We start from the raw sequence: 72,089 nt of genomic DNA on the forward strand, positions 1-72,089 counted from the left end.
GATCTAGTCCATCAGATCATATAAAGATAAGTCATTATGATCATGATCCATTATTAAATCTCATCCATCAACACTGAAGCTAATCACAATCAACCAATTTGAATATGCAAAATACTACCACCAGTAAATAGTCACCAGAACATTGAACTTTGCATCAACAACCAGAACCACTTGTAACTTCAAACATCATAGTTCATATGGTATATGCTACTTAGATGTGTCTAACCTGCATGTATACATGCTCTTATCAAAGTCAACCAGTGTATACATCTATAAATATTCATTCATAATTTTGTAGCTATTCTAGACTTCAGTTATACCCAGATCATAATATTTACAGAACATCACAAGCGTCAGTATACAGATTTAGAAAAAGCATGATCAAACCATATAGATATGATTCATTCAAAGCCATAAGATCCCGATCCATCATTAGATCTTGTCCTCTATCAACCACTGAGATTCCTCCTTGGCTCAAATCAAGCAAAGCATCATAAACCCATAACCTGCATATTGGATCTCACACTTCATTAGATATTCAAGACTTGCATCATCTCCTAATGATATTCTCCTCCTTTTATAGTCTTAGACCTTACTCAATACCATGGTCCAAAACCACTTAGAATCAATACCTTGGACCAAATACCTGGGATCAACACTTCAGACCAAATACCATGGACCAATACCAAAATACCATGGACCAAATACCACGGACCAAAACTAAGTTTTCCAACATGTACACACCTTTCCTTCCATGAAAGTGCATGTGTATGTTATACGCACTTTTTGGTCTGCAAACCCACGTGTATACACGGCTCGGTATATAGTGAACCTACGTATACTTTTCTTTCTTCATTCTTGTTGTTTACCTACTATACTGTGATCTTTCATCTGAGAGAGTTGCCTTCTGAACTGATTCCTTGAAGCTGCCCTGCATTTCATCACATCTATAAATACTATTGTCATGCATTCCGTCACATCTGATATCTCTTCTGTAGAGTCATCTAGTTACCATGTACAAGTGAGTTGTTCTACTACAAGTGGGTTGCCATCAAGTACAACACATTCATCATAATGCCAACAATCGCCCCCTTTGGATTTGATGGCAACAACCACACCAAGTCACTCTCCCCCTTTGACATCAAGGGCAAAGGTTCATGCTCCCCCTAAGTGAATGCTAAATTCTATGATAGAGCTCCCCCTTTGTTCATGCTGAGATGTACTGTATCATCCATGTTCCCCCTGAGCATATGTAGAGTCTGCAAATATTTTCAAGAAAAATAACATGACTCTAAAACTCAACTATGTGAATTTGACCTTCCTATCACCAATGACTCATACATACATTCATTCTCCCAACCAAGTGGGGATATACCAAGTTTGACTCATCCACCCAACCAAGTGGGTATATACCAATTGTTTATACATGTCAGAACAAGAATATTACATCATCCATCCCATGCATAGTGGGGAAACAAAATAGGTCATTTCATGACCTTGACATTAAAATATATACATGACATAGAGACCAAATATTTGAAACAAAACTATGATAGTTATCAATAGCATCTTTCAATCACCATCCAGACCAGCAACCTGTATATGTCCATGTCAATGTAGATATCATCAACTTGTGACAAAGTATGTTTGTATCAACTCATCCTCTTGATCTCATCAAGATCAACTTGCTTCGTTTCCTTCCATGAATCATCTCCAAGGAGTAACAAAACCATTCACACCATATCATATGAGAAAACACCATACTCATCACATGATCTTTCCATAATCAACCATGTATCATCACTAGGGAACATCCCACATCTGATAAGCATCAACCATGATAATATGTGAGTATCAACCTATCATCATAAGGCAAGAACTCATCATCATTATGTGACTAAGTAAACCATGTCTTCGAATATCCATGTCTTCAAATAGCTATGTCTTCATGAGACCTGTAATAACACCATTCTCTTGGCCAACCAACAATATCTGTCAATATGCAACTTAAGTAATCATCCATGTATCTAGCATAGCAATATGTATCTAGAAAACCATGAGCTCATGGTCATTTGTCAATATTTCTTGATAACATCAACAATAACCATTCTTAACCATGTGAGAGCCAAGAACTATAGAAATCATAACTACACCATATGAACTTTATGCATCTTTGGAGGTATGATGACAATAGCATAAAGGAAATGAGTGGCTTATCACTAAATAATGAAGCTTTGTACTTCTCTTTGTCCTTATGAAGATCATCATGTAAGCAACATATATGTACTATATGCATCATCAAAGAATCATCCATAAATATGATCTGAACACCAACTATGTGACCCCAAGAATCATATGAGATTTTGTCATGGGAAACTCATAACCATATCATAGTAAGATGTATCATAAGCATCATCATCATTGATTAGGTACCAAAGACTTCTAAACATAATGCCAACAATGCTTTATTAGAAGCATAGCATGTTCTCCCCCTACACCTGTTCCATATGTTAACTGTCAGATCATGCATATATCGGCAAGAAGTATCAAGGCATCATCATCAATCAGATATACATCAAATTAACTTGTCAGGATCAAAAACAACATCTTATGAGTATCAATACATTTCAAACATTATTAGCAATTGTCATCAAACAGATCAAATAGTTGATTGAACCATATCAGACCCTTTTTCCTGAGTCTGTCCCACTTCTTTTCCTCAAACTAACATATATGCGACTGTGTAGTGTCTAACTCGCGTATATATGCAACTTCTCTTCATGAAACTTGCATATGAGATTTAGAACACTGAAGTTTCACACTTTCAGCTCCCTTTGAGTCTGTCATGTCTGTACATTGTGTTGTGCCACATCTTTCTGACTGTACTTCCTTCTTCTTCCATATCTTCGAGTGTGATGATGTTTTCTCCTTTTGGTATGGTGCCCATACTTTGTTCCTGCATTCCTTTGCTATATGTCCAAGCTTGTTACATGCATAACATCTCATATGTTTCATATTCCTTCTATAGCAGTCAATGGCTTTGTGACCAAACATATTGCAAGCAAAACAATATCCCTTAAAGTACCTGGAACGTGATGATCTTTCTGTGTGATAGTCTTGAACCATTCTACTTCTGCATCTCGCTGCAACATGTCCAAAATTATGACATACATAACATTCAACATTATTCATTTGAGGAAATAACCGACTATCACTTCCATAGTTAGGAGTAATAGATTTTCTTTGAAGAATTTCTTTCCTTGGTTGTTGATGGGATTGACCTCTCATCTCCTTGTTGAGCATTTCATATTTTGTATTAGAGTTCCTTGTCTTACTTTGTGAACTAGATTCACCTTCAACATATTCATGAAAACCAAGACCAGTTTTGATAGCAAGAGACCTTTGACTACTAAGAATATCATCCAAGATCTTAATACTATCTTGAAATCGTAAGAGCTTATCCTTTTCTTCTAATTTATCTTTTACAAAATTTACGTCATCCTGATGTTGCTCTTCCTTTTCAAGATAGTGCTTCTTCATGATTCTTTCAACTTTTCTTCCTTCTTCCAACTGATATCTTAATTCAAGAACTTTGTTTTCTTGTTTTTCAAGAGCTTGGAGTAGTTCTTTATTCTTCTTATGTGATTCTTCAAGATCCTCTTTTAGTGAGAGGATCTTAGCTTCAAGACTTTCATAGTAACTGGATCTATCTCTGAGTTTCTTGATTGTTGTGCTCCTTTCATTTACTTCATCTCTTAATGATGTCACTTCATCTTGTAGCTTTTGATATTGATCTTCCTTTTCCTCAAATTGCTTCCTTGCCTTGTTTCCTTCCTCTAGTTGAGATTTTAGTTTGGTAGATTCTTCTTTGAAGGCACATTCCCTTTTGTCCAATATATCTTGTTGATATCTATTTTTTTTCATAAGCCTTTTAAATTCTGCCTCTATTTGATATCTTTCTTCCTCACCCATAAGAGCAAATTCATTTGTTTCACTATCACTTTCACCATCTTCAAATGGATGGAGAAATGCATCACTAGAATTCATATCTGATAGTTCTTTTGCTTGTTCATCTTCATTCTAAGTTGATTCTAAATCTGAAGAGTTGCTTCAACATATTCCCCAATCAATTCCCCCACTGTCATAGTTCCTTTGAGATGTATTCTTCTTCAGAGGCGCTTTCTTCTTTAGCTTCTTTCCCATTGTTCTACGGATCTCCTTCAAGAAATCAAGCTTCTACCAAAGGACCTGCTCTAATACCAATTGTTGGAAATAATACTGAGAAGGGGGGGGTGAATCAGTGTTAAAAAATCACTAAATTTTTCATTTCCATGATCAGATTCATATACGCTACTTCAGTTAAGGGAACCCGTGTGTACACGCAACTATGTTTAATGCAACTAGCGTATATCCAGTAAAATTATGATTTAGTTAATCCATTCTATGTTGATCTTTAATCAGTGCATGAAAACTTCATTAACCATATAAACAGTAAGCAGGTGCAGTAAAACAGAACAGATCATCACACATAAGAAACACACATGAACACCATGATGTAAGGTGGAAACCCAATGTGGGTAAAAAACACCTACTGTTGTTGTCTATGTCTTCTTTTAATAATAAGAAAATATGTTTACAACAATGTACTGGTGCAAACTCATACCAATACACAGGCTTCTACTTGCAGAAGGCTACAACCTTCTCTCATTCTCCAGTTTCTACTGGAAGGGAGCTACAACCCCCTAGATCTTGTACTAGCCGATATATTTACTAGTATGTAGCTGTCGGCCTACATAAGGCTACGACCTCTCTTCCTCCGAGGACTGCATTTCATAAATTTTCAGACTGGATACTCCTTGAACACAACACCATAATATGAAGGCCATGTTTCATCCAATTTTCATACTGGACCCATCAACAACATTGAAGCTGGAAAATCAATCACTTCTGCAATATGACTACTTTATTACCCATTCGTTGAATACTCAATCATTACTCTCTGAATCACCCAACAACTTAATCACTGATACCCTATCACAAAGCAGAGCAACAATATTCAGAGACAACTGTATCATCAAAAACATGCATCAGAGTGCATACGCTACTTGGAAGAGCCGAACCAGTGTGTGTAAGAAACTTCACCAAAGCGAACTACCGTATATGTCATCAAGTACTTACTTATAACTTCGGTGCACTTCCCAACTTCAGACATACCTAGATCATTATATACAAAAGGATAATGCGTGTGTTAGAAACTAGATCTAGTCCATCAGATCATATAAAGATAAGTCGTTATGATCCTGATCCATTATTAGATCTCATCCATCAACACTAAAGTTAATCACAATCAACCAATCTGAATATGTAGAATACTACCACCAGTAAACAGTCACCAGAACTCAGAACTCTGCATCAACAACCAAAACCACTTGTAACTTCAAACATCATAGTTCATATGGTATACGCTACTTAGATGTGTCTAACCTACGTGTATACGCGCTTTTATCAAAGTCAACCAGCATATACATCTGTAAATATTCATTCATAATTTTGCAGGTATTCCAGATTTCAGTTATACCCAAATCATAATTTTACAGAACACCACAAGTGTCAGTATATAGATCTAGAAAAAGCATGATCAAACCATATAGATATGATTCATTCCAAGCCATAAGATCCTGATCCATCATTAGATCTTGTCCTCTATCAACCGCTGAGATTCCTCCTTGGCTCAGATCAAGCAAAGCATCATAAACCCATAACCCGCATACAGTATCTCACACTTCATCAGATATTCGAGACTTGCATCATGGCCTAATGATATTCTCCTCCTTTTATAGTCTTAGACCTTACTCAATACCATGGTCCAAAACCACTTAGAATCAATATCTTGGACTAAATACCTAGGGTCAACACTTTAGACCAAATACCATGGACCAATACCAAAATACCATGGACCAAATACCACGGACCAAAACTAACCTTTCCAACATGTACGCACCTTTCCTTCTGTGAAAGTGCATGTGTACGCTATATGCACTTTTTGGTCTGCAAACCCGTGTGTATACACGGCTTGGTATATAGTGAACCTGTGTATACCTTTATTTCTTCATTCTTATTGTTTACTTGCTATACTATGATCTTTCATCTAAGAGAGTTACCTTCTGAACTGATTCCTTGAAGTTGCCCTACATTTCATCACATCTATAAATACTATTGTCATGCATTCTGTCACATCTAATATCTCTTCTATAGATTCATCTAGTTACCATGTACAAGTGAGTTGTTCTGCTACAAGTGGGTTGCCATCAAGTACAACACATTCATCATAATGCCAACATATATAAGTGTCCTACAATAATGGAGAAGTCTATAGCCCTAACCACCAACTCTTTCTTCTCTCCATTGTATACCCTTCAAGAGGTGTGCCTGTATACAGGAATTGGATTATGTTTGTGAAATGGTCATTTGCAACACGTATAGCAAAGAGCTGCGGATCAAGCAATCCTTCCTCTAGATTTGTAGGTTTGTCACCATTCTCAATCCGTGAGAGGTGATCTCATCCAACATTCAGTTTCCCTGGCTTCACAATTACTTCAAAGTCATATTCTTGGAATAGCAGCAACCATCTACAAATTCCCCCCCACCCAAAATAGGCTTGTTGACTAGGTACTTAAAATGAGAATGGTCTATGTACATCTTGAAGTTTTCTCCCAACAAATAGTGCCTGAAATTTAGGAGTGCATACACCATTTCTAATCCTTCGCGCTTTGTGGTTGAATAATTATTTTCTTCCTTTGATAACTTCCTACTCACAAATGCTATCAGATGATCGATACCACCTTCACCTGGTTGGGTTAGCAAAACTCCTAATGTTATGCAAGAATCGTATACATGTATGTGTAAATCTTTCTTACAGTCGGGGAACACTAGAATGGGTGCGATGACCATATTTTCCTTCAAGACATCCAAACTCTTCTTGCATTCACCATCCCAACAAAACATCACATCCTTTTTCAAAAAAATTTCCATGTGCATTGTGATCTATGCATAAGCTTTGATGAACTTCCTATAATATCCTGTATGGCCCAATGTCTTATGCAATTATTTGACATTTTTTGGAGGCTATAGATTAATAATCACTGTAATTTTCCCAGGGTCTACCATCAATCCCTTCTTGGAGATAGCATGGCCCAAGAGTATCTCATAGGGTACACATAATATCCATTTTTTTAGATTAATGGATATATGATACTTTTGAAAACTATCTAACATGAGGCGTAGAATGGCAACATGTAAACCCGAACATTGTCCAAGCATCGAAGTAAACCTCCAAAAATTTGTGAGTAAATTTTTTGAAAGCCGCTACTACTACCCTAGAGAAGATTGCATGGGAATTTTTAAGTTCGAAAAGCATAACCGTATAGTAAAAACAACACCATTCAGTAGCGAAGGTGGTCTTACTTTGATATTCCAATGTGATCTTGATCTTATGATACCCTGAGAACCCATCAGTAAATGAATATGCTTTCTGACCTCCGACATTTTCTAGTACCTTGTCTATGAATGGTGTAGGAAATGGATCATGGAGACAAGCATCATTCAACTTCCTTAACTTTACGCATATTCGAATCTCACCCTTCATCTTCTTTTCCTAAACCACCATAGGACTAACCCAGTCTGATTCCTTGACAACCCCAATAATCCCAGTGGCAAACATCTTAGCCAATTCTTCGCACACTTTTTCCTTGTACTTAGGATTTAGCCGGTAGGGGCGCTGCTTCATTGGCTTCACATCCAGCTTCAGAGTCATATTCATGATACTGAGATCCCCTACTATCCCTTTCAGGTCAGAGAAATTTGTGGGAAATAATTCTGATACTTCCGCAATAATTCTGCAACTTTGTCTACCGTGTCTTCGTCCCAATAGTCACCTATGTTTGCAAACTTCAGTTGTGCTTCTGATCCAATATTCACTTGCTTGGTCTTCAAGGGATTTAAGATATCATGGACTACTCCCTTAGGCCCCATGACTTTTTGTTGTCCTTTTGACTCAGAATCTTGATGTTGCTAGGATCTTCTTTGCCTTCCTCAATGGTCACATTGTAGCATTCAAGCACATCGCATAGTTCCATACTTCAATCTTCTTATACCCACGCAACATGATATTTAGGAATTCTGAATATTGCAGCTTTGATCTCTTGTAACTCTTCATTGATGCATTAAAATCCATCTTCAAAGATAAAAGTTATCAAATAAATTTCCTTCAGAACATCCCATTCTGCAGTTTCATGTCATAGCTCCATTTCTAGATACAAATTCATTGGAATAGTATCCAAAGTATGGCAGAATATGTGAACCCATTCTAGATGTGGTTCTTCCCCCTAGGATTTCATCCATTAAGCTAGATTCTCCTGCAGATCATCCTTTCTTGTATATTTCTCCATAATACAGGTATTGGCATAGCCAAACCGCAACTTCATCATCCACCAATATTCCTTCCAATCTGCAAATTTGTTCTTATGTGTACCCCACCATCAGGCAGGTGTAGCTCGTAGCGTAATGTCTAATGCCTAGAACCGATGTTCCTCTGGTACATATATCTCAAATTTATATATAAATAAACTGACATTCTCTAAATCATAATAATACGGTAAGTTGCATATCCCATTAGATATACATTAGAGTGACTAAGTAATCTTGTTGCACCACAACACTAATACATCATGCAACCTATTCTTCTAGTGTTCGAGATCCTCATCTAAATGTGAATTACAGGAGTTGTCCTTTTCCCACGTAATTCACCCATCCACCACAGGGTTGATCCAATATTCATCTTATGCAACAAGCTTATAATTTTTATCAATATCATCCTCCTCTTCATTATCTCAAACTGGTTCAATATATCATGCTCCCTCAACTAGATCCAGTGGAAGAATAACCCTTAGTTCCTTTCTCTCGAATTTCATGCTTCACTTCTTGAGGTTGATGACCATGTTCATATCAAATGCCTAATCAATGCCAAGCATTGCTGAGTATGGGTTACTATCATCGACTATTTCAGTCACTTAAAAATCGGCTATGGCATGCACCCCTTCAATATCCACTGTCACCCCATAGGAATAATCTTTTGTTGATTCACCATTCTCAACTGGATCAGGGACCATTGTAGTGCAGGTCTACCCATTCTCTTCCAGGTTCTTTTTGGCAAAAAAATTGCATCAGATCCTAAATCAAGGATTACCTGGTCCATCTCAAACTCTTTGATTTGGGCAATCAATCTCATTTCTCTACCAGTTCGTTTCTTACTTTTTCATACTTTGTGTATTGTGCACTACTGAGGAAGGGGCTTATTCTTGCCAGTACAATTAGCTATCAGCTCTTGCAGCCCCTCTACTACCTTATTATCCCTTAGTAGCTTCATGTAGGTTTGTGAAAATGATGCTAAGAATGAGGGGTTTGTTTCTTGTGCAGTAATCACTACTTCGGGCCTATCTGTGTGCGTACCTTGATTCCTTGATGTAGAAGCTCCTACATAGACAAAGCTCTTCCTTGCCTCCATAAAATTCTCCTTTGCCTTACTCGAATTGAATCAAGCTTCTTTATCAGTAGCCTTTCGTACCCACCCATCCACCTCTTATTGTTTCACTTTATCCTCCCTGGTAGCTATACTACTTCACGTAACAATATTAACACTGGGTCCATCTTCACGTGGTTCTGATCTCGTCAATTGGATGTTCTACATAGGCTGCTGGGTCTGGGTCTTATTTTCTTGCATCTTTGCGATGAGTGCGGGACAATATTATATGACATGATTAAACTGTCGATAGTATTGACAATAAGGGTGTGTTGGATTCTAACAATCTCATGCAAACTGGCCTAGTTCCCCATAGTTGTAACAAATGATCTAGCCACAAACTCTTATAGTTCCTCCTCCTCATCCTCTTCCTCAGCCTTGGAACATTCCACATGCCATCGTTGTGCCTTAATCTTATTGAGGATGACCTTCCCTCTACATTCTATATGAAGGGGTTTTGTCCATCATTTATTCATGGCTTCGACAGTGGCACTCATCATAACCTATAGACTTACAGAAATTTCAAAACAGCTATTGGGGAGTCTATACAAACTTCTGTAGTAAATGAAAATTATTCGTCATATGTTGTCTTGTAACTTAGAAGATAGTGCACCGCAACACCACCCCCATACTCATTCCAGCAATATTTTCCGACTTTAGGGGGAAAAGACCTCCACAAACCAAGTAATTTTGATACACTAGGAAATGATCCTTGTCATGACTGTGGCCTTTGCATTTAAAACACCAAAATTCTACGCAAACATCATTCTGTACTTCCTCTCACCTTTTGAGACTCTGCAACTCCATATGCAAGCTAGCCAACTGCGACTGAATTTGTTGCACTTCTAGATTCATATCCTCAATAGGGGAGGTTTCCAACCTCATAGCAATCTCTAATTTCATAGCTTCTATCCAAATCTTCTACTATGATAATGGAAATCTCAAATGAGATAATAGTGAATCAATATACCAATCCTTCTATTGGCCATTCACGGTTTTCATATTAGCCTATTGGAGAAAACATTTCAACCTCTGATCAAAGTCCCATGCAAACTCATTCACCTTCTACTGGATCTCTTTGACCTTTATTACTGACTAGGCTTACAACTTAGGCTTCTTAAATTATTTATTTAGTGCTTCCTTTGTTTCCTTCAGAGTCGCAGTTGGATAAATTGAACAATACTTAATATACCAACTCAATGCTCTGTCTTTCAATGTTGAGACCAGTTGCACTTTCTTCAAGTCATCATCTGTGATCTACTATGACTTCCACACAACATTTACTACGAACAAAGATTGTTTAGGTCTTATGTTCCCATACAATTGAATATGGGCATCTTCATAATGTTTTCCATATTGAATAGTTGAGGTGGAGGCAGAGATGTAGGTGTGTGAGGTGGGGGTAATGGTGGAGGTGAAGTGGATGGATGTGGCATTCCTATCATACCCTGTTTTATGGTTTGTGGTGCACCTTGAGGCCTTTTCAAAATACCACTTTCTCCATCACTATCAGACGCTCCCAACAGAGGACTGCATTTAGAAACTGAATCTAGACTCCTTCTGAATGGCTTTCAATTTCGCATTGTTACTGTCAAGTCTCTTATAAACATTAATTCAATGGCATAACCCTTTTCTCACACAATAAATTATAATCCAATTTTTTAGGGACTTCAGATACTTACCTCTTAGTCCTTTGAAAAAATGGCATTCAACTTCACTATAACTGACAGATGTATCGATCGCAAACTTAGTAATGAATCCACCCAAAATTCTATCGATTCAGTAATTAACATCCCTCGCAATGTTGTTTTCTAAAGCTTCCAGGAACCTCACTGTTAGGACCTCATATTGTCTCTTTTTTACCATACATTTTGGCTATAATGTCACCCTTTTTCAACTTATATCTAAAGTCCTTGTTATTGTTTTAACCCAAGTATCCCAAGGTACACAATATTTCTTCTCATCACTATACGTTTAATTATTTTACATATAATTACGCTATCTTCATTGTTAACCATTGGATTGATAATCGTTGAATGGTTAAAGAACAATGTGTAGTTCACGTTGCTGAAATTGCCTGGAGATTGCAAGACTACTTCCACGGTTGCTGAAACAGCAGGAACGACACGCAAATCTCGTGGCTGAATAGTTGTGACCTGCAGTTTAGATTTGACAGTAGCAAAAGAAGATAACCGAAGGAGTTGCTACACTGGATGCAACGATCATGATCTAAAGACAGTATTTTTATAACAACATTTTGTTAAAGGGAAAACTGACTTCCCTATTTTTGTACAAAGGGTTAAAATAGGACTTACAATGTAATCTATTGTAATAGATGTCTCCTCTTTTAAAATAGGAGACATCCACATTAGAGGAAAACGAATAGATGACGGAAGGAGGCTTAGTTGAAGGAACAGAACTAGAATCCGTTTCCTCTATAACATGACTTATTGACAGATGAATAAAATTTTGTTCTGAACATTCCTTTCTAGTTCTTGTTTCTTAGGGAATCTTGTGAGAAGGTCAGGGCCCACCTTCATCACAAGATTCACCCATTGTATTTCTGTAGTGTGTTAAGTGTGTCTTGTATTCATGCTTTGTTAACAGTACTGTTCACTGAACATCATTTTGCTGAAACTCTATTTTCCTTCCAATTGATTGCTGCAGTGTTTCTTTTATCAACAGATAATTCATGTGTGTTGCAATTAAGTTTATAGAGCAAGGTCGCAGGTTGATAATCAGGAACAGGTGCTGAAGATTCCCACTCTGGGAATAGGGTCCTGTTCTCTATTACAACATAGCCAGCACTCTTCTGTGTAGATTGATTCTTTAGATTACTTCCTTTAAGCATTCTTTGGTAGTTGTCTGCAATAGGTTTTTTTTGTTGTAACTCAGAGTGGAGCTTCAGTTTTCTTAAGGCAAAGTGTGACCAGTCTTTACTACAAATTTTGTTGCTTTTAGGATTGAGTACATATAGTACGAAGTTTCCTTTGAAATAACAAGACTTCCCTGGGTTGACAATTTATGTAGAACTTTGTTGTTTGAATCAATAAGCAATTAAAGTTACCAACATTTTGGTGCCGTTTCCAGGTAAGGCAATCATAGATTTTAAAAGCATTGATGATCTTCTTGTAGATATGCAGGATGCATGAGAGGATGCAAGAAAACTAACCCTATAGGTGGCAAGGGCAAAGGAAGAGGAGGAAGAAAAACTTTCATTGATGAGATTATTTCAAAAGCTGAGACTTCTCAGAGGCCACAGACTCAACACTCTCTTCAAACAGACTACCAAATAGAGGAAGTAGTGGGACTTGAAAGGGTTGTAGAAACAGTAGAACATATCGAGGAACCAGTGGAGGAAATTGAAGAACCAATAGAAGATATTGAAATTGAAGAACCAATAGAAGATATTGAAATTGAGGAACCAGTTCAGGACATTGAGAGTCCAACAGAAAACACTGAAGACCGGGCAAGTGCAACAGGAAAACAACCAATGGATGGAAACAATGAAGGAATCTTTGGTGGAGGATGTAGAGGAGGCGAAGGAAGAGGCGAGAATTCTCTCTCCACCTTGGAATTCCCTATTGAGGAACTTCCCAGAGGAACAACTCCTATGAAGAATATCCCACTCTCAGCCCTACCTAACTTCCATGGTTTATCCTCTGAAGACCCTGATGAGTTTCTTTTCGAGTTTGATATATTGTGTAGAAGTTATGATTATGTTAATAATGCTCAAAAATTGAAGTTGTTTCCAGCAACATTAAAAGGAAATGCACTAAGATGGTTTATGAGCTTGGGAGGTCATGTGATCACAACATGGGATTAGATGAAGGAGAAGTTTCTGGCCAAATACCAAGACTATTGCCGGATGAGAGAAAAAAGGGAGGAATTATTCAAGATGGTTCAGAAGGAGGATGAAAAACTGGAGGACTTTGTGGAAAGACTCCAGTATAATCTGTAGAGATCCGAGCACCCTGATGTAAGTAAAGATATTCTTAAAACAATATTATTGAAAGGGGTAAGGGATGATTGTTTAGATATGTTAAATATGCTTGGTAAAGGGGATATATCTAAAGAATCATATGATGAAATCGTTAACCTCTGCAAGAGATGTTCAAGAGGAGCTGCAAATAAATCAAAAACCAGGGATAATACTTATTCAAGGGTCCAGAAATCAGCCAGTGGAGGAGCAACAAGAGCTGAAATAGGTAATCTACTTAAGGAATTCAAAACTGAAATGTTAAGTTCTTTTGCTTCACATATTGATACCTTGCAGGTTAAGAAGAAACAAGCAGAGGCAGAAGCCGCTTTGGCCATCTTCTGTCCTAAATGCAGAGAAAAACATCTGCTAAGGGAATGTCCATTGGACAAGGTACCAATCTGCACCATTTGTGAGAAGGACCATGAAACTCAACAATGCCCCTCTTTACCAGGGATAAAGGCAGTGTTACAACCAACTGAGGAGGAAGCTGAAGTAGTTTATCTACTGACACAAAGGAGGCAATGGCAACCACGAGGACAAGGTATGAACTTCAGTATGCCATTTAATCGTTGGAATAATTATCCTTCTTTTAATCAAGAAAATTACCCGCCCTTTAACCAAATGCAATACCCACCCTTTAATCAAATGAATTTCCCACCCATGTAGCAAACAAACCCTCCCTTTGTAGACCCTGCAATGTGGACTCCTTGGCTTCTACAGCAATCCTATTTTAATCAATGGAACCCAAACTGGAGAGCTCAACAAACTCCATTCCCAAACCAATTTCCTCAGTTCCAGCAACAACTTTCTCTCCCGTCAGGTACCCCACCGAATAATCAGACAATGAAGCCTCAGCTGCCTATACAACCGAACCCTAACCCTAATAATAATAATAAAGCTGTGCAAGTCATTGACATTCAAAACCTACCTACATCTCCTGTGCAATGTAATGATATTCATTTACGATCAGGGAGAGTAGTTGAGCCGATTATTGACGATATTACCTCTTCTGACTCTGATAAAGAAGAGACAAAAAAGAATAATTTACCTAATAAGGGTGCTGAAATAGTCAAGCCATCCTCTAATAAAACTGCTGAAACAGTCAAGCCATCCTCTAATAAAATTGCTAAAACAGTAGAGCCACCATTCCCTGAACGTCTAGCTCTTGCTAAGACACCTGAGCCACCTGTTTTTAATCTTCTAGGGGAATTGCAGAATATTTACATTAAAATTCCACTTTTACAAGCACTCAGAGATGTACCAATCTATGCCAGAACCATCAGAGACATTTGCATCAAGAAACCTGGTAGGAAGGCTAAACATCCCCTTATAGTTCATGTGATGGGTGATCTAGCTGCTTTAATGTCAGGAATAGTTCCTCTTGTAAAATATGGTGATCTTGGTCACCCTACGGTCACAGTACAGGTCGGAAAAACTATTGTTTCATGAGTTCTAGTAGACTTAGGTGCTGCTATAAATATTATGACCCTTGAAACTGCACAACTGTTACAGTTGAAAAATGTAATTAGAGAGACACCAACTATCCTGGAATTAGCTGATCATTCCACAATCAAACCAGAGGGGGACATTGAAGACCTGATCATTTCAGTTGAATCTTATAATTACCTAGTTGACTTTGTTGTATTACAAACTAAAGCAAAGTTGGGGGCGCATCCTCTGATTTTGGGGAGACCCTGGCTGGCTATAGCAGATGCTTTTATCAGCTGTAGATCAGGTTCAATGACAATTTCTAATGGATGTGAAACTAAGCAGCTTACGTTGTACCCTCATGCTACACCTATGATTAACAGTGATGATTCTGCATGGTTAGACTATGAGGATAATGATACTCAACCCATTTTGACCATTGGACAAGCCTTAACTCTTAAAGACACCACAGAAGATGAAGTAATTAGTAATTTTATTTCTGAACCTTCCTCAGTTACTTCTAAAACATATAATCAGTTAACTGCAATTATGGACCATGAAACACAGGAAAAGTTTAAATTTGAAAATTTACCTCAAACATCAACTGCTATCTCCTCTAAAGGCATAACAATAGAAATCGAACCTGGCAGGACATTGAATATAAACCCCAATTTATCAGATGTTGAAACACAATAGCTAATGAAGTTGCTCTGTGAAAACAAGGAAGCATTCGCATGGGACTACACAGACATGAAGGGGATCTCTCCTGAATTATGTACTCGTCGTATCTATATTAAGGAGGGGGCCCGACCAATCTGTCAACCCTAGTGGCAGATGAATCCCAATTTGAGGGAAATTGTTAAGGAAGAACTTCAAAAGTTGCTTAATGCAGGGTTTATATACCCCATATCTAACAACGAATGGGTTTCTCCGTTGGTGATAGTACCTAAGAAAAATGGGAAATGGAGAGTGTGTGTAGATTATAGAGCCTTAAACAAAGCCACTCAAAAAGATCATTTCCCCTTGCCATTTATTGATCAGGTGCTGGACAACTTGTCAGGGAAGAAATTCTTTTCCTTTTTAGATGGTTTTAGTGGATATAACCAAATCAGAATTGCACCCCAAGATCAAGACAAGACCACTTTTACTAGTCCTTGGGGGACTTTTGCTTATAGAGTTCTCCCATTTGGACTATGTAATGCTCCAGCAACGTTTCAAAGAGCAGTGATAGGAATCTTTTCTGATATGCTTAATGATTCTTTGGAGATATTTATGGATGATTTCACTCCCTATGGTGTGACTTTTGAAGATGCATTACAAAACCTTGAGAAAGTACTTAAACGATGCATACAAGCTAATCTTTCCTTGAGTACCGAAAAATGTCATATGATGATGAACGAAGGAATTGTATTGGGACACTTCATTTCATTCCTTGGGATTCAAGTAGATCCATCCAAAGTACAGGTAATTCAGACCCTTCCTATTCCTAAAACACAAACTGATGTAAGAAGTTTTTTAGGACATGCTGGATATTACAGAAGATTTATCAAAAAAAATTCTAAAATAGCTTCTCCCTTGTTTGTGTTACTTATGAAAAATGTTGAATTCAAGTGGACTGCTGCCTGTCAAAAAGCATTTGATGAACTTAAGCATCAGTTGTCTACAACTCCTATTCTGAGGGGACCTGATTGGGCACTTCCCTTTCATATATCCTCTGATGCTTTGGATACTGCAATTGGAGCTATCTTGGGACAAGAAGAGAATAATCTTCCTTATGCTATCTACTTCATTAGTAAGAATATGACCCTTGCTGAGCTTAATTACACAGTTACTGAGAAAGAATTTTTAGCAGTTATTTATGCTATTAATAAATTTCGACATTACATTACTGGTTATCCTACTTTTGTTCATATTGACCACTCAGCTATCAAGTATTTAATGAATAAATTTGTCACAAATGCTCGAGTTACCAGGTGGTTATTTTTACTACAAGAATTTGATATTACAATTGTAGATCGACCAAGTAAAGAAAATGTAGTTGCTGATTTCCTTTCTCAGATAAAAACTGATGATAATACTCTAGTAGATGATTCCTTTCCTGATGAGTACTTGTTAGCAGTATTTGCTCACTCACTGTGGTATGCAGACATTGCCAATTATCTAGTTGCAGGGAAGTTACCATCACACCTATCCCATCAGAAGAAAAGAAAGATCATTCAACAAAGTGCTCGGTATAGCTAGATAAGTGGGTGTCTTTTTCATACAGGACTTGATCAGGAGATCCGAAGATGCATTAGAGAAGATGAGGTTTATGATATATTAAAGGCTTGTCGTGATGGCCCTTGTGGGGGGCATTTTGCTGATAAGAGAACAACACATAAAATTCTCAGGATGGGTTATTATTGGCCCTCACTTTTCAAGGATGCAAAGAAGTATGTTAGGGCCTGTGATAGTTGCCAGAGAATGGGCCAACCTAATCATAGAGATGAAATGCCATTGAACTCCCAGGTAATACTTGAACCCTTTGAAAGATGGGCTCTAGACTTTGTAGGACCCATCAATGCTCCATTCAACCAAAAAGTTTATATATTGGTTTGTACGGATTATATGACTAAATGGGTGGAAGCTAAGGCACTTATTAGAGCTAATGAAGAATCTGTTTTAACCTTTTTATTTGAAGAAATCTTCGTTAGGTTTGGAGTGCCTAGAGAACTAGTCACAGATGGAGGACCTCCTTTCAATTCTCATGGTTTTAAAGCTACGCTTCAAAAATATCATATTAATCATAAAATGACTACACCTTACCACCCCCAAGCTAATGGTCAAGTGGAAAGTACAAATAAAGTCATAGAAGCTATTTTAACAAAAACAATGAAGGAGAATAGGAAGGATTGGTCTCAAAGGCTGCCTGAGGCATTATGGGCTTACAGAACTACCTGGAGAAACACTACAGGTTTTTCACCCTATGAATTGGTTTATGGTAAAAGTGTTATTTTTCCTGTGGAATTTGAAATCAAAACCTTAAGAACTGCTTTAGCTGTTAACCTTGATTTGACTGATGCACAGACAGCTAGGTTGCAACAGCTTCAGGAATTGGATGAAAAGAGGTTGGATTCCATCCATCAAACAACTATGATTCAACAACAAAGAACTAGGTGGCATGATAAAACTATTAAGCATAAGTAGTTCCAAAAAGGTAATTGGGCTCCATTGTATGATTCCTAGTTTGAAAATTTTCAATGGAAATTGCGAACAAGGTCGCTGGGACCTTACGAGATAGATACTATTTTTCCCAATGGAATAGTAAGGCTCCTAACAATTGATGATTCTAGAACACCATTGTTAGTGAATGGGTATCAGCTTCATCTGTACCAGCAACCAATTTCTAAGGAGAATTTTAAAGCCACTTGCATGGTAGATTCACATTATATCTTTTTGGGGGAGCCTGCTGTGCCTCATTGCATTTAATCTCTGCATTATATATATTTTTTATTATTATTAGATTAGATTATCTAACTAATGATCCCTGTGAAGGGTTGCATGTTATAATTATTTTGTAGCTCTCAGATTGGGAGGCTGGTTGGAAAGAACAATTGGATTGCAAGCAGGATTAGGTTTCATTTTGGGAAGCCTTTTCATCTCACCTCAATTCATAGCTCACTTTCCCACATCACCTTTCAGCAACACTTTCCTATTTTTTTTTTACAGCAACATTTCTCTTTATTTTCCCTGTTGCTGAAACACCATTTTCCCGTTGCCGAAACACCAATTTTCCCTGTTGCTGAAACACCATTTTCCTGTTTCCGAAACACCAATTTTCCCCATTGTTGAAACACCGACTTTCTCCATCTTTCCCTAAAAACACCAGTTTTTCCCATTTATCCCGTAATTGAAACATTAATTCCTCTCAAAGGAATGGATACATATTAATTTCCATTCTGAGAAATATCTAGTGATCCTTATAACTTTATTATTTCACGACCTCCTCCTATGTTTATAAAAGCCTTTCATATAAATACCCTTAGATTACAAAACACTCATAACCATTCGTGATCTTCTAGCAATGACATTTTCAAATATCAATCAAAGGTAAACATGAGATATGTGTTTTTATGTGTAAATATTAAACTATAGTTAATGAGAAGATTGTGACATGATTACCACAATCACCGTACATTCAAATTTATCATTTGAGCTGCAGTTGGGGGGAATACCAAAATTTTCTAATCATTTCACAATATGCCAATCACCGTCATTTTTTTACCACGATTATGTCCCATCACCCCATATTTGTCTTATTATGTCACGACCTTATTTCCAAAACTTACTCTGTTTTGGGTGCGGTAACTTGGATCTGTACTGTGCATTTTACTGAAGCAAGTAACTATGGGAGGCAACACTATTTGAAATGAACCCAGCTCAATAGCTCTATTGGAATTGCACCCAGAAGAATATCATATTTTTCAGCAGGTAGGCTGGGTGGATTATTTTCGAAGGCTCCAAGAATTTGATCCTCAGTAGGTCCTTGAATTCACATGCAATCTACAAGAAGGCTACTCTACCATTCAAGAAGTCTGAATTCCAGTGATAGAGGATGATATAGCATAGGTTTCAGGTTTACCGGCCACTGGCATTTGATGGTTCAGTCGCAAACACATCATTTTGAACGCACAATAGGACTTCCTTTTACCAGGAGAGTGGGTTGAGCCCAAAGGCAGGGGTGTTGCACTTCATTCATTACCACCTCCATGGCTGAAGGTTGTCAAGTTTGTAAAGCATTATCTCACCTGCGAAGGGCGTTACCAGGTAGTTTATCATCATGATTTTTTTCTATTGAATCATTTAAGACATGGTCATCTGTTAAATATGTTGTATTATCTACTTGGGTGTCTAAAGAATATGTCACATTATTCCATGAATGCAAAGTACCCACTCCTTTCCCTCACTCACCATCGTCTTGTCTAGCTTCTAATTCAGAGGGGCTTTGCTCAACAGAATCCTCCTCTCCTTAACAATCCACCCCCAGAACCCCATGAACGTGCTGAAATCCCTCAAGCAGCAGTCGAAAATCCCCAAGAAACCACTGAAGTTCCTCGAGCAGCAGCCGAAAATCCTCAAGAATCTGCCAAAATTTCTCAAACAGTAGCCGAAACTCCCTAATTAAATGCTGAAGATCCCCAGCCACCCATGACAGTTAGTCCAATTGATCCCTCCATTGCATCAAACCCACCCCATAATTTAGCTGAATCATCCACTCCCATTGTCCATATCCCCAGTGATGATTCAGATGATAACATTCCCATTGCTAAGCTGAAAAGAAAAAGGCAAGAAAAGGTTGCGCCCCTACCAAAAAGATGAACAAGGGCCTCAATTAAAAAAGCTATCATTTCTGATGACCCTCCTACCCCAGAGAAGGCTACCCATAAAAGAAAAACCATTGTTCTTCCTGCCTTTTTACCTCGAAGACGAACGAGGACGTCTTCTGAAGCGGCAACCAAAACCACTACCCTGAATTCTCCACCTATTATCCTAAAACCCCATACCCCACCACAGTCCCAAGGCCCTGAATCTTTACCTACCTCACCCTCAGGTACTGAAATGCAAAATGCATAGGATTTTGTGACATCATTTCTTTCAGAGAACGTAGCTGTTACACAAGAACCAGCTACTGATTCAGCAGCTGCTTCGCAAGAACCCGCTGCTGATCCATCAAAAGTAGATACCCAAGATGATATACAGCATGTAGCTGCCCCACAAGAACCAGCTACCGACTCAGCAGGTGCTACACAAGAACCACCTGCTGATGTCCAAGAAATAGACGACCTAGATGTAGCTGCCCCACAAGAACCAGCTACTGACTCAGTAGTTGCCACACAAGAACCACCTGCTGATGTCTAGGAAATAGACGACCTAGATGTAGCTGCCCCACAAGAACCCAGCTACTAACTTAGCAGTTGCCACACAAGAACCACCTTCTGATGCCCAGAAAACAGATGACTTGGATGTAGCTGCCCGACAAGAACCAGCTACCAATTCAGCAGGTGCTACACAAGAACCACCTGCTGATCTCCCTAGAACAGACAATCTAGATGTAGTTGCCTCACAAAAACCAGCTACTAACTCAGCAGATGCCACACAAGAACCACCTGCTGATGTCCAGGAAAAAAATGACCAGGATGTAGCTATGCCAGCTATTGACTCAGCAAGTGTTACACAAGAAACACCTGTTGATGTGCAGAATATAGATAATCAGGAGCCAGCTTTGCAGTCAGTAGTTGTCACACAAGAACCATTTGCTGATATGCAAAATATGGATGCACAACATGATATAGCAACTACAGAACCAGCTGATGATTCAGCTGATGTCACACAAAGACTACCTGCTGAGGCTATAAGCAATGAAGCTGCTACTGAATAGCAGCCTTTCCATTCATTAGAATTAGCTACTGAGACGGTGACTGTTGCACAAAGCCCAGTCACCTTGGTGTCCCTTTTACAAGAAAATGAGTTTCTGAAATCAGAGCTCGAGGTTTATAAGCAGGAACTAATAATGGCAAGGGAAGCCTATGAAAGAGAGCTTAATCTATACACCTTAGCTCATGTAGCATCTGCAGCCAAGAAAAGTGTAGAGAAAGATCAATATAGTGAATACATGTGCATCCAACGTGGTAATATTTATCAACAAGCTGGTTATAAGATAGTCGAAGTCCCATTGCCTGGAGCCAGTCCTACATCAACTCCTGTTATAGTTAAGAAGGAACACCCTGCTATTACACAAGAACCAGCAGGGCCTTCAAAGATTTTTGAAAAAGAAGTGAAACCTCAAACATCTCGGCCTACCCTCGTTGTTAAAACTGAAAGTCCTGCATCGAGGCCTACAAAGACTATCTTTACCCAGACTGAACCTCGACATTCAAAGACTGTCTTCACTTAGACCACAAGCACTCAGGCACAAATGGATGCATGGAAGAAGGAATATGTTGAGTCACAAGAAAGGATCTTGCAAGAACATAAATTATCATGGCAAAATCATGTATATGCAAATTGGGAAGTGTTGGAATAGTCTTGTGCACAGCACAGGGAAAATAAACAGTTAAAAACTAAATTGTCCCTCATGTTTAATTTTGTTCAGAGACTACTGGCCACCAGGAAACCATCCTTTAATTATTCTGTGTTTCTGGCAGAGCGCCTAGCGTTCTTCCAAGCAAAGGTAATCAGAGATGGACGACCCCACGAGGTATCTACACCTCAAGAGTTTATCAAGACATTCACAGAGGCATCATTTAGTGAACAAAATTTACTATGCGAACTATACCTCCATAATGAGCCATGCCTGAGGATAGAAAACTTAATCTAATTCCTTTGGTCGAGGACATTTAGATTAGAGCCTTTGTCTCTTTCCTGACCAATCAGCTCACGTGGCAAAATGCCTTCCTTTCAGCCAAACACAATGAAGATAATCGCCTTCTGTGGATTTGATCCGAACCACAGAATGTTGTTGTTTTTATCATTGAGCATCATCGGTTTTTAAGGGAACCAGGAATGACCTAGCATCTGAGAGACCTATAGGCATCAGTCTTACAAGATTGCCAATATTATGTCAAAGCCAAGGGAGCTCTTGCCTTACAGGCAAACAATCTATTTTGGGAACATTGCCCTCAGGAGAGAAAGGAATATCATCCCTTTAACCCTCTGAATCTTCAAAAAGCAATTTCACAGCTACCTAATTATGTGAAATGCATTCAACAGTGTGCTGAAAAGTGGTTAAGATATCATTTTGACTTTCCTCTTCTATGGTTTCCAGCACAGTAGTATAAGGCTTATTTCAGGTTGTCCAAAAAGGAGGAGCTCGCAGCATGGCAGAGAATACAGAATGTCCAGGGTTTTAGAGATTTGGTTGATAGCACCTTCTATACTTACTATCTAAGCAACTTGCACTATACAGCCCAGTACTTGGACTCAGACTCAGAGTAAAAGTTGCATGAGGACATGCAACCCTTTCAGTTGGGGGGGATGTTAAGACCTCATATTGTCTCTTTTTGACCATACATTTTGGCTATAATGTCACCCTTTTTCAACTTATATCTAAAGTCCTTGTTATTGTTTTAACCCAAGTATCCCAAGGTACACAAATTTCTTCTCATCACTATACGTTAAAATATTTTACATATAATTACGCTATCTTCATTATTAACCATTGGATTGATAATCGCTAAATGGTTAAAGAACAATGTGCAGTTCACATTGTTGAAACTGCCTGGAGATTGCAAGGCTACTTCCACGATTGCTGAAACAACAGGAACGACGTGCAAATCTCGTGGCTAAATACTTGTGACTTGCAGTTTAGATTTGACAGCAGCGAAAGAAGATCACTGAACGAGTTGCTACACTGGATGCAACGATCATGATCTAAAGACAATATTTTTGTAACAACATTTTGTTAAAGGGAAAACTGACTTCCCTATTTTTGTACAAAGGGTTAAAATAGGACTTACAATGTAATCTATTGTAATAGATGTCTCCTCTTTAAAAAGAGGAGACATCTACATTAGAGGAAAACGAACAGACGGTGGAAGGAGGCTTAGTTGAAGGAACAGAACTGGAATCCGTTTTCTCTGTAACATGACTTATTGACAGATGAATAAAATTTTGTTCTGAACATTCCTTTCCAGTTCTTGTTTCCTGGGGAATCTTGTGAGAAGGTCAGGGCCCACCTTCATCACAAGATTCACCCATTGTATTTCTGTAGTGTGTTAAGTGTGTCTTTTATTCATGCTTTGTTAACAGTGCTGTTCACTGAACATCATTTTGCTGAAACTCTGTTTTCCTTCCAGTTGATTGCTGCAGTGTTTATTTTATCAACAGATAATTCATGTGTGTTGCAATTAAGTTTACAGAGCAAGGTGGCAGCTTGATAATCAGGAACAGGTGCTGAAGATTCCTACTCCAGGAATAGGGTCCTATTCTCTGTTACAGCATAGCCAGCACTCTCCTGTGCAGATTGATTCTTTAGATTACTTCCTTTAAGCATTCTTTGGTAGCTATCTGCAATAGGTTGTTTTTGTTGTAACTCAGAGTGGAGCTTCAGTTTTCTTAAGGCAAAGTGTGACCAGTCTTTACTACAACTTTTGTTGCTTTTAGGATTGAGTACATATAGTACACAGTTTCCTTTGAAATAACAAGACTTCCCTGGGTTGACAATTTATGTAGCACATTGTTGTTTAAATCAATAAGCAATTAAAGTGACCTACACTCACCAACTCTGGAGTCCACATAATAGGGTTATCCATTTCCACATACCTTGATTGTTTTCCAATTAGATAACCACTCATATAATTCACATGGAAAAGAGCAGAAGAAAATTTTGTGTTTGTCTGTATATATGTATCTTTTCAACCACTCTTCCTTCGATAGGTGCAGATTCTTGTTTTCCTGGGCTGCAAATTTTTGCAGCTTCCGATATATCCACTTCTCAATCTCCTTCTTATTTGGGAAACATTTATTCAACATCACACATTCCTCAAATACATCCCAGTCTCAGCAACGGAACCATTTGTTGGCTTGAGAGGGTCTAGACCCAAGTTCAAAGTTAGCAGCGCAAGCAACAAAACACTACATTGTCAGCCCTTTTGGCAACAACCCACGTAGCGTAGGCTACAATCTCAGCGGAGGCAATATTGGGGGATGACAAAACTAGGCTTCTACATCTAGAGGTCTATGTGATGTGTTCTTGTTACTTCTATGGCTTTATTTCGACCTTCGTGAACCCTAACCCTTGAAATGTAGAAATTACAATAACTTACATAAAATAGATCTACCTCTTTGCTAAGTGTCCTAAACATTCATAGCATCATGTAATTAAATATATATACCATTTTCAAGCATCCATTAAGTGTTTCTTAAGATAAATGTAGTAAAAAAAGTGAATGCACAGTAAATTCGAAAGTAATCATAAACACACAAATGTACAGATATTGCTCCAAAATAGTCTTTATTATATTCAAATCTTCTATGATGGACTCTTTCTTCCCTGTGCACATAGCTATAGGGGCCCATGCAGTCAGCTTCCGACTTGCCAAAGTTTCTGCCCATAGCTGCAAGAGCCTTCCCCTTCGCCTAAGTACAGAAAATAGACTTCTATGACCTAGATCACTAGCTCATACCATCTTAGATATACTGATCTATTCATGACTCTCTATGACTCTTTTTATATCTTCTTCTTTTACAATACCATTGTGCATGAACCATGGGTGGGTCATAACACAACTTAACTTCTAACAAACTATGGGGCTTTGACCTTCCTTGATCTGAAAATGAGATCTTAAATCAATATTAAGGTATTACAGACTCATGTGCAGGAATGTCTATATTATTTAGTGCAACGGATCGAAAAGATTTTGAATAATATAGATAATGAACAGTTATAAAACATAATAAACACACACATCAACATAGCAAAATAATCAAGGGGTTCACCAGACTTCCTCGCTACGTCTCCTGGTCTAGCTTTCAGTGTCGACCTCTATATTATGTCTTTAAGAATAGAGTTTATAGATGTGAGCTCAATCAGAGCCATAACCCAACAACAATGATATTACACAGGGATTTCACTTGAAAACCTCGAGTTGAAAGAGTACACAGACTCTCCCCCTTATTGCCTCTGATCAACTATTCGTAGCTATGCATTTTCTCTGACTCTTTGTCTCCCCTCTGTCTCTGAGCAACTCCTCCTCTTCTATTATGGGATGAATTTTTAAGCCTCTTGGCCCTGTTTGTTCACCTTCCCTCTTCGGGCTCTCTGGCTCCTGGTGTTGTCCCTTCATCTCCCTGCTGAGCGTTAAAACAATCATTGAAAGAACTTGAATCAAAAAGGCCACCTGTCTGTAATAGAAAGGACCACTGGCGCATGTGAAATCCCATTTCTCTATTTACATAGAGAAATACACCAAAACAGTGATAATTTCTGCCAAGCTAGACTTCAAATGATTTTGAATCTAACTTGTAATCCTATCGGGTCTGTTGTTGCATCATTATTGCAAGTCGCAAGCCCATCGTTGATCTGCCTGCAATCCGATGGTTTGTATCCAACCTTAAACATCAAGTAGTCCACTCGATCTCCACCGTTGATCCATGATCTCCCAATCCAACGGCTAATAGTCATTTTGGGTGGCCTACATACACACAGATTACCTACCCGAAAAAGTGATTTTCTCTCTCCTGTGGCATTCTACATGTCGGTCAATGTATGGAATCATGCGGAGCCCCTCTAATACTGCTTACTACCTGTAGTCTACCCAAAATACCATTTACCACAGAACTTAAATAACATAAAGCCATATTTATAAACCTTATGGGTCCACCATTCTATTGCAATTGTATATCGCTTGTGTCTCTGGTCTGCGATAAGTCCTTCCCTTTTAAATCTGCGATGTGATATATGTGGTCTCCGATGTTGATCTGCACGCCGATCCGATGGTCCACGTTATATCACTGGATCATAGTTGCAACTCACTTAGGGCTAACATCAATATTCCCCGTTGACCTCTGTCGATGCGATATTGCCGATTTGATCTCGACCGTTGATCGGCCGGATCTGATGGCTCTTGTGTAGCGCCATTTGAACCTCCGCTTAGCTCTGTTTCCACCAATTCTTAGTGTTTTTCCATGCGATAGTGTTTTCTGATATTTGAAGACTTATAGGTTTAGAGGGTTTAAGATCCATTTTGGATCACGCCTTCCCACTAAAAAAGCTTTTGGACCACCAAAAGTTGGTTTTAGGCATCGATCAAGTGAGGATATAGCTCCCTCACTTCTTTAAATTCTATCTATCATGCTTTTCCTAGATTTGAACCTTTGAGCCCTACTCTCAAGTACTCAACATCCCCTCGACGCATAGTTCTCACCTTCCTATCCAGAATTGTGTCTTCCTATAACTCATTGAGATATTCAGGCAACAAATCCTTAATAGAAGGCAATTAACTTTGCTCTTTAGGATCTTCAATCAATGAAGGTCCTTTACATAATAATCCAATTCTTCTACCATCTTTCCATGACTTAAATTTGCATATACATCTTTAAAATATACATCTTGAGCATATTGTTCAATGTAACATTCATGCATTACTGAGTTATGCTTAAGTATAGTAGATGCATTTATGATTGGTCTTGATCACATGTCTGCAACCTTATTGTGTATGCCCTTCTTATATCTAATGACAAGATGAAATTACTGTAGAAAACCCATCCACCTATATTGTCTTCATTGCTACAATTTAGTTTGTGAGTGCAAATATTGAAGTGGTTGATGATCTGTGTGTAATTTTTTCCTTACCCATTAGGTAATGTTTCCACTTTTTCACACTTTGTACTAATGCATACAATTCTTTATCATATGTGGGATAATTAACTACTGCATAAGTAAATGTCTCAGAATGATATCATATGGGTTTTCCATGTTGCATCAACACAGCTCCCATGGCATAGTCACTGGCATCTGTCTCAATCTCAAATGGACGTTGAAGATTTGGCAATGCTAGTACTAGTGTTGTACTAATTTTCTCTTTTAAAGTGTCAAAGGATTTTTGTTGTTTGCCTCCCGACTGAAACACTTGTTTCAATCTTGTTAAAGCATGTAATGGAGCTGCAATCAATGAAAAGTTAGCAATAAACTTTCTCCAGTATTGTACTGCCCCTAGGAAACTCTTAACCTCTGTAGTAGATTTGGGTTTAGGCCAGTTAACAATGACTTCAACCTTAGAGGAATCTATCTTCAATTCACCACCCCCTATAATATAACCCAAATAATTTAAAGATGTTCTTCCAAATTCACATTTGATAGTTTTACATAGAGATTTTCTCTTTTTAAAACATCTAAAGTTTGCTTTACATGCTTTATATGGTCTTCCCATGTCTTACTAAAAACAAGAATGTCATCTGAATAAACATTTACAAAATCATCAATAAATGGTCTAAGTACATCATTCATAACTCTCATAAATGTCGCAGGAGCATTAGTTAAGCCAAAAGGCATAACCAACCATTCATAAAGTCCTTGCTTTGTCTTGAAAGAAGTCTTCCATGCATCTTGTTCTACAACTCTAACCTGATGATAACCACTTCGCAAGTCTAACTTAGAAAAGTAAACTGCTTCTTTCAATTGATCTAATAAATCATCAATACAAGGAAGAGGATAATGATTCTTGATCATTATTTTATTTAGTGCTCTATAATCAATGCACATTCTCCACGAACCATCTTTCTTTCTCACCAGCATGATTGGAGATCCACATGGTGATGTGCTTGGTCATATAAACCCTATATCGAGCAAATCTTGTACCTACTTATTTATCTCTGCACCCTCTAAAGCTGACAACCTTTAATATCTGTGGATGTAACTGTTGCTTCAACACCTAAATATGATCCCAAGTGTTGTTGAATAGCTGTAGCATTCTTTTTCTTCTTTCCATCAAACTTCTTAGGTTTTAGTTTTGGATGCAAAAACCAGCAGTGTGCCCCATCGTGTCCTTCTTTCTTGCAATGAGTGCATGAAGGTTTATCCTTCTTTACAGTGTTTTCTTTCCTCTCCTTCTATTTCAGTTTCTTCTTTTCCTTACTCTTGCTTACAAAATATTTAGATGATCCCCCAACCTCTGGGTTTACATTATTACCTCTAGCTTCTAGATGTGTTTCCTACACTAATACATCATCTAAGCTAGTGGGATTAAACATGAGAATAGTATGATTTAAATAGATATGAGGACCACCTATATACTTCAATAAAGTCTCAGGTGAATCTAATGATATACCTAGAGTTAAAGCTCTCTTTATGAATTCCTAAGTATAACTCTGTACACTCTGTCCCTTCAACTAACAAAGAGTTTTCCAACTCATCATTGCCTGCTACATGTAAGCTAAAGGATAGAATTTCTTTTTGATAGAAGAAACAAATTCATTCCAGGTAGAAATGATTTTACCATGTTTTTGTAGATTAGCTTGTGTCTTGCCTTCCCACCATACTAGTGCAGTTCCTCCAAGTCGAAGGCTAGCCAGCTGAATCTTCTTCCTTTTTGAATCAACGTTTTGTACCCTACAATATACATCAATTTGTTTAATCCAATTATCTAGATTTTCCGCATTGAGTTCTCCATCATAAATTGGCAAATCAAACTTCACATCTAATTTAATTGAGGAAGTTTTCTTCTTTTTCTTAGAAGAGCTAGAAGATGATGAGGATGATGAAGGTGAGGATGGAGGAGATGGTGGAGGAGGCATTTCCCCTTTCCCTTTGCCTTCTGGAGGGGAAACTAGAAAAGGTTCTTCTGCTTCTTTGTCTGTTTTAGGTGTTGAAGTGCTTTCACCTCGACCCTTCTTAAACTCTTGATACATCTCTTACACCATGGCTTGGAGTGCTTTAAAACTTTCTATAAATTAAGATTTTGATCTTAATGGATTTTCTTCTACCATTATCCTATGAGAATAAACTCTTCCAATCTCTGGATTAGCCTCAACAAGTTCTCCTTCTCCTAGTTTGAGCTTTAATCTAGCTAGCATTCAAAATCTAGCACAAGCTTGTCTAACCTTAACAATACCAAAACCAAATGCTCTGATACCACTTGATCTGAAAATGAGATCTTAAATCAATATTAAGGTATTACAGACTCATGTGCAAGAATTCCTATATTATTTGGTGCAACAAATCAAAAAGATTGCGAATAAGATAGACAATGAATAGTTATAAAACATAATAAATGCACACATGAACATAGCAAAATAATCAAGGAGTTCATGAGACTTCCTAGCTACGTCTCCTGGTCCAACTTTCAATGTCGACCTCTATATTATGTCTTTAAGAATAGATTTTACAATTGTAAGCTCAATCAGAGCCATAACACAACAACAATGATATTACTCGGTGATTTCACTCTAAAACCTCGATTCCAAAGAGTACACAGACTCTCCCTCTTAGTGCCTCTGATCAACTCTTCGTAGCTATGATTTTTCTCTGACTCTCTATCTCCCCTCTATCTCTGAGCAACTACGCCTTTTCTATTATGGGATGGCTTTTTAAGCCTCTCGGACCTGTCTGTTCACCTTCCCTCTTCGGGCTCTCTGGCTCCCAGTGTTGTCCCTTCATCTCCCTGCTGAGCATTTAAACAATCATTGTAAATGCTTGAATCAGCAAGGCCACCTATTTGTAATGGAAAGGACCACTAGCATGAGTGAAATCCCTGGGAATACGTTTCTCTGTTTACACAGAGAAATACGCCAAAACAATGAGAATTTCTACCAAGCTAGACTTCAAATGATATTGAATCCGACCTATAATCCTATTGGGTCCGTTGTTGCATCGCTATCACAAATCGCAAGCCCACCGTTGATCTGCCTTCAATCTAACGGTTCGTATCGAACCCAAAACATCAAGTAGTCTACTCGATCTCCACTGTTCATCCATGATCTCCCAATCCAATGGCTGACAGCCATTTCGGGTGGCCTATGTGCATGGGTATTACTCACCGGAAAAAGCGGTTTTCTCTCTCCTACGGCATGCTACATGTTAGCCAGTGTATGGAATCGAATGGAGCCTCTCCAATATCACTTACCACCTAAACTCTATTTAAAATACCATTTACCATGGAACTCAAATAACATAAAGCCATATTTATAAACCTTTCAGGTCCACCATTATTTTGCAATTGTATATCGCTTGTGTCTCTGGCCTATGGTAAGTCCTTCCCTTTTAAATCTATGATGTAATATACGTGTTCTCTACCGTTGATCTGTGCACCAATCCGACGGTCCATGTTACTTGGCTAGATTGCAGTCACAACTCACTCAGGGTTAGCGTCGATATGCCCCACTGACCTCTGCCAATGCAATATCACCGATTTGATATGGACCATTGATCGGCCTGATCTGACGGCTCCTGTGCAGCGCCATTTGAACTTTCGCTTAGCTCTGTTTCTGCCAATTCTTAGTGTTTTTCCATGCAATAGTGTTTTTTGATATTTGAAGACTTAGAGGTTTATAGGGTTTAAGATCCATTTTGGATCATTCCTAAGTCCCCTATGACTCCTAACAACCTTTGTGCTCTGCTCCTCAAACAGCAAAGACTTTACCATAATAAAAATATGATTTCCCAAAATTGACCCTAGGGGACCCTGTCCCAAAACTCTCTCTTTCAGTATGGTATCAAAACTCGAAAGTTCCATTTCCCTCCATGCAAGTAGTTCTAGAAGCTTAATTGAAATGGCGTCAAATACTAGTATGGCTTAGTTTCAAGTTCCTATATTGACTGAGATAAATTAGGATTATTTTTTTATCAGAAGGTGAAATTTACGATGTTCTAATGACATTTGGGGATTTTTCATTGATCAGAAATTAGAGTTTGTTGACAATGTAGTAGAAATGACTCTAATGAATGTTGAGTGAACTCTGTTGAAGGAGAACAAAATGAAGGATAACAAAGATCTTGGTCTTATTCAACAAGGCTTAAATGACATCATATTTCCAAAGGTGTCAAGTGTAGAGTCTTCAAAGAAGGCTTGGGACACTCTTGAAACATGTTATTAGGGTGTATCCAAAGTGAAGAATTTCAAGTTTTAGAACTTTAGGAGAGATTTTGAGAATCTAAAAATGAAAGATAGTGAGACTAGTTATATTTCTATGAATCAAGTCATGAGCATTGTTGATTAATTGATACAATGTGGTGATGAAATCTCAAATAAGAGAGTGACTGAGAGAGTCTTCTAAAATTTTCCAAATAAACTTGAAGTTGTGGTTATATCCATAAAAGTGTTTAAAGGAACTATTCAAATTCTATTTGATGAGTTTAGTGGTTCTCTGGTTGCACATGAATCTAGGATGATAGGATATGATGAGAATACATTAGATAATGCCTTCAAAAATTAATTGCAACTTACTAAAGGAATAGGTAGAGGAAGGATAATTAATATAGGAAGAAGATTCAAAATAGTTGATCAAAGAGACAACATAAAATAGCATGACTCTAAATAGAAATATTAGTAGTACCCTTTTAATTTAATCTGGGGGGGTAACAATATAACTTGGAAGTGAGAAAATTAGAGGTATGATAATTCTAACATACAATGTAATTATTGCAAAAATTATGGTCATTTTTCTAACAAATGTTGAAGAAGCAGGAAGATTCTAATAAACAGTTTTCACATTAAAGAGGATTTTGAAGATAATCATAAACCTATGTTATTACCTATAATGTTACTCAAGAAAGTTCAAATGATGTTCGGTCTTGGGACAACAAGTGCAACAATCACATGACTAGAAACATAGATTTATTTGCCAACCTAGACACTAATGTTTAGTCCAAGGTAAAACTAGGTAATGATAATAAGGTATGTGTTAAAGGTAAATGAGTGATTTTTGTATATACTAGAAATAGTGGAAGAAGAAAGATTGAAGATGTGTACCATGTACCTAGTTTAAAATACAATTTGTTAAGCATTGGGAAACTAATAGAGAAAATATATAGAGTATTCTTCAAGAAAAAGGTATGTACAATTATTGATAACTATTGAAGTAAGTAGTTGATAGCAAGGGTGGAGATGACAAAGAATAACATGTTTCCACTCTATTTATGGTGTTGGACACGCCAAAATTAAGGGATATCCTAGATATGAAGTCCCTTTTAGGCTTCACACCACTTGGAGTAGGAGTCCCATCTAGAATACGACACAATTTCCAATGCAGTGGGTGTTAATGGTATTCCTTGGCTACAATAATGCATAGAGTGATGTATAGTGACTTTGGTGAGAAAAAGTGTGTCTCTGTGAAAAGTCAAGTGTCATGCACGAAGGTTCTAACACACAAAGGGAAAGTGAGTGAGCACCTTAGAAGTTTGTAATAGTACACAACTTGAAAAAAACACATGAGCATAAATGACATCACAAGGTAATATGTGAAATAGTTCACAGGTTAACAATGATGGAATTAAACAACAATAGACATTCAACAAGATTCATACCAATGTAAACGAAATAGTTCATAATCATAAGAGTAAGTTAAATAACATACATTTCAAACATAACAAGAACAGTCCAATGATATTGACAATATATTCATGAAAACATGTCGACTCTCAACTTTTATTAAGTGAAAGCTCCAATCATACATACACCATTGATGGACCACTAGCCCCAATAGTGGAACGTGAACTCAACATCACTGGCTCCTCCAAAGAAAGATACTCCCTCACTTCTATGGAGAAGCCAAGGCTCTCACAAACTCCCAAGCTCCTAATTATAAGACTAAGCCTAGCTAAAATATTAGCTCCCAAAAGCCCTTTACATGAGTTATGAGGGTATATTTATAACAAGACGGGGTGACTCTTCAACTCCCCTTTGTGACTTTTGAACATCCAACATCACTCTTCAATTTCTTTACAAAATGACTCATTACATTACATTGTGACTCTTCACATTCCAATATTGACACTTGGAATCCCACTTACAAATTAATTACAAAATAATATTACAATTCACTTGTACACATATAAGACAGAATTGGGTAGAGCCAACTAGGTAGCCTAATAAGACAAAACATATCATGCTTTAGTATGGGGAAACTCCATATTAGAAACTTCCACTTGATGTTTCTCAACACCATAATAGTGTCAAGCTCTATACTATGCAAAGATATCCCCAAACTATGCAATGTTGTTAGGTTGGAAGCAGACTCTAGCCTCCATGGCATCTGGGTGCACTGAGCTGGAACTAGTTTCCATTTTCTTCTTGAGCAGGAGCAACATTACATTGATTTAGATAGGGACACAAATGTACTTGTGAGTATTCTACCTCTTTATTTCAAGATCTTCCTTGATGGTTACCTATCTCAATTGTTCCAAGTATTCATCAATCTCTTGTCTAACTTGATTCATGTGCTTGATCTTTATGAGTGAACCCACTGATGTGATCTTGTGGGACTTCCCAAAGAAATCCATGTTGTTTTATAACCATGCTTATGAGCCATGAATTCTACCAATAAATGAGGTGAGTTGTTTGTTATTCTGGATCAATATTTGAACTCTTTCTTTCTCTAGTTCTCCATGTTGCTTTTTTTCTTTCCCAATTCAAGTTGTTTCCCATTGTATTGCATTGACCATTCAAGCATGGAAGTGATGGAAACTTGTACATTACTTTGACAAAATATTTACATTGTTTTTGCAAGCCATACAACTAGAGAATTTCCTTATGAAAGGTAGTAAGCTCCTCATAAATATTCAAAATGGTCTTTCCTAGTGTTGATACTTCACCAAGTATCATTGCTTTCAGTTCCTCCAAGTGGACCTATGCAAAAGCTACATTTTGAGCTGCTACTCAAAGATGTTCAACCTCTTGCCTATCAACCTGCAAGTTCTTTGCTAATTGCTTGTTATTGTCCATCAAATACTCATTTTTTTTACTTTTTTTGCACCTGTGAAGGCCAAATTGGGTGCAAAATGGCATTGGGGTTCCTCGTGGTGTCTTTGACAATCACCCTTTCTCTAATAAATGATGTATATGTGAGCTCATTAGAAAAATTTCTCTTTTGTGCTTGTATAGTATCTGTATGTAGCTTATGGTATGATAGGTTTCACGTATCCATAACCAAACCATCATCAAGAGGAACTATATCCACTTTCTCACTTGGATCTTGCTATGATGGATGATGGGGAGACTGAATGGTGACCTATTGTGTAATTAGAATTAGGTCTACATCTTGGTTCAGCAACTCTAGTTCCTTCATGTCTTGGATTTCAATCAACTCCTCTATCTCTTGACCAAGCTCCTTGTCCTACATCTGCTTTCTCTCCTCTTCTATTTGTCTGTTCTATTCTAGCTCTTCAGCTTATATGTGTTTTGTTTATTCTTGCTTCTGATTCTCTTCTTGTACCCTTTGTTACCTCTTCTTCTCTTCTTCTATAGCCATTGTCATAATGGTTGGATCTACTTTCATCGTGCACCTTCGTTCACCCCCTTGTACTATGCATAACCTTCCTCTTTCCCTTCATGTGCACTGGGTTGTGCACTTATATTGGTGCTACCTATGGAGTGCATTTGTGTTGCGGAGAAACCAGTGAAGTTTTTGAAAATTGATCAGTTCACAGGACTTTGAGGGATTATGACAATTCCTCCCTCCATTCTCCTATGGTCAATGAAAGGTCCCACTTAGACACTAAAAATGGATTCTTGCACAATGGCCTTTGCAAATATTCCTCAGATCATATGGATTGAAATCCTGAGTATTGAATGCAAATTTCTTTATTGTCATCGCTTCGGTATCCGGAACTTTCAAGTTCTTTAATTCATACAATTTGATCTGCAAAGGATAAGCCAAGGTTCTTTCTTCTTCTTTTGCAGAGTTGTTGATAACCCTATGGAGAGATGATACAAAAATTCTTGCATGACTAAATTATCGTTGCCATACCTTGGTAAAATATGTGGCAACTTCTATCCACCGAACATTCTAAGGAAAGTGCCATCTGGTGAGGCAAACCAATTCTCTATCTACGATATAGCTTCCATTCCCCATGTGACGTGCAAGGTGGCTCCTCCTCAAAGATCATCTTATACAACAGGGAAGTGATATGTTCTCTTCTCCATTACTCCTTTGTGGTTGCACTAGGAAAGCATCTTACAATAAACATACATGGAAGGCTCCCATGGTGTCCAAGTCCAATTCATGTTAGAGATTGCATTGTGTGTGCAAATTGCAGCTAGTAGATATGCAAGCATATAAAATCTAGATTTTTCTCCCTTGGGAGGAATAAGGGCATTAGATACATGGATCCATAGCTGTCGAGCCAACAAATCTGACCAGTTTAACTATTTACCTTTGTTGACAACCTGGTCAATAATAAATCCAACCCTTAACAAAAGGTCTAGGTTCTTTTTTGACCATATATTATGTAATAGAAGATGATAAAAAACTAATAGACCCTCCTGAGAGATTTCATATCGTATGTGTTGGTGGATTTTTGACAAAGCTTTGATGGTTCTTTCACCCAACCTTTAGTAATCTCCTTGGTGCTCAAGTGGATTGTCTTCACATAGAAATATGAATCCATGAGAGATTCTAACTTAGGTAAGTAGGGCATTAGAAGATAGCCTACTGCTAGAAAATAAGCAAGCCTTCGTTCGCTAGTACTGCCAAGAATCATAGTCTTTGTATCCATGTGAGATGTAATATCCAGCTAATAACATCTACACATGAAAATGTTGGGTACCTAGATGCAACCGTATGTAACCCCTACCTATCGACATTAGCATACACCTGTGGGTCTTCCAAATCTTCTTTGAAGGTTCTTACAAAGAAAATTTGATTCACCTTCTACCATGTGAGGTCTGATTCCTTCCCTACAAACTGTTGAGTGTCTGAGTATACTATCATGTATATTGGTGTACTCTTAATTACCTCCTCGGTGTTGCTCTTTGTGGTATAATTTGAAGCAGTTATTTTGGGTGCCATGATAATAGTTACTGATGATGATAAGTTCTTAACACATGCATTACCTATGGGAGGAAAATTCACTCATGGCAGACAATAGATTAACTTCATGAAATAAAAATTCAAAGTAAGATAAAGTAATCAATCAATGAACTAATGAAGAGGATTTCACAATTTTGGAAGTGAAGGGAGGGAGACTAGATGTGGAAATTGCAGATTGCACAGTCTCAACAATTAGTGATGCAGCTTGAGGCTAGAAACTATGCAATGCATAGTCCAACATGGGAAGATTATGGCAGAGACTACATATTGCATAGTCTCAGTGGCCAAGGGTGAGAGCTTGAGCCTTGGACTATGCAATGTGCAGTTCAGTAATCCTGTATTACACATTGTACAATTTCAAAATCCAAACTAAGAGTTGGAGCTCTAGACTTGCACGATGCCCAACTAGACAAGGTGGAAACTGGCCAAGGGATGAGAAGATATACTAAGTGAGAGTGTGGGAAATAATGAAATTTGAGTGATAGTGCATGTTAAAGTGAATATTTGACTAAAGATAGAGCAATGAAAAACAAGTGTGGAAGATCATCATGCAAAAGGAAAAAAAAACTTCCAAGTAGAGTCACCGCAACAATGATAACTAACAAGAAAAAACAAGAAAACTTATGCAAAACTTGTTAACGATGAATGATAGACCAAATCAACACTTGAACAAGCTAATATAAATTAAAACACTAGAAAACATGAAAAGAAATAAGAAAAACAACACTCAAAGAATCCAAATGACAAAAAGCAACAAAAAAGCGATAAAAGACGACAAAAGCAAAACTCGCCCAGAAAAGCACTGCAAACTCTAGTGAATGCTCCTTGATCTCCTCAGGAATGCTAGAGCTCCATTATTGAATGCAAAAATTACCTCTAGGGATTTCAAATAAATATATTTAGATTGATTGAGTTTTATGACGTGCATGCATAAAACCAAGGAAAAAGTGACTTGGCAAAAAATTTCCAAAAATAGTAATTGTGCCACCTTCGGGAAACTAATTAGTGAATCCCTATTTTCTAGGTATGATTTTTTCTCTCTTGATGTTTTGATTTTTCCCTTTTTATGAAAATTGCATGCACACTACCAAGAAGGATTGCACAATTCTGGAAGAGTGGGAAACTTCTTGACTCAGTGCTTTACACAATTTCTGAGCTCAAGGGATGGTTTGTGTAGTTTCCATCATCAAGTTCTAGCTACCATCCAAAACTATGCAATTCTCAAGCTCAAGGTTGGCCTGCCATAAGGAATTTCTCAATTTCTAGAGGCAAGGTTTCCCTTCCTTCCAAGGTTGCGTAGATTATGGAGACAATCCCAACAATGCTGCAAGGTTAAATCAGAAGGTTTCTTGTGGATGAAATTTTTTAGATCAACTTCAAAACAAAGAGTCACAAGAAAAACATGAAAAGTTAAGTGTTGGCTTGAGGAGGCTTGACCCAGGTTCAAAGCTAATTAGCCAAACAAATCCCTACACTATTGGCCCTTTCGGCAACAACCCACGGAGCACGGATTGAGGTCTCACCTGAAGCAGTAAAGGGGCATGTTGGAACCAAGTTTCCACACCCTTGAGTTGTCTGAGGGGTCGATTTAGTCCAACTGTGAATACCTTCGTGCAGGTCACTTCATGCACTATCTTGACCTGCGAGACCTTCATGATCTGTTATAATTGCCTTCGCGTAACCCTAACTAGGGGCTGAGGTGTTTTCATGCTGTTAAGGCAACGATCTGCGCTATTTCACCAATTTACACCACGGATCTTACTTATCTCCTTATAATTGTTAGTTAACTTCACGTAAATAGATACTTTATCTTATATTCACTTAAGCAACACAATCATATAAGTTTGCACACCATATAAACAATGAAATTGCAATTTATACCCAATACATTCAATGCACAAAACAGGAAAAAGATACACAGAAATGATATGAAACTTCTCTTTATTACTTCTCCAATGGTTACAAACTCAACTCGCCCTGTGCACTCAGCTGCATGGGTCTGCACACTCAACTGCAGACTACTAGGCCTCTGCGCACTCAATTGCAGAGCCTTCTCCTTCTCTACGACCCAAGACTAGAATATATACTTAGATAAGACTCAATTCTTCATCCTTCATTCATGACTCTTTTTTTTCTACAACTTAGAGCCTCACTCTATTTATACAATCCCATGGTCCATGGACCATGGGTAGATCTCTAAAGCCGACATTACACTACAAAAATGAGAGCGGACAACCCTATGACTCATCTACAAGCTTTGTGCTCTGCGCCCACAAAACACAGAGTCTTTACATCGGATTTGGTCAAAACCTAGGCTTTAAGCCCCAAAAATTGCCTTGGGGGATCTCATGCCCAATAAGCCCCCAACACAAACATCATGACTCGCCATCGAGTCACTCTGTTGCTATGGAGATCTTCGCGTGGAGGCCTCCCAACTCTGCTCGAACCGCTGCAAGGTTGGCACCACACTGAGCGCTGCCTGTTGTACCTCCTAAACATGCTATTTAGAGACTATTATAACTAAACTACTACTCTGCAGCTGTTTATAGTCCCGCACCTCCTTTCAGCTACTTAGAGTGCTAAGATTGTGCTTTGTTTGGCTAGTTAGATAGCCAGGTCACCTGTGTATGGCTTCAACCGACTGCCATTCACTTTTCCTGGGAAAGGTTCTCCATTTAACTTTACCCACTTCACCACACCACCATCTTTGATTTGCTTAATGACATACGGTTGCAGCCAATGCATTTTGAGTTTTCCCGGGAACTGATCAAACTTACTATCATATAGTAACACCAAATCGTTCACCTTGAAGGTGCACAACTTAATATTTCAATCGTGTGAGGCCTTTTTGCACAGTTTTTGTACCTGTTGGTGAAATCCAGCCAAAAATTGTTCTTCTTCGAGTTCCTCCAACAACGTGAGCCTCTCCTCTAGGGCTTCACAGTCTATCATACCTATGAGCTCTACTATGCGCAAACTAGGCACAATGTATTTCGTCAGAATTACGGCGTTCATTCCATAGGCTAGCCTAGAAGGTGTCTATCCCATCAGTTTCTTGCACGTTGTCTTATAAGCCCATAAAATTGTTTATACGCGCAGGTCCCAATCACTTTGTTATGCACTATATACCTTATTCAGTGCTTCACACACCCTATTAAATGCCTCGACGTGGATAACCTTCTATGTGATCATTCTCTCCACATTCTATCGTTCCAATTTGACAAGTCATTGGTGCATTCACCCCCGCCCCCTACACATGCTTATTGACTGTATCTCCCAACACAAAGTTCATGTGCATCTGCATAGGTTGTTTGCCATATGCTTGTACCCACCTAGATAGATGCATGCGCAGACCATCCCATCCATTGAATTTATCATCCAATCACACTTTAGTGTTCCCAAACTGTGTGTGCATCATCCTCCAACATGCATGCCAGTCTTCAAAGCTTCCTTTGTGCGTACCCCACCACCCTATGAGCGTAGCTTGTATTACCCAATTCAAGGCCTAGAAGCATTTATTTTACAACACCTCCCTTTCAAATTTGTCCAAGAAGGTATCTACCTCACTTAACCCGTCATAAGTAGGTAGATCCCTCACTTCTGTCGATAGGCAGTGTAGCAATCTTGTCATCATATTATAGTTCAGTGTGGTTACCTCGTGTAACTAGTTATGCCATCGCTTTATCTCCTCATTAGAATTTGATGTACAAGAGCTTTCATGCTCCCATCAGATTTGTTCATCCATGGTGGGATTTACCCAATCTTGCTCTCGCATGGTTATTTTGTAGATGCGGTCCAAATCATCATCATTATCATAGTCACACACCAGCTCTGTATAGTGCAATCCTTTTGCAAGGTCCAAATGTATAACTACGCACAGAAACTTCTTCTCAAAAATCATCTTGATCTTCTTTAGATTAATCACCCCATTCATGTCAATGGCCCAATCAATTCCTAAGAGTGCGGGGTAGGGATTATTGTCATCAACAATCTCTATTACTTCAAAGTCTGCTAGCGCACTCACTCCCTTAATATCCACAATGATTCCCTGCAATCGCCACACATGTATTATCTTCTATTCGTTCGCCATTCATAGCTGAATAGGAGAGCATTGTAATGTAGGCCTCCCCATGCACTCCCATGTTTGCTTCGGTAGAATGTTCACTTTTGATCCTAAGTCTAGAATTACTCGGTCCATCTCATATTCTCCAATCTATGTGGTTAGACTCATTTCTCTTCCCGTCCTCATCTTAAGCTTTCGAATATTCCTGACTACATGTGGTTCTCCTAGCGCGATCCCAGTGCATCTGTTAATGAGTTCCTGCAATCCCTTTACAACTTTATTGTCACGTACTAGCTTCATGCATGTTTCTAGGAATGTCGTAAGCATAGATGGGTCCATTTCCGGCTCCAGTCTATCTTTGCTTCCTGAAGTGGAGGCATCAGTGAAGCTCTTCTTAGCTTCCATGAAGGTTTCCTTAGCACACTCCAAATCAAACTCTGCTTCTTTCATCAGAGCCTTGCGAACCCAAGTACTATCTTCAAGCTATTTGCCTTTATCATCTCCCATCATGATTCCACTTCAGAGCACAATGTTCACATTTGGATCTTCCTCACGTGGCTCAGACCTCATCATTTGCAGGTTCTGAGTTGGGGGAGGTGGTAGCGCTCCCTTGTCGCATATCCTAGCTATCAGTGTAGGACAATCTTCCATCTCATGATCAAACAAGGTACAATATAGACATGATGGACATGTTGGATTTGTACAATCATGGGCATAATGTCCTGGCCCTCCGCAATTGTAGCATATCAGCTGTCTGTAACCTCTTCCAGGTCCTCCTCCACCTCGGCCTCGTCCGCGCCCCTGAAATCTAGTTTGCGCCACTCCTGCATTCAGGTCTAGGGGCTGCGTTTCGGCCTGAACCCTATAGGTGGGAGTTCTATCCATCATCAGCTCATAGCTTCTACAAGTGTTCTCATTGTGTCCAACCGATCTACAAAAATTACAGAATAATTGCTACAAATTTTGTGTATACTTCTGTAACAAATGGCAGTTGCCTATAGCATGCTTTCCAACTATTTGACAAGTTGCACACCACAAAACAGGCATCATGCTAGGTCCTGCTTATGCATCAAGTCTTAACGGCATCGGTCCTCCTCCTGTGAGGTAATTTGCGAACACCGGGCAGTGGTCCTTATCATGACCCTGACCCTTGCATTTTACGCACCACACCTCTTTGTGTGCTTCTAGTTGGGCTGTCCTATCCTGTTTTAGACTCTACATCTCAAGGCATAAGTTTTTCAACTATTGCAAGTTAGGATCCTGCATTGGGGTCTCATGCAGCCTCATCGCGATCTCTATCACCTCTACTTGAGTTTTTAAATTTTGTTGTGATAGCGCACTCCTTAAATATGGCGTTAGCGATGCTACAAACCATTTGTGGTGCTATCCTATCCATCAGATTCATATTAGCTTCGTGAATCATACACTTCAACCTCTGACCCAACTCCCAAGAAGTCTCACCTAGTAGCATTGTGATTTCTTTGAATCTAATGATCGACTACGCCTCCGAATTCAGCCTGCTAAATTCTCTATTTAGTGCTACTTGGATATCTGTGATTCCCACATTTGGATTATCATTAGAATTCTTAATATACCATGTCAGTGTGTGATCTGGTTGAGTGCTGACCAACATCACTTTCTTTATATTATCATCTATAACTCCCTGCGCTTCCCATACAGCTCTTATGACAAACCAAAATTGGTCTAGATCCTCATTTCCTACTCCCTTGAACACATGCAACTTTATCGTGCTTGCCATATTGACTCATGTTGGTAGCAGAGGTGGTACAGGTGAAGATGGAGGTAAAGGCAGTGAAGCCGGTGGTGGTGTGGGTGGGGGTGGTATGCATGGAATCCTTTGCCTTATCAAATGGATTACACTTCATGGAGAGACCTTTATGAGCTCTTCCTCATCCCCTCACAGAGGTGAAATCAAAGGGCTATTCTCTGGTCCCCTGCTTCCTTCATTTCTGTAGGTTTTTCTGCTTTGCGTAGCTTCAAAAATCAAGGCAACTACATAACCCTATTTTCACACAATAGCATTTTAATCCAAGTATTTAGAGACTTTACGTACTTACCTCGCTATCCTTTGAGAAAGCATTGCTCTTCGTCACTGTAGTTAACTGAAGTGTCTACCGCAAACTCAGTAATTAATCCTCCTATGATCCGATCGAGCTAGTGATAAAAAATGCATGCGATCTTATCCTCTGATGCTTCCAATATGCGCACTAACTCTGGGGTCCACACAATAGGATTTTCGAGCTTCCACCTTCCTTGGCTATCTGCTAGCTTTGTGATCCACTCGTACATCTCAGTAGGGAAAGATGCGAAGAAGATTTCATGGATCTCTATGTACAGGTAGCACTCTAACCACTCTTCTTTTGTCAATCGCGGATTCTTGTTCTCCTGTGCCATGAACTCATGAATTCTCTTGTCCAACCACCTTTCAATTTCCTTCTTAGTTAGATTCCAATGATATGACATCAGACGTCTCTATGCAGATTCTGGTCCCAGCAACGAAACTATTTATTGGCATGAGGGGGCCTGACCCAGGTTCATAGTTAATTAGCCAAACAAATCCCTACACCACTGGCCCTTTTGGCAACAGCCCGAGGAGAGCAGACTAAGATCTCACCCGAAGCAGTATGGGGGGATGCTGGAAACAAGTTTCGACACCCTTGAGATATCTGAGGGGTCAATTTAGTCCAACTGTGAATACCTTCATGCAGGTCACTTCACGCATTGTCCTGACCTGTGAGGCCTTCGCGATCTATTATAATTTCCTTTACATAGCCCTAACTAGGGGCTAAGGTGCTTTCGCACTGCTAAGGCAGTGAGCTATGCTATTTCCCCAAGTTACACCATGAATCTTACTTATCTCCTTATAACTGTTAGTTAACTTCGTGTAAATAGATGCTTTATCTTATATTCACTTAATCAACACAATCATATAAGTTTGCGCGCCATATAAACAATGAAATTGCAATTTATACCCAAGACATTCAATGCAAAAAACAGGAAAAGGATACACAAACATGATATGAAACTTCTCTTTATTACTTCTCCAATGGTTACAGACTTTACTCTCCCTACACACTCAGTTGCAGGGGTCTGCGCACTTAACTGCGGACTACTAGGCCTCTGCACACTCAGTTGCAGAGCCTTCTCCTACTCTACGACCCAAGACTTGACTCTATAATTAGACAAGACTCAATTCTTCATCCTTCATTCATGACTCTTCTTTTTGTACAACTTAGAGCCTTGGTCTAGTTATACAATCCATGGGTAGATCTCTAAAGCTGACATTACATTACAAAAATGAGGGAGGACAATCCTATGACTCATTTACAAGCTTCACAATCCACACCTAGAAAATGTAGAGTCTTTACTCGGATTTAGTGAAAACCTGGGCTTTAATCCCCAAAACTTCCCTTGGGGGATCCCACGCCTAGCAATAAGTCTTTGACATACCATGAGTACTTGAAGATAATAAAAGATAAGCTCATCTGGATTGAAGGAGGGCTCCAAAATTAAGGCATGGCAAAAGAATTTGGAGTGTGGTTATAGCAGCTACAACACTTGCTGACACGCTGGTAGAACTAAAACTCTCTGTATGGGTCTTTTCGCGTGAAAAACAAGTCTAAATATTTAGGAACTATTTTTCATATTGTTTATATCCATAATTTCTTCACTTAGCTTGCATTAAATATATAGTTACTACCATTCTCTTCATCAGCGTCACACTTAACCAACCAAAGTCAAACTAAATTGTTTCAATTGGTGATGGGAAGTATATATATACACAAGTGAAAATAAATGTCAGAGTCTTAATTTTCATCTATGGTGTTGCTCCACTGCCGACAATCTTGGACAATACCTTGATGGAGTCACTTCAAGAACACAAACATTGCTCCATTTCTAGCGAGCCTGGATAGTACCCTCACATAGTTTCTTGCTTCACCTCTCTCCACAAGAAGCCCTTCTCTTCCTTTTCCTTTACTTTATTATTTTCAATTTGTTCATTTTTTCATAGAAATGTGCATAGGTGCTTATTGATTTAGTTAGGAAGAATAAGGATATCGACTTATTGAGAGAAGAATAGGTTGTACCTTCATAGAAGGATATTTATATATACCTATGACACACTTGTTAAGGTTTTCATCCCCTCCTCATTTAGCTGAGAAGGAATAACTAAAAATAATAAAATATCAATTAGAGTAGGCGGTAATAGTTATAGGTTCAAGAATTATGATTCCACTATGGTTTTCTTTGAGAAAGAACATATTTTCCATCAAAGTATCATCGACTAAAAGATGCAAGATTCACGCAAAGAGAGGGAATAAACAAATAACCAAGTGTTTACATTTGCAAAAGTTCCTCGTGACTTCACCATGCTTTCTTTGGAAACCAAGCATGGTCTCATGCGGAAGCTATTGTATAGCTGAAAGAAATGAAAAGACAGAAAAAGGAGCAAGACGAAAAGTAAATCAAAGAAAAACAAAGCAATGAAAACAAACAAACTACTCCTACTCCTAAACTAACCAAGAATATGCTAGACCGACGTAAAATGAAATTTCTAGTATAACTACCAACAAATTAGTTGGCCTATGTAGGTGAGGGAATGTATATCAAGAAATATATTCAAGCATAACATCGAACAAGAAAGATAAAATGATACATACCGTAAAATTCAAATTTTGAAAATGCATGGAGAAAAATATAAGAGAAAACCACATGCAATGCATTTTGTGGATGCATTATGATGTTTAGACACACTACAAAAACATGATGTGTAAGAACAAACTTCTGAACTCCAAAATTGTGCAACCATAAAGAAAGAAGGAAACTTGTGTTTCACAATGGATCTCTCCAAGTATGACTCCTCTAATGACTAAGTGATAGGGTTGTAACAAACCTGGTTAAAAATTCGAGTAAAAATATATAAAGCCATGGTGATGGGACACATATTCCAAGATGAATGGTGGGGAAAAAATCATAGTGGGTTCTCATTTGGTTTAGTATGGCTAAGGAAATTGGCAAAGAAAATGGAAAAGAATATGGAAAGGCATGCCGAATTTTTGGCACATTTATTTATGAAAATAATGGAAATTAGGAAAAAAGGAAGATGAAAGGTCATAGGTTGCATGTGAGGAGAAAATTGAAGGAAAATAATGGAAAATTAAGAAAATAGAGGCCTCATTAATAAAAACGCTTTTGAGAATCAATGGGAAGTCTTGGTCAGTGCAACCTTTTGTCAGTTCAGTTTTAGAGCTCTCTCATTATTCTCTCTCTCTCTATCACTCTTGGACACTTAGAGTTTTCTTGGAGCATTTTTCTATTGGATCAAAAAAGACAAACAAGGTAAGAGGAATCAAAGATCAAGCAAGGAAGAGCAAGATCAACAAGCTATAGTAGTATTCTTTACAGGTATCGATTTGTGTGTGTATTTTCCTTGCTATATTGGGCATGCATAGTATTGCATGCGGTTCTTTTGCTATTATGGAATGGATTTTTCCAAGTGTGATAGATTTTTTAGCCTAGCCTTGCCGTTTATGGATATGCATGGTGTGATGGGGTTAGCATGTTTTGGTTGAGATGGATTGCTGGATGGATTCGAAGCCGAGTGATGTGGATCTCCAAATGATAGAAAAAATGGCCTAGTAACCCCTAAAATAGACTATGGGTTGTAGTAAAGCCGAATTTTGTGTTGCCTCAGTGGGGCTAGGAAACCTTGTTGTGAATGGCAAGATATATGGTAAAGCCAAGAGGTGGTTTCATCTCTGTTGGGCTTAGTAATCCTAGGTTGGGATATGTGGTAAAGCCTAGAGAGAGGGTCTTACTTTAGGGCCTAGTGATATGGTGTGGATTGAAGCAAAGCCTAAGAGACTAGGAGACATGAAAATTCCTCACGGAGTAGATGGATAAATGCGGTGGAATCCATGCTTATTTTGGCTTGGTGATTTTATAGAGATCATGATAAAGCCTCTTATTACTTGTTCATTGTGTTGGCCTAGTGATCCAGTATGGATTACGGTAAATCCTAGTTTCTATTGATGAGGGTGAGATGGTTTAGCCACGGGATGCTCTGGTTTATTCTTTTGGTTTCAGTCCCACATTCATGCTTGGAATATGGCATGGAGGTGAATGGTTGAAGAGAGATTTGGCTCAGTCATTCTATGATTAGGTGGAATGTGGTAGTCCCATCCTAGGTTGGATTTTGCATTCATTAATAAAGAGGTCCTTTCCTTGATATCTTATGTATAAATGTATTGGTTTATATGTGGATTTTATGGCTGATGTATCCTTCATATTTTTTTGGTTATTATGTTGTTTATAATCATGTATTATGACAATGATGACATATGGATTTCCTCATGTTTTGATTGGTAAATGCATGAATAATGTATCTATGACCTAATAGATCATAATGTAGCTAATGATATAAGGGAAAAATGCTTCTCAATTATTCTCATATAAGTGTGAGACCTTATGCTTAAATCTATTGTTTACACCTGTAGATTACATTGATGATAAGTGTTTGAAAAAAAGTCAGTCCTAGTTGGGGATGCTCAGTCCTAGTCCCAGAGAGAGTTTTTGGTTTATAAGTCTTTTCATCATGTGTTTAATGGATTCTGGAAGTTACAACAAGTTCTGGGTAGTGGCCGAATTTTTAGGCTTGAAAAGTGCCTTAAATTCCTCAAACATTGGCACAGTTCTACTGCAAAAATCCCTAGACGGAGGCATACAGGATTGTGGGAGCGTCAAAAGGTCCCTGGATGTTGGCATGCCCATAGCATGGGAGGTCCAGAGGTTTAATATATTAAAAACCTCATTAGGACTCAAGATCTAGATAGAAGAAAGGTTGGGATGGTTCTTAGGAGTCCTATTGGTGATGTTGAAGGTTAGTATGGTGCTTTTCCATCAGTTCCACTTCCTTATCATGAATTAGGAGGTTGAATCATATCATAGTGGCCTCTCGTCACATTTTTACCCTGGTTGTCCACTTACTTGGGTGGATATGGGAGGAGGGTGTTACAAGGGTCTTGAGAAATAGATGGAGGATGAGAAAATGTGAAACGTAATGATTTTCAATTTGTGCAGGGGAGTGATGAGGAGCCTTGAAAGATACATCACTATTCTGATTGGAATTGGAACTAGTCTCAACACTGTGATAACCTGACATAACCATTAGCTTGAGCTAAAATGCCTCAACAACTTGTAGAAGTTCCAAATCATCAAAAGGTAGATCATTAAAGATCAGTGGCTTAGAAATATCAACAACACAAAAATCAGAGTCATGACGAGATAAATGGGTAAAAGATCACGACAACCACAGTTATAATGTTTAAGATCAGACATAGTGGCATCTTCATTATCTCACAAATCATAAAGTGGGGAAGATTGAAAATAAGAAATTTGATGCTTTATTTCTTGAGAATTATGAGATTATGAATTGGAGGAATCAAGAAGAGAAGAATTTCCCTCTCCACTTTCAGATGAAAAACTAACATTCCATGAATTCTTAGTTTGAATGGAGATAACATGATTAGAATCTATTTATTCCTAAGGTTCAACAGTAATGATAGAATAGCATAATTTTTTAGGGTAATGAGGGATAGATGTAGAAGGAGAAGAATCAATCTCCATCGCAAATTCTTGTTCAGAGAAAGAACCCCACACATAGTCATCATAAATGATATCGCAATTTGGCTACTCAACACTAACTTCATCATGAAATTGATCCTCATGAACATCAATGGAAACAACTGAAACAATTGAACCAAACAAATCACAATTAGGACAAATAAATGAATTGAAGGATGAAGGACGAGGATATAGAACATCACCGCAAACATCATATTCACAATCCAAACCTGCACTCAAATTATGAGTATGTGGGATGAGCAAAAATGGTGGTAAATGAGTGGATAAATTCTCAAGTCCTCCCACCTCAACTTGTAGAAATAGAGTTGTTAGATGAGGGGAAGACAAAGAGTCACTCAGAACAACAACTTCATTCGTCACAAATTTAGAAGCTCTAATACTAGTGTACATTAGGAGACTTTTGAAAGATTCATATTTGTGTGGATTCATCAAAAGGTGAACAATAAATTTGAACTTCTCTTTCATTAAAGGCTAATAAATATCATATTTAGAAAATTCAAAACAAAAATGAATGAAATGATCATGAAAATCATCGAGAGATTCATCAGGTTCTTTTTACAATCACATGATTTTCTTGAAAACAAATTTGTAGTCATACCTACCAAAGGCATGGAAGATCTCTTTGACAAGATTGTCGAAAGAGTGTATGGACGCAATAGACAATGTGTAAAACCATTCCTTGATGGGTTCTTAGAATGTAAGAATGAATAACATGCACTCAAAATCCTCGTAGTGCATATTTTGTTTCATGCAAAAATCTAGAAATTGAGAAGTGTGCTCAAGAATGGTTGTTTCATGCTCACCATTGAATTTAAGATTTAACAACTCATCAACGATTCTTGATGGAACTTTCATATTGCGGTTCTAGAAAAGCATGTTGAGATTATGATTTTGGGAGAAGCCATTATATGATACAGAAAGTTCAAAAGATATATTATGGGCTTAAATTTCCATATGGCCCTCCTTCTAGTGCCAGAAATATTAACGGTGCTCGACCCGCTAACATTCAAGGGATCTCCACAGTATGAAGTCCCAAATAGATCTCACGTCATTTGGTATATATACACTAGTACAAAATGGCTAATTAGTTACTAAAATAATGGCTAAAATTTGGATATAAATGACCATTTTCAGTTGATGACCAATAGTAGTTAATTTACAGTACCTTATAACGCAACCAACTTTTAGTCATTAATTGATTGTCTCAATATTATCATCTAGTAGTATATTTAGTCATAAACTTGGTCATTTATTTAGTCACTAATTGCCACAATTAATGACCAAATATACAACAAAATATATTACTATGTGATCATCCCAGAAAACCAATTAATGACCAAAGAAATATGACCAAAATGTTAGTCCTATTATAAGATATTGTAAATTAGCTACTAATAGTCATATATATATATGCAAATTGTAGTCGTCTTTTGAAACCAATTAACTACCAAACAAATATGACTAAATTTTTGTCATGTTATAAGATATTGCAAATTAGTTACTAATATTCATATATATGAAAAATTTAGTTCTCATTTGTAAAGAAAATTTAATCATTTGCAGTAGTCATTTATATTTTTTTGGTAGTTTCATATTCATTAAATGAACGACTAATTTAGTAGTTTATATTCATTTCATTTATTTTCATTAATAATCATTATAAACGACTAATTTAGTCATATATTCATTTTATTTGCATTCATCATTAATCAATATAAACTATTAATTTAGTAGTTTTATATTGATTTTATATGTTCATTATTAATCAACATAAATTAATTAGTATGATTTTGCGACTAAATTAAAAAATGTCACACAATGTGCACTGGTTCATCTAATTTGAAAATTCAAAATTACATATGTTAGTTAAAATACTAAACAATATCAAGGGCAACTATAAATAATTTCAACCACATAAATTATATTATATGAAATGTCAAGTATTACAATATGAGTTTCCAACATAACATTGGTTGGACTACAATTTACCCATGAAATGTTGTTTCATCACTAGAAAACATTATGGTTGTGTTGTCAAATCATTGCAAGTGAATTCACCAACTATGAAGACTTGAACATTAGTCTCTATGTGTGTGTCTTATGTGGGATATTGGCTTTAAGGGTATCACTAGACCGATTATCTTCTCTCTGTTTTTGCATTTATCACTCCAGTGTTAGTTTTGTCCTCTTTCTTCAAATCTTGCTACTTACCATCAAAACTAAGTTCCTTTTTTGAAAACAAACGAAGATAAAATGTAGAGTGTAAGGCCTGAAAAATGATGAACATTATAATATAGAAAAAAGTAGATTATAAAGGATTTATATTACATATGCTTCAACATCAACAATGTTAAATCCATTCTTCCCCATAAAAGCAAGAAACTCAAACAAGTTTTCTTCAGTTGAGCGATAGTGGCCACTATGTGGCCAGATGACTATTATAGAAAAATAAGCGTCACCATAGGAAATAACACCTTAGAAACTTAGTTTTCAACCATTAGGGAAATCTTAGGCACAATCATGCCAACTAAGTTACATGGTAAAAAGCTCAAGCTGTATATAAATTGTGAAAACAAATAATCTAAGGTGTGATGTCTAATCCTTTTCATTTTATTCGCAACAATAATTCATTCTCTAATGAATGAACTTGGTCAAGTATATAAACAACATGTGCTCAAATAACAACATGAAAGTAAACTTTTCTAATAGTCATGAAAATATTTCAACACAAAATAGTTGAAAGGAATTCAATCAATATTGTGTAATACTAATTTCATCTTCAAGCTTTGGTTGTTGTTTAAACGGACATAATACCAGGTATTTTCAATTTTATAGTTAAAATACAAAGCAAAATCAAAATAAACGTTCAAAATACAATCAAACAATAAAGAGATGATATCATGGAGTGGACATTGAAATTATAAAATAAATTGTTTATGTGTCCATCAATATCTTATCAGGCATTCCTAAAACATTTGCTTGCCCAAAATAACCATGAGGTGAAAGAATCACAACATTAAAAACCATACGAATACTTACTAGAAACATTTCCAAAGTTGATGGCTGAAATGCCTAAAGGATATCCAAGACGCAATCTCTATATTGTGTCCCCATCCTTTTTCCAATCAAATTTCATGTAACCTGCTACCACCAAAGTCAGGTAACAATCAAATGAAGGCATTGACATTTGTTTTTATATTTTATATGTATAAACTTTGAATTTAATTTGTTTTGGTAACATATTAATTCGTATTTAAAGCCTTCCTATCATGAGAATACATCAATCAAGTAGGACATCAGAAAGATTGACTGCAATGAGGTCCTCTAACAATTTCTACAATATCAATATTTGTCTTGTTGTGATATCTTGGATAAAAAAAAGATATCTGCAAAAGAAATAGCCATATATTATTTATGTTCAAACTATGTGTATGGTGTATTCTTAGGTAACTTTTTAATATGTCCCTCTACCTTTACCAAAGTGGATTGTAGCTTGGTTAAACTCTATATCCTTTCATTCCACATCAATTTCTGCAACATAAATGTCACACATTATTTTTTCCAATTTCTCAACATGCTATATATGATAAATTGAAAGTTACATAAAAGAAAGAGAAAACCATTTTCTAACCAAAACAAAAAAACAAGTAGTGCCTCTAATAAAACTTCACACCACAGAAATTACTCTGCCACGTGCTTAGACTAAAGGTAATATTCTTTGAATCATCTTTAGGACATATTTAATTGGATATTCGTATGTTTACCATGATCTCAATTTGGTGCTAAAAGAAATATATATGTCCAGGTTATTATTAGTGAAATTCAAGTATAATTCAAAAAAAAATGTCATTACAAGGTATGGAGAGAGAAACATCTTCATAACTAGGATTCTCTATTTTAGTTTGGTTTGAGATGAGTTGGTATTTGAATATATGAATTTCTCTAAAGACGTGAAATAGAAAGATGAAAATCAAAAGAACCTTGTGAATTTTTAATTATTTCATATTATATATCTCTAAAATAGCCAGCTCATCATTCTCTTCTATTTGATAGAGATTTATTGGCATAGAATAATAATGAATTAACTATCAAACACAATGATTCAATATAGTAACCAAAAAAAGAAAAATGAGATGGCTTTGGTATTCGTGTGCTCGAAGGAAATCCAACAATGGTTGCATGCTTTCTTTATCATGAAATAGTATTGAAGACAAATGTTGGTTCAGAAATTGAACTCCATTACCAATAGGAAATGGTCATGTTGGGTAAGGAAAGGATGAATTGAAGGGCTCAAGGTCTAGCTCCAATACATAGTTATCCTTGTCACTGCAAAATACAAAGTTGTCATCATTTTCTTATCCACATAAAAAGAAAAGTGAGTTTGTATTTGTGCACTTGTGATAGTATATGAAAAAGAGAGCACTAGTGGAAATCAAAGTGTCATCCCATCATCCAACATAACATAAAACATATATATTGAGTTGCTGATTACAATGGAAATCAAATGTAAAACACACTTAACTTGATCTTTACGTGACATATCTGTAATGAACTAGTACAATAGAAGCATGCTATCTCATAATCAAGAGATGGTAAAAATGTATAATGGAACATTGTTTCATGCGTGTCATCCCATCATCCAACATAACATAAAACATATATATTCAGTGGTTGATTACAATGGAAATCAAATGTAAAGCACACTTAAGTTGATCTTTACATGACATATCTGTAATGAACTAGTACAATAGAAGCATGCTAACTCATAATCAAGAGATGATAAAAATGTCTAATGGAACATTGTTTCATGCCACATAATAGGCATGAATAAATGTTTCACAGAATCCATCAAAAAAATGAGAAGCACTTATGGAAAAAGAACATATCATTAGTGTTTTGTACCCTCTTTAACACATGTAACCTAGGGAAGTAGAGGAGGCTAAATGTAGTAGGATTCTAGTTGCGTGGGATATAAAAACAGAAATGGGGGAAAACACGCCTATCAATTCATTAAATCTCACTCTAAATAATAGAACATGTTGAGGATAGTAATGATGAAAACAAAGCATGTATGAAGATCAAGTGCCTTATTGGTCATCAATTAGCAAGGCGGCTGGTATTCTTTACTCCTAAATAAAATATATCATAATTAGTCTAATGACTATGTCGATCATTTTTCAAATTTTTTCACATTTATATTATGGTGTCCTTTCAAGAGAGAGTGATGAAAGTTCTCCAAGTTTGGTCAGACTAGTTTCTCTTTTCAGACGCTTATGTGAATGGACTGAGAGCTACCTTTCTTTGGTCTAGAAATTTAGGTGTCCCTCCTTTTCATTCAATATGTGGAGATGCCCCACCATTGAAGGACCTTGATAGTTTTGAAGCCAAACTTATGGACATAATAGATGGATCTGGTCCAAATCGAGATGTTGCTCTAGTGATTAGAGAGGGAGAAACATCTCGAGAATTGTTTAGTATTCCTCTTATGGAGCTTGAAAGGTAGTGTAGCAAAAATGGTTTATCTATTTGTGATGGTATGGAGGCAATGGGTTTATGATTTCTTATCTTAGAAGAAGCAGAGAAGCATAAGAACCAAGACCAAGACGAGGATGTTAGGTATGGGAATAGCTATGCAATTAGAGGGAAGTATGCAAGACAATATCATTCTTATTTAAAATTGGGATGGGGAAGGTGGAGCATGGGTGAAGAATGAAAATCCATACTTGATGATGATAAGGACTATATATCATTATCATCATCTATGAAAAATATTTAGGAAGAATCATCTTTATGGTCTTGAGTTGTGGAACGTGAACCAGTGGATGCCTCTTGCAATGGAACTTTACCAAAAAATGATGGTATGTTAATTGTTGTGTCACATGATGTGCCCCCAAAAGTTTAAAATATTCTAGGAAATGTGAAGGAAAATTGCTTTCTATGTTCCTTAACTCATATTTCGCCCCATCATCATTTTTATAGACCAATTATCAAGATCATAGAATGATGTTCTCTTTAGTGAGGGAGTCCAAGGGCTAATAGTTTAAGGATATGATCAATTTTTTTTTAAAACGGACAGTCTTGTCTAGCTTGCAAGGACTTGGGTGTCAAACTTGCTGCCGAGCTAATGTTATTCACATGTCAAAATTTTGAGCATGACTTGGGGTTGAGCTTGACTGAGAGGAGTTTGCTTAATACTGTTTAGTCAAGGAAAAGAATCAAATTCAAAGTCCATTTGAATTATGCTTCATGAAGAATAGCAACAAAGTTGGTGAGCTTAATAGGTCTCATCCTTGTTGTGATGTGTTACATTCGAATGGCATGAAGGAATGAATTTGAAAAGGTTGAGATATGGTATAAATCTTGGGAAACTTTGACCAAAGAAATAACCCAAACCTAACACGTGAGATATGATATAAATCTTGGGAAATTTTAACCAAATACATAACACAAACCTTAAACCTGGTACTGTGAAATTCATTGTTTTAATTGTGGCTACTGATGACATATTTCTTAAATAATTTTAGAAATTGACATACAAATAATTTATGAAAGCAAGGCATTTCATTATCAATCAAATTTCAAACTAGCTAACAATTCAAGTGATAACCCATAATGACAATCCAAAATTGACAGGGCGTATTGGAAAAATGCTCAAATCTCATTGCGAACATCCTAATCCTATAGGTTGCTCGTCTAAAGCAACTAAAAATGTTACCTTCCCTAGTCAAAACTAGTGCAAACAATGAATGATAAAAAAAATGAAAATGGGGGAAAATGTCCCATGCCCACTCCATGAGACTTCCATCTGCTTCCATACTCAATGCTACCCAAGACTAAGCAGGTCATTCAACTGGTGTCCACATCCTCGTATCCATAGTAGAATTCATCATCGTATCCCCATACAACCTACATTAGTAACACCCTTTCGTAAAGAAAAAATAAATTAAGAAAATGAAGCCTGAAATCCTTTTTACGGGTAAACGGTTTAAAGATTTTGAAGTTTGTAGTTTGAAAGAAGATTCTCATACCAATATCCTTGCTTTCTTTGAAACTTTATTCAAATAAATCACTTCCTCCAAAAACTTCACATATAGTGGATCATCATAATTCAAATCATTAGTTAAACAAAGTTCCATCATCTCTAGAGCATGGGTGCTCTAAAGAAAGCAACCTTATACACTGATTTCCCTATCATGAAATTCAGTTATGTCTACATAAACATGTATCGTACGGAGATGAGAGAGTGGGTATCTGAGACATCGAGGTATGGGATATTTTGCATGTTCCTGCATTCCATTTCAAAATCATAATAATCCAACTCTACACTAATTTACGAGGTAAAAGACATCAATATTCATTATTAGTATCATTGAAAAAAACCATGGAAGAATTTCATGGTCTTTTCACATCTTATAGCAAGTTAAATTTTTTAACTTAGGTAGTGTATATTTTCATTAAAGAATAGATTGAAACAAATTCATTACTTGGTTTTGTTTCATATCTGTTGGATATACTGAATCTGCAAACATGAGATAATAATGAACCAAAACATAATAGTCAACCTAAGCTACATCAATATATGTTTTGTGGAATGGCGATTTAGGGTTGCTGGAGAACCTGCGACGACAGACCTGTATAGACCTCTGCGCCCCTATCATTTACCACTAGTAATACGATAAACCATAAATGACAAGGAGAGTCGTGTGCATCATGAATCCCCCCTAGGGGGGAGGACGTTGTGCCTCCCCCCATTGAAAATGAAATTCCTCAAATGCATGAGGAAGGTACCAGACACACTGAACAAAATGGATCTGGAGTGGAAATCGATCCACAAAAGGCCAAGACAGATGAAAAAGAGCATCCCCAAGTCACATCGACCACCTGTAAGCCGATTGCTATGGAACGCCCGAAGATAGAGCTTCCAAGTCACCGGATCAATGCTCAGATCTAGTACATGAAAGATCATGCCCTGATAGGCAAATTCATAGGACTATGGCCAACAGAAAAAGCACTGCATGGTTGGATAACAGCTAAGTGGAAGCCGAAAGGACACATAACCCTGCAGCTAGGGCCTAAAGGATTCTTCATAGCCATCTTTAACTGCCTAGAGGACCGAAACAGAGTCCTATATGGAGGGCCCTATTTCTTCAATATAGCTAGCCCGTATCTGAGGGACTAGGTTGAGCGATTTAATCTGGACAAAGAAGATCTCAGCTGGGCACCAGTCTGGATCTGTCTCTATTCACTCCCTCTAGAATAATGGGAGAAAGTGTCTTTACAAGACATTGGAAATGGTCTCAGCAAATTCATAAAAATCGCAGAGGAGACAAAACTTCGAAGATACACTTCATATGCCCAAATCTATGTTTATATGCATCTCAGCAAGGCACTTCCAGATGCGGTAAGTCTCTATCATGACGATGTTGAATGGGTTCAGCTAATAGACTATGAACATGTCCCGTTTAGATGCAGGAGATGCCATGCCCTTGGCCATTTGTTTCGTGACTGTCCTTTAAATCAGAAACCCTTGCCCCCTCTGCCTCTGATAAGCCTAATTCAGATGGCTTCACTAAAGTCACCAATCATAGGAAAAACCATAAGAAACCTGCTATAAACCATAAGATGCCTCATGCCAGTTCATCCAAGCCTTCTATGAGCAATAGTTTTGAAATGTTGGCCCACCAGGATGATTATAACTCTGAAAACCCCGCCCCCTCAAAGGAGGAAACCAAGATGGACAAGCAATCTACCCATTTCGATTCTAAGAAATCCCAAAAATATACCCTACCCATAGATCTTTCCTCCTTGGCTCCGCATAAAGTCCCAGCAAGGATCTCTCAGGGCATGGAGGTAGATAACATGCAACTTGCTTCTACAATGGCAACAGAAACAACATAAGGTATAAGTGATACCCAACACATGGAATAAGAACCAGAAAGCATAGATATTGGGGATCTAGATATTCTTGGCCTAGAGCAGGCATGCAAAACAAAGAATTATGACAAAATTCCAGAGAGACAGTTGGAGAATCTGGAGGTGATACTCTCAAGGCCACAATGGAAAAAATCCCTAGGCATTCAGACTGGAGGTCTCTGGGATGGGAAAAATATTACCAAAGACAACAAAAAGAAAGGAAGGAAAACGGATCTCCAATGAACCATCCGCATTGAGGAAATGCTGGTGGAGTTAGGAAGATACTCCAAGCTTACAAAGTATTACAACTCTCTCCCCAACATACCATCATGAAGCTAATCTCATGGAATATCAAAGGGCTCAATAGCCCCGGGAAATGTAGACTGATTAAAAATATGATACAGCAAGAGAAGCCTCAAATCCTCTTTTTCCAAGAAACCAAATGCAACTCTACCTCTATGGATCGAACTGATGGGAAAGTCTAGCCAGGTAGTCTTGCAGTTGCGGTGGATGCCTTTGGTGCTTCAGGTCACCTGACAAGCATTTGGGATGCACGCGCCATCATGCTCAATAACATACATGCAAACAAGCATTTCATTCAAGCTACCTTCCACATCATAGGAACCAGTATACACGGTCATTTAACCAATGTCTACTTTCCTCGGGAGGCTATGTACAAGGTAGATATTCTGAATACCCTTTCTTTAATAAATGCTGAAAGAACTCATCGACGATGGATCGTTGGGGGTGACTTCAATATGATAACCAAGCTGGAAGAAAAGCAGGGCAGAAGGAACAGACTGGACAAGGAAAGTAATAATCTAAAAGATTTCATTCAAAACAATTGTCTTATTGACGTGCCATTCAACAATGGAATTTATACTTGGAGTAATAAAAGAGCTGGCTCGCATCAGATTGCTTCTCGTCTAGACAGATTTTTACTCTCAGACAACGCAATCCATCTAGGAGGAGACCTCTCATCTTCAATATTACTGCTCTCAGGATCTGATCACTGGCCAATTTCTCTACAATGGTCACGACCAGGCAATGCCACTTATTGGCCATTTTTCTTTGAGGCTTTTTGGATGACACATATGGATTTCATCAACCTAATTAATTCTGAATGGAATAATTTCTCTCTTCCCAATGGTTCAAAAATGTTTCAATTTCAGTAGAAGCTTAAAAACCTCAAGAGTAAAATCAAACAATGGAACCATTCTTCATTTGGTAATATATTCCAAGCTCAAATTGCTCTCGATCAAGACATGAAATGACTGCAACAAAGAATCATCACAAAAGGCCGATCAGAGGAATTTTCAGAATAGGAAAAGTCTCTAGAATCTTAGATATCTGAGAGGGCAAAACAGGAAGAAATGCTCTGGATGCAAAAATCGAGAATTAGATGGCTAAACGATGGAGAAAAAAACACAAAATATTTCCACCGAACTACTATTCAACGAAGAATGAATAACAACATTACTCATATCCAAAATGAGTAGGGGGTAAAGGTGGAAAAACATGAAGATATCGAACACGAACTTCTCAACTACTTCAAGCAGGCTCATCAAGAACCACATGTTGACAGACTACAGGCCATAGAAAAAATAACTAAGAATATTCCCAAAGTTATCACAGAGGAGCACAATCAACTCCTTCTCAGGTCGGTCGACCTACAGGAGGTGGAAAATGTAGTACGTCAATTGAAGGAAGGGAAGGCACCTCACCCTGACAATTTTACTTCCAATTTTTTCCACAACTTTTGGGAGCTGATAAAAATGGAAGTCTGGTAGGTTGTTGAGGAATCGAGAACTCTGCAGTGGATGCTTCCAGCCATGAATGCTACATTCATCGCCCTCATTCCCAAGGAAGCTCAACCCAGTACTCCTAACAAATACTAGCCTATTTCCCTGTGTAACGTCATTTACAAGATCGTCTCCAAAATCATTGCCTCAAGACTCAAATCGTTGCTACCCCTTCTCATTTCACCTAAGAAATCTGGATATGTGGAAGGTAGGTAGATTATGGATGGCATCATCCTTACTCATGAAATCATCCACTCCCTAAACCACTCCAAAAAGTCAAGTATTCTCCTTAAAATAGATCTCTCAAAAGCCTTTGATAGATTAAGCTAGATGTATATTCAAAAGACACTAATTTCCTTTAGTTTCTCCATCCCTTGGGTAAGATGGGTAATGAGTCTCATATCTTCATCCTTCTTCTCTATTCTGATCAATGGCATTCCCTCTTCTCCTCTCCATCCTTCCAGAGGAATCAAATAGGGAGACCCTCTCTCCCCTTTCCTCTTCATTATCATGGCGGAAGATCTTGGCCGAAGCATTAAAAACGCTCTGCAATCCCAGCATCTAAGAGGCCTTTCCTTTCCTAACACCCCTGCTTTCACCCGCCAGCAATTCGTGGACAACAACATGCTGTTTGGTCATCCTTCAGTCCAGGAAGCATGTCAATTCAAATCACTATTGATGGACTTCTCAGATGCCTCTGGTGCAAGAATAAATAAACCCAAATCCCAAATTTTCTTTTTTCATACCCCTGCTGTTACCCAAGCTTCCATTGCCCACATTATTGGATTCACAATTGCTACTCTCCCTTCCAAATATCTTAGCGCCCCCATGACTGACTCTGCTCTAAAACACTCATCTTGGAGGATGCTCTTAGAAAAACTAGAGGCACACCTCTCCTCCTGGACTCATAGGGCCCTCAATATGGCCAGTCATCTAGTTCTAATTAAGGCGGTTCTCCAATCCATGCTGTTGTATCTCTTTTCGATCCTGGCTGCACCGAAATGGGTTCTTAAATAAATCAAACATCTCCAATGATCTTTTCTATGGGGCAATTTGAGACAAAATCGTAAATGGGCTCTAGTTAAATGGGACACAGTTTGTCTACCGAAGCTTGTAGGAGGAACTAGACTTCGAGATCCCTATCACAACAATGTGGTCATGGGTGCTCGCATTTGGTGGAAGTGGCTTACCACACCATTCACCCCCTCGGACACCCTCTGGATAGAAAAATATGCCAGTAATCGACCTACAAAAGAACTAATCTGAATTTCAAAAGTCAGTCTAGGTTCCCTAATCTAGAATGCGGCCAAGCAACACAAGATCTTAATCCAGCAGCACAGTTTCTGGGAAGTTAAGGATGGCAACACAGCAAGATTCTGGGAAGATTCTTGGTAGCAGCAACCCAAATTAAAGGACATGATCTTACCTCATCAAATCCCGGAGCAGGTAATGCAGACATTTGACAAAGTTAAGCTTTTCTGGCACTCTTCCACAACACAGGGTTACAGGCAATGGTTTCGTACAGACCACATCTTAAGACATGGAATGGCTTCAGCTCAATAGACTCTTGGTACAGAACTTATGAAAAGAAGAATACAATATTCAGACAAAAAGGATGTTCTTAGATGGGGCTATGAATAAAAAGGAACTTCATGACTCAGGAGGCTTACAACATCATCATAAAGGAACAAACCGTCAAAGATCCTCTCTGGAACAAAGTATGGGACCCTAGTCTCTAGCCGAAAGTTTCCACCTTTCTATGGCTTTTATGTCAAAACAAAATCCTTATGTGGGACAATCTCTAAAAGAGAAAATTCCATGGCCCCTCCATCTGTCCCAACTGTAAGCAAGAAGAGGAATCCACTAAGCATCTTATGCACTCTTGTCCTCTAGCACTCAAGCTCTAGGAAAAAGCCAGTTTTAGATGTCAAAAGGATGGACGAATCCAAGGAGATATCATATCCAATATTCACAACTAGGCTCAGAACCCATTTAAAAGCAAGATTTTAAACTCCTTATGGAATCTTATTTCGGGCTTTCTCATGTGGACAATATGGAAGGAGAGAAACTGGTGAATCTTCAAGGACCAATCCTTGCCCTTGGAAACTCTTTGGAATATTATATGTCAAAATATCAGGGAAACTCTACTACTTCAAACATGGCATGAGGAGGACTTTCCCTCCCTCCCTTAGGAAAAAAACATATGGGCAAACTGGAACCTTCAGTGGAATCAAGAGATGATAATCAAAGGAAAAACTCCAACAAAGAGTAGGACACCAAATAAGTGGCTTCCTCCTCCCCGTCACATGATCCAACTAAACTTTAATGGAGCCTTGAAAGGGAATCTGGGCAAAACAGGATTCGGGGGGATATTCACGGATCATAAGGGAGCTCCACTTCTATCCTACTTAGGCTCAAGTGGATGGGATACTAATAACTCAGTAGAATTAGAAGGATTATGGCAAGGACTCCTTCTAGCTCAAAATCATGGTTTTTTCTCGCTTGTTATAGAAGGCGATTCGCAGATCCTTATAAATATGGTCAGTAAAATTTTGTACTGAACACCATCAAACAAAGTAAGCAATAGTTGGAGATTGGTGAGTCAACTAGAACTTATTGAAATCTAGCTCTCTTCCAACAGAGCGATCAATCTCAAGCACATATGGCAGGATGGAAATAAAGTGGCTGACCTATTAGCTAATATAGGAATGGAAAGTGGGAGGGATCTCCATACAGGTTCACTTTCTACGCTAACCACTGAACACCAATTATTGGAATACAAGGAACTGCTGAAGAATGAAATGGCACAGGAAGAAGAAGCGCACACGGATGCGGGTGACCACAGAGGCAATTAATGAAGACTCGACGGAATGGCTGTGTTCAGACCAGACAGATGGTGGCCAGCGCACCATCCCATGTCCACCTAAAATGAGAGTAGGCCAGCCTTCATAATGCATTTAATGGCTACTCAGGCCGAGATGCGGACACTGTTCACCTTAACGTGGAGCCCTTGAACCCCTCAGCTTGCCCTCCTTCCCTCACCATTTGCCCGCCCCTTACTGGAAACCCCTACAGTAGAATTGTTACAGGAAGACGCTGTTGGCTTCTATGCTATATCGACCATGGTAATGGGCATCATTATTCCCATTCCAAGCTTTTCCCTCTGAATCCCACCCAGTCGCCTTCTATTTATACTATTCTATCCTTCCATGCTTTCTCTCTTGCTGAATTCCAGACCCACCACACTGATATGGTCCGTCACCAAATGAGGAGCTACAAAGGTGGTACCCGTAGTGGTAGCGCTCACCCACAGGCAGTGCAGCGCTCGAAACCTACCTCTCATCATCCTCCCCATGAAAATTATCCCCCTCCTAACCCGCTGCACAGACATTATCCTCAAACTCGCAGTGGTCGAGGTCGTGTGCAAGCTTCATCTAACGAGCATAGAGATTTCATGCTTCATACAACCACTTTTCCTCTGCACCCCAGTTCAGTCCCTCACTCGACTCAATTCAAGTTCCGTAGCAACCTGAACAGGCCTATCATCATGGCCAATGTCACCATTGTATTCTCAGAAGAGAATGAGTAGCATAGTGTTCCTGTGAGAAACTCTAAAACGTAGCTTGAGGAGGAACGCAGTCAAGGAATTGGACGTGACTCTGGGCTATTCTCGACGGAGGAACGCAGGGGAATTCGGCATGCTGGATTGCATGTAGGAGGAGGACACACTAGAGACATTCGGAAACCAGGTGGTAGCTTAGTTGGTGCTTCTGTTTTGGTGGCTATGACCAGTAGTTCGAGCGGCACTCTTCCTGCGAGGGAGCCACTAGGTGGCGTGGAGGAAGGCGGCATGGTGGAGGCAGATGAAGTTTGGTATTAGTACACTTGTCGTGTTGTCGAGGAGACCCCTAACCAAGACGAGCCCAAGTGAAGCCATGTGGCATCCACTACCACCCACACCCCAACTCAGGTCCTTGTTGTTGAATGGTGTGGTCCAGTCACTTGATCATTTTGTTTTTTGTCTAATCGATAGGTGGATCTGTCATACTTTCAGTTGTGTCATGTTTTGCTATGTCAAAACTTCTTATGGTTTCTTTGGTGATTGGGTCTAGGTTATTTGTATGGTTTTTAGTTATGGCAAACTAGTTTCCCCAAATATGGGGTAGTTTAGATACTCCTGATGGACTTCAATGATAATTACTGAGGCTGTGGCCTCTTTGTAATTATATTTTTTGTTTCTTTTAATAGAATTAGCCTTACATAGATAATATATATATGTTTTGTATAAAAAAAACTATGTTATACCCTGACAACTATGTAGAAAATGAAAACATTCTTAAACATTGAAACATGTTGTTCACTGCACATGTAAAAGAGAAGCATAGATTCTTTCTTACCAAGATAAAATTTTCATCCATTAAGAAACACTTGAGATTAGGATTCAAGAAGCCTCTCCAACAAAAAATTGAGAAGACATGTATTTCTTTAAGAAAAAGCCCAACACATATGACCAACTCCTTCAATGATTTCAAGCTCCTCATCATCTCAATCAATATGTCCATAAATAAATTATACACATTATCAGGGGAAGAGTCCATTTCCAGTAAGGTCAAATTACTTCCACGTTGCATATTGAGTCTCAAGATAGAGAATGAAAGCTCTTGAAAAAATATCCCATTCACTCTCAAATATTTTATCATGTATTCCCCTGCATACACATACAAGACAACCTGCATTTACAGTGGTTTATCTTTTATCCACATACAACCTACATTTACACTCATTTCACTATAAATCGTTGAAAGTAATAATAAAATCCAGACTTACATGGTCATAGTTTGAAGTAATCGATTGAAGAGACTTTTTCTATATCTAGCAGTTGTTTGACACAAACTCAGTGATTCCTCTAAATGCAAGGAGTGCACAAAAGGTTGCATACTAATGATCCGATATTCTGTATGGTTTGGCTAGTCGAGTGGGGTGTCTGATCAAATTGGATGAGCATACAACTAATATTTAAAATGGGTCCTATGCAAGTGATTTTAAATGATATCACTTGGAAGCTTCAACATAGTACTCAGTATCATCATATAGAGGACCACCCAAAAACAAACCATTTGATCCTGTCAAAGTTTGAAGAACCAAGTCACCCTTTTTCGAAAGGCCATTGCTAGTGTCATTTTGAGAAATTATTTTAATGAAAAAGCATGGGATTGTTGGCAGCACTGACCCTTAATGTACTTTCTTGGGCACACCCCAAAAGTAGGAATAGAAGGTTGGCACCCATGAGTTTTAACAACAACATGTTGACTTCTTGGATAAAACAATATCTTTTCAAATTTGTTTTTCTCACTAGAATTCATTTTATCTCTCGAAACAAAAACCAGTTCATCTTTGAGATTGACTCAGTGAGTGTACTTATATAAAACAACGTTTCTTGGTCCATTAGCACTTGAAACAAGTTTGACATCATTTATCATATCTATAAATGCACCCTCCTTTTTCCATATGTCTACAAATATTATTCAAGACAACTCATTTGCTTCGGGATAAGAACTTGAATCAACATGTATTTCACCACTCAGAAAATATTTTTCCTGAGTCAAACATATAGGCTTATGGTTCAATACATTGAATTCTAATAAAGACATTCGAAGGAAAATGCATGAGTTCAATAAATGGAGCATGTGCACACTAGGATCTTCTAATCATATTTGCTACCATCCTTTCTCAATCAACAAATTCATGGGTTCTTTGTTTGGCTGTGCGATGTAAGAAGCCACATGATGAGTAGACATAATATGCAACAAATAGCCTTTTTGGATAAACACTATCTTTGAATGATTAGAAACACCAACATTGACATCAATAACCTTTCTCTCCCAACACCAATCATCATCCCAGTCTAACAAATCAGAAGAAGGTCCATGTTTTACCTCAAGACACCATGCACCAGGTAAGACTTTCTCAAATATGAAGTCACTACTCTCATTTGTTAAACTTAAAGAGTTCAACTTCTCTGAACACAAAGTTCAACAGCTAGAGAAGTATGTGATATAGAAACTGAGTAACATCCTTCCCTACATATCACTGATCCACAGATATCAACATGGGCCTTTATAAAGTCAATGCCAAGCATTGGTCCAGTTACTGTCACATAAATATGTGATGGTGAAAATTGAAGACCAGAACCATGATCTAGTATTGTGGTCAGTGGGGATATTTGATATTCACCTGGTTGAACCTTGAAGCAGAAGTTTCCCATATCATCAATCCTCTTTACTTGAGGCTTAACATTATTTGGCCTGTGTGTCAACCTGTTGTCCCTTAAGAAACCAATTTCTTGGCTGCGTAGAAATTCTGCTTAAGACAATAATTTTATTTATGCATGTCAATTATCTGTATAATGTATCCTCATATGAAAGGCCTGAAGGACCTGAAATTTTAACCCTTAATAATTTGCTGACATGAAAATCTCAGAATCCCATGTGATGCTGGATATAAATGATGTGTGAAGAATGCCTTGAGAAGTTAGAGATAATATGTTGTTTTTCATAGAAACAATTATCTGTAACTTAGAAGAATAATAGAAGTAGAAACCTTAAATATAGGAGCACTCTTTTAAGGAATTTTAACTTCATTCACATAAGTAAAGAAAGATCTGTATCTTCATTACCATACTTAAAGAAAGGAAGAAACATGATGACACATAACAGAGAAATTACAAAATCATACCCATCAATGTGTGTAAAACTCATGATTCTGTCATTAATCATCAATTTATCAAAAATACAATAGCATAGTGCCCACGCTCTTCAAAATTCAAACCCTTTTTCTACAATTTTGCCTCTTTTTATACATCATGGGATAATTGGTAACTACCAAAACTGTCAAACTACTTAACTACCTTCTAACTGTCTAAAGTAAAAGTCATTACATAATATTACATTAGAGGGTAAAAGACACCTCATTCTTCTCAAGAAAATAAGATAACAAGAAATAACAGAAATTAGAGTATGATTGGTGATTGATGCTGATGATAGTTGTTGGGATAGTTGCTGACTCGGATAGTTGAACTGGATGCAAGGCTGCTTAGCACTAAAACAAAAAGCTAATGCAACAGGGTTTTGCTTGTCTTTTTTACATATGATAATCAAACAGAGGGGAAAAACTGTAATTAATGCAATTGATTAATGGAGTGGCAGATGAAGTGACGGGGTATGGTGGATGAGGTGGACAGTAATAAATGAGGGTGGCAGACGACGTGCATGAGGTGAGATGGAGTGAAGCGATGGGGGTGGCCCGCTACGAGGGTAGGGAGCGTACGAGAGGTTCATCGGGCTTGAACCCCCACAACAATCTCAGGCCATAGATCTCAGTCAAACACCTTGACATCATGGTCAACTGCGAGGGTTGAGCCTGAGTTATAACTCATGCTCGTTGTCCCCCTACAGAGCACTTTATCTGCTTCTTGAGCCCATGCTTGCTTACATCTTGTGATACCACTCGAACTTTAATATATGGGTCAGGGCCCCACCTTACATCATATTTGAATGCCATAAATAATATAAAATAAATCACTACTTTTGGAATTTCACATTCTCTTTTGATTTTTTAAAACAAAATATTTGATTTTTTTATTTTTATTTTTTGTGATAATATTAAAAATGAATTTTAAATGATGATGGATGCTACAACATCTGGCTCCACATGGGGATTATGCTTTTGCCATAGAAGCACTAAGAACTACAAATTAGTGCCTTCACCTTGGGCATGGAGTCGTATATTGTTTTGCCAATTTTAACTCTATGGAAATGGTACAATGAATTCACTCTGGTATCTACAATGATAGGATGCTTGTGCTTTGGAAATTGAAATAATGTTTGAGGTACTTCCCATTGACAGGAAGTTGTAAAGTTTCACCATCAGTATTTTCTAGGAAGAATGTATTATTTGCCCCTGCTTCTATAATCCTGAATGGGCCATACTAGAGAGGATCAAACTTCCCATGTTTTCCCTTATCTTCTCTTCCAGTGTCCCACCTTAACACCAGGTCTCCAATTTTAAAATCAATTTATTTGGGTTTTCTATCAAAAATGCCCTTCATTTTTTATTGATACATAATCAAATTATCTCTCACCTTATCTCTACTCTCACTCAACTCTACTACCTTATGCATCCTTCTTATCAGAGCATTGGGTTCTTCTTTTTCCTCCTGAATCATTGCAATCATAAGTTTCACAATCTGACTAGGAAAAAGAGCTCGAGTTCCATACACTAACTCAAAAGGTGATTTACATGTAGACCCTTTTGTAGTCACTCAGACAACCCAAAGAGAAAACTTTATTTTCGAATCCCAGACTTTCTAATTCTCTGCAATAGTTTTCTTAAGAATTTTCATCAATGTTTTGTTAGTGTATTCAACCAACCCATTTCCCTGAGGATGATAAGTTGTTGAATAAGATAAAATGAGACTATACTTCTGACAAAAAGCAACAAACTTAATTGAACTGAACACCTGAGCATTGTCAATTATGATTTTGATAGGACACCCAAATCTGCTGAAAATATTTTCTTCTAAAAATTTCATCACCACCTTGTCATTTGCCTTTTTAGTAGGTATAGCCTCTACCCACTTGGTGAAATAATCAGTAGCTATAAGAATCCACTTGTGATGTCCACTTGAAGGTGGGTTAATTTCTCCAACAAAGTCAAGCCCCCATTGACTGAATGGTTCTTCTACAAATGCTGCGATTAATGGCAAGGGAGCTAACCTCTTTTTCTCAGCAAAAAGCTAACACTTCTGACACCTTCCAACAAACTTATATATATCACCAAACAAGGTGCGATAATAAAAGCCTGCCTGGAGGACTTTGTGTGTAGTATCTTTCCAACTGTAATCTCCACCACATAACTTCTCATGATAATCTTTAATTGTCTCTGTAGATTCATCTATTGTCAAACATAATAATAAAATTCCCATAGGATGCTTCCAATACAATCTGCCCTCCACAATCACATATGGTTGTGCCTTGATATTTAATGCTCTATATCTTGTTCTGTCCATTGACTGGGGACAGGAGACAAAGCATAAATAACGAACTATGTGTTTTTACCATTCTGAACATAAAAATTTATATCAGATCTTCATACCTGAGTTTAATTTTTCTTCACCTTCTTCAATTATTTCCTCATTTATAAGTGTTAGCAAGTTGATTCCCAATACCTAAAAATTTGACTCTATCAAAATCTTTGCCAATCCCTGCCCTTTCACCAGTTTTGTGGGCTTTATGTCCAAGTCATACTCTTGGATCTTAGCTATCCATTTTCCTCTTTTTCCTTCCACATCACTCTAGACTAAGAAATCCTTCACTGCAACATTTGGCACATAAGCAATGATATGTGACTGCAGCACATAAGTCCTGAAGGCCTTTAGGGCTTTTACCAAAGCATATACCTATTTTTCAAGGATATTGTATTTGAGTTCATCATCTGTGAGAATATTGCTAAAGAAATCAACTGGCTGCTCTTTTCCTTCATCATTTTTCTGTAACAAAATAGTAGCTATTGGATTAAGTGATGCAAATGAAAAAATTTGAAAGGGCTTTTGATAATCAGGGCTAATTAAAACAAGAGTTGCTTGTAATGCTTCTTTGATCCTAGAGAATGACTCTTTGGCTTCCTTGTTCCAATGTACTTCATTTTCCTTCTTCAACATAATGGTAATCTCTTTTACAATTTCAACATAATTGGACACAAACCTCCTTAAAAAAATTATTTTTCCCAAAAATTTTTGAATGTCTTTCTTACTTCTGGGAAGGGGTATTTTTTACATAGCTTGCACACATTATAGGTCTATCTTGACTCCATCTATAGAAATAATGTGCCCCAAAAGTTTTCCTTCTTCTAGAGCAAAAATAGACTTCTTAGGATTCAAAGAAAGCCCAAATTTTCTACATTTCTCAAAAGTATTTCTAAGATGGTTCAAATGCTCCTCATCTAACTTAGAAAACTAGTGATATCATCCAAGTATATCACTACAAACTTATCACCCAAAAATGCAATGTCCATAGCCCTCTGAAATGTTGCACCTACATTCATCAACCCAAAAGGCATTCGAGCATACATGAAGGTTCCCCAAGGAGTTGTGAAGGAAATATTTTTATGATCCTCTTTATCAACAGCCACCTGGTTATACCCAGAGAACCCATCCAACATTGGCATTATGAATCTAGTTACCTTCTGCAGCACATGATCCATTTTAGGTAATGGATAGTTATCTTTCAAGGAAGCCCTATTCAGGTTTATAAAATCCACACATAACCTTATTTCTCTATTTTTCTTCCTTACAAGTACTAAATTGGCCACCTAGTTAGAGTATCAGAGTGGAAATGTTATCTTGGCATCAAGAAGTTTCTTAACTTCTTTCTCAATCAATGGTAAAAGCAAAGGATTAATCTATCTGAGTTTCTTCTTAAATGGTTGTATCCCTTCCTTCAAGGGAAACTTGTGTTGAATAATGCTTACATCATATGTCTTGAGATCCTCATAGGACTAAGCAAAAACATCAATGTACTTCTTGAAAAGCTCAATATATCTCTCTTTATAATTTAATGGAACTCCTTTAAACAATTTGACTAACTTGGGCTCCTTCTGGGTTCCAATATTATGATCTTGAATCTACTCATCCTGTCAAGATTTCTCTGAACTAATAGCTACATCATTAGAGTTAAAAAGTCTTTCAAGAGGGACAAGTCCTCTTGGCAGAATATTATCTTTCAATTGAATAATTTTCTGATTAACTATGGAATTTTTAAAATCACTTACTTCTGCACCTTTTTTTGTTTCATCCTCATCTTGATCAATTTCGGTGCCTTGAAAATCTTCAATCATAGTCAAGAATTCCTTAATCTGTTGATCATCCTCAAAAACCTACCAGTGTTTTATGTTATCTGGAACAGAAGGCCTGTGCCTCATTTCAACCTCATATCTCAGCCTTGGATTTATAGGAGGCCTAAAGGTACTGGCAGCCATAGCTAATGAGTCTGCTAACCTATTCCCATCTCTTGGAATGAATTGTATGTTGAAATCCTCAAAGAAATTCTCAACTAAATCCCACACTTCATTTCTGTATGCCCTAAGTCTAGGGTGTTTTGTTTGACAATGATTTTTTATTTTCTTTATAATCAACTCTGAATCTCCAAAAGAAAGAAATAGACTAAACTCCCATTTGTTTTGTTGTTTAAAGAGAAATGATCAAGGATTCATATTCTGCCACATTATTAGTTGCATCAAACTCCAATTTAAAAGAAAATGGGACCATATTACCTCCAGGTGTAATTAAAACGAAACCAACACCTACTCCTTATTTAGAATAGGCTCCATCAAAGAAGCGCGTCCACACCCCTTCTGTTTGCAACTATGTATTTACACAGGCTGAAGTAAGCTTCCTGTGATTGTCTTTAGCCAACTCTGCATTGTCATGCAGCATGAAACAAGAAAATTCATCTTTTTCTTGGCTATACACCAGTGAATTACTTGCTCCTTTCTTTGTGATTGTTTTAACAAATCTTGTTTCTCTATACAACCTTCTCTCTTCTCTACCAAAAATTGGTATGATAGTGTAAGTAAAATCCAATTTCAGAACTCCCCCAAATTTAGCCCCCCGTGACCTAGATAACAACATTCCAAACCTAGTAGGGATATATGCTACCATTACATCCATTACCAAGCTTCTAGCTGGGATCTGGGCTAATGACACCACCATATCTTTAATGACCCCAAGGCACTTGACTTTATTTGAATCAAAATAATATAGGTCTCTATAAGGTTTAGAAACTTGTAGGTTTAATTGTTTCATTACTAACAGTGGCATAAGGTTGTGTGAAGCTCCTAAATCAAACATACAATTATGCAAGAGGAAATCATGAATCAAAAAAGAAATGTAGAAAGGAGGTGTTGAAGAATCTACCTCCTCCACATGTGGACCAAAAACCACTACTAGTTCATCTTCTTGTAGATTCACAGTGTCATTTATATTCACATTCTAAGACAGGTTGATAAACTCAGCAAACTCTCTTTGATAAACTAGTTTTTCGACCAACTTTGTGAGGGGCACCTGAATTATGATTTTTTCTAACTCTTTAGTGAGACTAAATACATGGACCTATGTTGGTTTATTGGGGCCTGGCCCAAGTTCATATTTGATTTAGCCAAACAAATCCCAGTACTACTAGCCCTTTCGGCAACAGTCTGCAGAGCACTGTCTAAAGTCTCACCTGAAGTAGTATGGGAGGGTGCTAGAACTAGGTTTCCACACCCTAGAGATGTCTGATGAGTTCAAGTGGTTCGTGGTTTGACCCTGCGCACAAGTTTCTTTAAGCACTCTCTGGTACCTCACTACTTGAGTTACTACCTTCATGCATCCCTACTCAAGGGCTGAATGATGCACTTCTGCATTATTACCCAAGACTTCACTGATATTCCAATGTTAGTTGATTATATTAACCTACTTGCATGCTTTAAGTTATACTTAACAATATAAACCATTCATACAGGTGCATGTAGTAAATAAACAATATATTCACAATTTATATCAAATATGCATTAACCCAAGAACAGATACAAAAAATTACAATAAAACTTTTCTTTATTAATTCTTTCCTTGGTTACAAAATCAACTCCACCCTATGCACTTAGCTATAGGGGTATGCGCACTCAGTTGTGGACTCCTAAGCCTCTGCGCACTCCGCTGCAGAGCCTTCTCCTACTCTACGACCCAAGACAGACTTCACTTAGTCACTTAGACTCTTTCTTCTCTCTACTTCTTCTTATCTCTCTCTTACACTTAGAGCCTCACTCTATTTATACAATCCCATGGTTTGTAGACCATGGGTAGGCCAACATTACATTAAGAAACTAGGGCAGACAACCCTATGACTCTAACATACTTTTGCACCTCACCCCTACGATTCGTAGAGATTTACAACAAAATTCAGTCAAAACTTGGGCTTTGAGCCCCAAAACATGACTTGGGGGGATTCCATGCCCAACAAGCCCCCAACACAAATGTTGTGACTTGCCCTTGAGTCACTCTGTCGGTGCAACGATATTTGCGTGGGGTCCCTCCAACTGTTCTCAAACTGCATGGAGGTCAAC

Source organism: Pinus tabuliformis, chromosome Q (assembly GCF_031772625.1).
Source record: "Pinus tabuliformis cultivar Carrire ecotype Pingquan chromosome Q, CPIR1, whole genome shotgun sequence".
NCBI lineage: Eukaryota > Viridiplantae > Streptophyta > Pinopsida > Pinales > Pinaceae > Pinus > Pinus tabuliformis.